Genomic DNA, 55,452 nt, shown 5'->3' with positions numbered 1-55,452 from the left:
TAAAGAGGGGAAGGTAAAGGTCAATAGGACCAAAACAAAGTGCTCATACTCACCCACAACCCCAGGTCTGGGGAGGCATTTGGCTTTTGAGCAGGCTCCAGCTAAATACCGACAGTGATAGGGCAACTGCTGGGTGACTAGAAGGACATCTAAAAGGGTCTGCTTAATAATACCACCCCCAGTGTCACTGTAATGAAATCCCACCAATAAAGTCACCCAAAACTACAAAGAGGACAAGGTTGCCTCCAAGACATCCATCCATTCATCTAGCTGTTCATCTCCTTGGAAATCTCTAATATTAGAGGGAAGGAAGGAAGGCTGGCTGCACCACCAGGACAAGCCAAGACTGGAAGGCATTAGGAGAACAAGTTAAACTGCAGAAGGGGTAAGAAGCTGTGCTAACAGGCAGAAGGGCAGAAGCTGAAGTGCCAAAGATAACACTAAAATTTTTTCTGGAAGTTTTAAAGATTCAGAACAAATATTTTAGCTACAATTCCATTTGTCTACGTTTTTGTTATGCTTGATTTTTCTCTGTTAAACCCCAAATATCCCTGAATTTTAATTCTCTTCCACCACCTTGTGGCAGAGTTAAAAATTGCAAATAGTTGTTCATGCTACTGGAAATGCTATTCATACCCCAGATACTTACTAGGCCATCCCCAGGACAGGTGATGTGAACAAAAAATTTACAAAAGTAAAATATGTACTGTATCTAAGGATGTATATTAAATCTGGGAAATATTTGATAAGTTAAATAATACTGCCACAACAATTATAAAATAAATGATCAGTACATTTAAGATTACTGTTATTATTTCAGCAGTTTCTTCCAATAATATGTATTTGCATAGTTAAAGCTCTAACTTCTGGACAAATGAGTAAAAAATATGGATAATAAATAAATAAAAAAGGAGGGGGGACAAAGGTAAAATAAATTGGGTAGATGGACATACTGGTGGTCAATAAGAGGGAGGGGTACGAGGTATGTATGTATGAATTTTTTCTTTATATTTCCTTTTCTGGAGTCATGCAAATGACCATGGTAATGAACACACAACTTATGTGATGATACTGTGAGTCATAGATTGTATATCATGTAAGGAATGCATGTGTGTGAAGATTTCTCAGAAATATTTTTTAATAACCTTTAAAAAAAAGCTCTTCACATACAGTTGTACAATTTTGAGTCTTGTTCTTTTTTAACTTAACAGAACTTCATAAGTATTTTCTAATGCCATTAAGTCCATTTTTCCTAATAAAAAGTTTGGTGTGTGGGGAACAGGGTATGGGATGTTTGGGGTTTTCTTTTTTCTCCTTATTTATTTTTATGAAGTAATGCAAATGTTCAAAAAATGATTATGGTAATGAATGCACAATTATGATGATACTGTGAACCATTAGTTGTATACTTTATATGGACTGTATAGTATGTGAATATATTTCAATCAATAAAATTACATTTTAAAAAAGCTTGGTGTGAGCAAACAGGCATTCTTGCGTGTAAAATTGGGAAACGTCTGTGAAAACAAATTTGTCCATGTCATCAAAATTTAAACACACCCAACAATAAAACTGAATTCCATGTTGAGGAATTTACCCTTCAAATATATTTCCACAAGCATAGTGAAATACATATAGTTACTCACAGCAGCATGTATACTATAGCAAAAGATTTGAAACAACTGAATTCCATCAAAAGAGAACTAGTTCAATATACTGTGATATATCTTTACAATCAAATATATTCAAGCATAAAAAAGGAACAAGGAAGCTCTCTATGCATTGATATGGAACAATCACCAGGATATAGTATCAAGTGAGAAAAAGCAAGGCGCAGTAAAAGCTAACCTTTTTTTTGAGGAGGAAATAGAAAACACACATATTTTAAATGATTCCTTCTAGGCAAAAAACCTGGGTAACTGAGGGATAACAGAGGAAGGGAGACCTATTTTTCACTTTATAGCCTTTTAGACTTTTTTTTAAATATTTGTTTTGATGTCTTCACACACATACAGTCCATCCAAAGAATACAATCGATGGCTCACCATATCACCACATAGTTGTGTATTCATTACCATGATCATTTTTAAAACATTTGCATCACTCCAGAAAAAGAAAGAAAAAGAAAAAACCTCATAAATTCTATACCCCTTACCCTTCCCTCTCATTGACCACTAGTATTTCAATCTACCCAATTTTTTTAACCCTTACCCTTCCTATTATTTAAGTATTCTTTTGTTCTTATATTTTTACTCATCTGTCCATACCCTGGATAAAGGGAGCATCAGACACAAGATTTTCACAATCACATGGTCACACAGTAAAAGCTATGATACAATAGTCTTCAAGAATCATGGCTACTGGAATACAATTCAACAATTTCAGGTACTTCCCTCTAGCCACTCTAGGTTTCAGTGGTCTGAAACCTTTCAACCACTGAAACTTTTATTTTGTCTCATTCCTCTCTTCCCCCTTTTGGTTAAGAAGGCTTTCTCAATCCCATGATGCTGAGTCCGAGCTCATTGTCTGGAGTCCTGTCCAATTCTGCCAGGGAGATTTATACCCCTGGGAGTCATGTTCCATGCAGGCAGTAAGGGCAGTGGGTTCATCTGCCGAGTTGGCTTAGAGAGAGAGAGAAAGAGGCCACATCTGAGCAATAAAAGAGGTTCTCTGGGGAGTGACTCATAGGTCTAATTTTAAGTAGGCTTACCCTATCCTTTGCAGGGTTAAGTTTCATATGAACAAACCCCAAGATTGGGGTGAGCCGAATTGGGGTGAGCCTCTTTTGTTGTTGCTCAGATGAGGCCTCTCTCCCAGCCAACACGACAAGGAAACTCACTGCCCTCCCCATCTCTATGTGGGAGATGACTCCCAGGGGTGTGGACCTTCCTGGCAATTTGGGACAGAAACCCTAGAATGAGCTGGGACTTAGCACCAAAATCTTCTCAACCAAAAGGGGGAAGAGAGAAATGAGACAAAATAAAGTGTCAATGGCTGAGAGATTGCAAACAGAGTCGAGAGGTTATCCATGGAGGTTATTCTTATGCATTAAATAGATATCACCTTTTTAGTTAAGGCATAACAGAGAGGCTGGAGGGAATTGCCTGAAAATGTAGAGCTGTGTTCCAGTAGCCTTGTTTCTTGAAGATGATTGTATAATGATATAGCTTTTGCAATGTGGCTGTGTGATTGTAAAAAACTTGTGTCTGATGCCTCTTTTGTCTACCTTATGGACAGATGAGTAAAACATATGGATTAAAAATAAATAAATAATAGGGGGAACAAATGTTAAAATAAAATTAGTAGATTGAAATGCTAGTGATCAATGAAAGGGAGGGGTAAGAGGGATGGTATGTATGAATTTTTTTCTGTTTTCTTTTATTTTTCCTTTTCTGAGTTGATGCAAACGTGCTAAGAAATAATCATGATGATGAATATTACTATGTGATAAAAAATAATGTTCATATTGTATGTTGATTGGTTTTATTAATAAAATTTTTTTTAGAAAAAGACCTGTATTTTTCTCCATTTTTTGGCTCTGCCTTTGTTGTACTGGTTTCATTCTCAAGCTCCATATGTCAACACCTGCAGCTCTAGGCAATCATCCTCAAGGGAAAAATAAGAGAACCTCTCTTCCTTAACATGTCAAACAAAAATCTTTAGCCCAGCAATAGCCAGGTGATGTCATGTTCTCATCTCACTGGAGCCAGGGGCACAGAATACACTAAATAGTTTGCCCATATCATATGCTCCACTCTTAGAGAGAGAGGTAATGCCTACCTGCAGCACAGATTGAGAATAAAGGAAAGGGGTTCCCCAGAGGAAATCAGGGATTCTCTCATTGAACTGGGGTAAATGAATGGTGGGTGGCAAAAAAAAAACAAAACAAATGCCCAGTATAATCACCAAATTTCCTTTTGTACTTTAAATAATCTGAAATATACATCCCTCTTTTTTCTCCTCCCTTCTACCAATCCAATTTCATACTGATACCAAGTTACTCTTCTTAATCTTTCCTTCCAACACTGCTTTCATAATGCCCCTCCTCTCACAAAGCTACAAAGTTTCACTTTCAGCCATTACAATTAAGTCCCCATGGCCTCTGCCTCAAGATCTTCTCCAGTTTGCCCCACTGTGACCTGTCCCACCTTGTTTTAGTTTGCAAACTGCAGGAATACAATATACCAGAACTGGAACAGCTTTTATAAGTGGGAATTTAATAAGTTACAAGTTAAAAGTGCTAAGCCTATAAAAATGTCCAAATTAAGGCATCCGGAAAACAATACCTTAATTCAAGTAAGGTTGATGGGTCTTTAACACCTCTGTCAGCTGGGAAGTTATCTGCTCATCCCTTGCTCTTGGACTCCATTGATTTCAGCCTCTGGTCCTGTGTGAGCACCTCACTTTGTTTCTCCAGGGCTGGCTTTCATCTCTTGACTTCCCTTGACTCTCTCTAGGTTCTGGCTTACTTAAAAACTCATGGCAACGTCTGCTGGGCCCCAAGCATCTCCAAACATGTGTCTCTGTACTCCAAGTGTTGGCATCTACATCAGCTCTGAAGTTTCTGCCAGCTCTGTTGTTTCTGACTCACTCCCAAATATTCCCTCTTTCAAAGGATCCCAGTAAACTAAACAAGATCCACCTGGAATAGGTGGAATCACATCTCCATCTAATCAAAAGGCCACACTCACAAGTAGGTGTATCATATCTCCGTGGAGATCAATCCAATCAATAGTTTCCAACCTACAGTGCTGAATCAGGATTAAAAGAAATGGCTACCCTCACAAGATTGGGTCAGGGTTAAAACATGGCTTTTCTGGCATACATAATACTTGCAAACCAGCACACATCTCTTTCTTTGGATTCCCCAATTATCTCTCCCACCTGACTTTTCACTGTCCTGACCATCCCCAGTTCTACCACATCTTTGCTCATGTTTTATTGCCACATGGATTGCTTTCTCCAGTTTAAGTTCCATCTAGTCACTGTTTCCCCAACACCCACAGCCTTAGGTATCTTCTCACATCTTGAATTTCTAAAACTTGACATTCTTATCACATAAACTAGCCCTGTTTAATAACATACTTATATCTTTAGTTCTTTTCTCTAGTTTCTGTTTCTCTTCAATTAACTTACCTCCCCAAGAAGACTTCAAAGCACCTCAAGATGAGGATATTTTCTCTTGCAATCTCACTGAAGAGTGATAGAGTCAGCCAGAGAATTCAATAAACTGTCTCTTAACTGATCAACAGCAGTAACAAATTTTATTTCAGTTCTTTTAATGCCTACACTTGAGGTTGGGGAGAGCTGGGAAAACTACCCTGTGGGTTATTTAAAAGAACCTGTAAGATCTATGAGTGTATGGTCCCACTGATGTGAACCGACATTTGAGAATAAACTTGGAATATGTCATTGGTAACAGAGACCAACAGGACTTAGAAACAGGGTAAGATAATGGGTAATTGGAGCTGAAGGGATACAGACTGTGCAACAGGACTAGATACAAAAACTCAAAAATGGACAGCACAATAATACCTAATTGTAAAGTAATCATGTTAAAACACTGAATGAAGCTGCATCTGAGCTATAGGGTTTTTTTTGTTTGTCTGTTTGTTTGTTTGTTTATTTGTGTCTTTTTTTTACTATTATTATTATTTTTATTTTTTTCTCTATATTAACATTCTATATCTTTTTCTGTTGTTTTGCTAGTTCTTTTCCTAAATCGATGCAAATGTACTAAGAAATGATGATCATGCATCTATGTGATAATGTTAAGAATTACTGATTGCATATGTAGAATGGAATGATTTCTAAATGTTGTGTTAATTTCTTTTTTTTCTTTAATTAATAAAAAAAAATAAGGACTTCCAAAGGCATACATGAAATGATGAAACTGTTTTGCTAATGGAAGGGGGTAAATATGTATTTTTATTAAGAAAAATATGCCATCAAATAAAAGACTTGCAACTTACAAAATAAAAAAAAAAAAAGATCTATGAGATGCTCTGGGAAACCTTCTTAAGTGAGCCATGAAGGATTTGGGGAACTGGGATTCCAAAGTTGCAGGAAAGAGGTAGAACCAAAGTATTTTTTCTAATTATTATAATTTTCTCAATTGAACCTAAAGGCTGTTATCCCCTGGGAAAATAAAAATTGCAAACATATCACAATTTTAATGTCTGAAAAAGATTCAGCATATAAATAAGCATTCCGAGACTTGAAAAGATTGGGTTGCTTATGACGGGATGTGCACTGAGCATAAGATGGATCTTCTGTATCAAAGTCTTTTTACTAAATCCAAAGAGTCTGGTAATTATGTAACAGTGAAAACTTTCTATTAAGATGTCCCTGAACAACAACAACAAAAAAAAACCAGCCCTAACAGACTTGGACTCAAGACCATTAATGAAAACACACGTTGACTGCACACTTCTTCTAGACTATTTTGCTTTCTCCAAAAACTGTTATTGCCTATTAACATTTCTATAACGCATAGTCAGTGTTCTTAATGAGGGCCCTAACAGGTGCCATAGAAATACTTAGAACAGTACTTCTGCCACTCCTGGTGCTGCTTGTGTGTTCGTGCATTGTGGACCTGGTACCTCTTTTGTGAGGCGGCAGCTGAGGAGGCTACAGCTCTTACCATGGCTGATGAAAAGCCCAAGGAAGGAGTCAAGAATGAGAACAACAGTCATATCAATTTGAAGGTGGCAGGGCAGGATGGATCTGTGGTACAGTTTATGATTAAGAGGCATACACCACTTAGTAAACAAATGAAAGCCTATTATGAATGACAGCGTTTGTCAATGAGGCAGATTAGATTCCGATTTGTCTGGCAGCTAATCAGTGAAACAGACATAACTAGGTACAATTAATGTGTTCCAGCAGCAGACAGGAGGTGTCTATTTAAAAGGGAGCCTGCGTGGGGACAGTCAAATCAATAGGCCAAGCCCTCAGTCTTGGGGTTTGTTCATATGAAACTTATCCCGGCAAAGGACAGACTAAGCCTAGTTAGAATTAGGCCTAAGAGTCACTCCCATGGTTTGGTTGCTCAGATGTGGCCTATCTCTCTCTCAGCCAACATAGCAAGCAAACTCACTGCCCTCCCCCACCTCTGCGTGGGACATGATTCCCAAGGGTGCAAACCTCCCTGACAATGTGGGACATAAATCTTAGAATGAGCTGGGACTCAGCATCAAGGAATTGAAAAAACCTTCCCGACCAAAAAGGGGAAGAGAGAAATGAGACAAAATAAAGTGTCAGTGGCTGAGAAATTTCAAACAGAGTCAAGAGGTTATGTTGGAGGTTATTCTTACGCATTAAACAGATATCTCCTTTTTAGTTTAAGGTGTATTAGAGAGGTTAGAGGGAAGTGCCTGAAACAGCTACTGAGCTGTGTTCCAGTAGCCATGTTTCTTGAAGATGATTGTATAATGATACAGCTTTCGCAATGTGACTGTGTGATTGTGAAAACCTTGTGTCTGATGCTCCTTTTAGCTACGATATTGACAGATGAGTAAAAAATAAGGGTTAAAAATAAATAAATAGGGCCACGGTGGCTCAGCAGGTAAGAGTACTTGCCTGCCATGTCCGAGGACCCGGGTTCATTTTCCGGTGCCTGCCCATGTCAAAAAAAAAAATTACATAAACTGAGCAATAATAAAATATAATTTAAAAATCAATAAATAAATAGAGACTTCCAGGAAGATGGCCAAACAGAGTAGCTGAAGATTATCCTGCTCCATGGAAAAGTTAGAGAAGGGACAGGAGAGCAACCGAGGTGGCGATTCAGGAGTGCGGCTGACCTGGGAGAGCCTTCTGCACCACATAGGGTGGCCCTGGTTGCAGAGGCCGAGTAACTAAGAGGTAGAAAGGTGGGGCCAGGCATGGAACCGGCAGGAGTGCACGGACCGGAGCCAGGGACTAGGAAGTAAGCCAGGTCATGTTCCTTGGGCCTGCCACCCTTACCAGCACAGCCCTGTGACTGGCGACTCACCCCACACCCCACGTACCTGAACCCCGTCACCTGTTCCTGTTCCCCATGCTCCAGGGCCCCCCACTCCACCAGCCCCCAGTTCAGATACGTGCCCCACAGCCCCACCCCAAGTGCAGCCCAACCCATCTCTCCTGCAGCCCTCCCAAGCACTACCTCCCCCTCCCTGTTCCCTGCAGGCAGTTGCCAGTGCATAATGGTTGTGAGCATTAACTTCCATACCTACCCTACCCCTGACCCCCTGCCCATAGTGTCACACAGTTTCACTCTACCCACCCACCCCCAAGCTCAGAGCATCAGTTTATAGCACGCCTAGGCCCACAGATGCGCACAGTCCCCCAGTCATGTCATTCAGCTCTGGGAACCACACTTGACAGCAATCCTAGAACCATGCATGCACATGGCCCTCAGCCACACTTCTCAGCTCTGAAAAAGTGCTAACCTGAGCAGCTGGGTCACATTTGCCCCCAATCCACAAAGGCATAATGCCGACCTGCTGCCATAGCTCTACACGTGTGCACAAAGGGCCCCATGCCTTATACCAGTGCACACCAGAGTTACGATCCCCAGACTGGTGCACCTGCACAGCTACATCCTCCCAGGCCACTGGGTGCCCACATTCACAAGCATCAGTGTAACATCCCCAGCCTGTGCCTATACCTGCCCTGAAACAAATCACTGTACTGTCTGCCCCACCCTGTACCCTGCTCCCTGCTTTATAACCATCCTGCAAACACAAGGTCTTAGACTACTAAAAGAAATCAACTCCCAAAGTAAATCAATCAAGATCTTTACATGCAATGAAGACAGCAGAAGATCACTAAGCATATCATAATGCAGACAGATATCACCCTGCCTAATGACCACATTAAAACATCATAGTAGATACAGACATTGGAACAACTAATGAAAGATATTCATACAACTCTACTTAAGAAAATAAGTGAGATAGCAAATGACATAAAGGAAATCAAGAAGACAGTAGAAGAGCATAAAGAGGAATTTGAAAGAATAAATAGAAATAAAGCAGATATTATGGAGATTAAAGACTCTGTTGACCAAAAAAAAAAAACCATACTAGAGGCACACACGCCAGACTTGAAGAGACAGAAAAAACTGATATAGAGGACAGGATAACTGACTTCAAAGACTCAAAACAGCAAATGGAAAAAACTGAATTGGATCTCAGGGAAATGAAAGACAAAACAAAGCACTCAAATATAAGAATCATTGGCTGAGGTGCCAAGATGGTGGCTTAGCAAGGTGCATGATTTAGTTCATCCTCCAGAACAGCTACTAAGTAACCAGAAACAATACAGAACAGCTCCTGGGACCACGTCAGTGACCGTACACACAGCGTACCCCAGTCTGGAACAGCTGGACAGGCTGCGAGCCCCCCAGAACCGTGAGTTCCCCAAGCCGTGGTGGCCAGCGCCTGTCCCACACAGCCTGCTTCCCAGAGGAGAAAGAAAAGATACTTGATCAGTAGCAGAGGCTGAGCACAACCAAACGCCAATTGTGGAATTAATTAACAAATTCTGCCAACTAAAAATAGGCCCCCAACACAGGTGAACCTGGTCAAAGTGGAGGTTGCTCATTTTTGCCCCAGCACCAAGGTGGTAGGGCAGACAGAAAAAGAAAAAAAAACAGAAACAGAGGTTTTTATGGCTGTGTTTCTACGAAGACTTGACTGTCTTTGGATACAGCAGCAGGACTTCTCAGGCTGCAACTGACCCAGGCATAGGCATAAACAAGCTCGTGTGAGGGCTTGTCTGGAGTCTGTGCCTTCCCAGGGGAGGGGTGAAGCCCAACTCAGGTGGAATCTCTCCCTTAAGGAATTCAGACACCAGGGCTTGGTAATTTGAAGCCATTAAAACCAGCCTACAACCTCTCCTCTGTCTCCACCACAGGGAGAGTCTGCCAAAGTTAAAGTTACCACATCCTCTTATACTGCTGGGGCCTGCAGACAGAAAAGCGCCACATACTGGACAGGATAAGAAAAACAGAGTCCAGAGACTTCACAGGAAAGTCTTTCAACTTGCTAGGTATCACCCTCAGAGAAAACTGATGCAGGTGACTCTTTCCTCCAGATAGGAGGCCAGTGTGGTCTGAGAAAATCTGACCGGGGTCTATAATACCTAAGTAGACACTCCTAAGGGGGAGGTGGCGGGGGGGGGGGGGGGGAGGCACCATACAAGCAGGTCAAGAAACAAGAAAACAAGAACTGAAAAATTCTCCTCTGTTACACAAAACCTAACCTAGAGGTCCAGAAAAAGCTGAACTGAATGTCAAAGAACAGACAGACAACAAATTCATCCAGCAAGAAAACCCTAGGTAAAAGAAGTGAAAACAATCTCTAGAATGAACTAATTAAGGTAATTAAATGCCTACACACCAGCAAAAAATGACAAATCACACTAGGAAAATTGAAGATATGGCCCAGTCAAAGGAACAAACCAACAATTCAAATGACATACAGGAGCTGAAACAATTAATTCAGAATGTACGAAAAGACATGGAAAACCTCAACAAAAATCAAATCCGTGATTTGAAGGAGGATAAAAAGAAGGCAAGAAATGAACAAAAATAAGAAATCGAAAGTCTGAAAAACAAATCTCAGAACTTATGGGAATGAAAGGCACAGTAGAAGAAATGAAAAAAACAATAGAAACCTACAATAGTAGATTTTGAGAGGCAGAATTTAGGATGAGTGAACTGGAGGACAGAACATCTGAAATCCGACAAGCAAAAGAAAATATAGGGAAAAAAATGGAAAAACATCAGGAGGGATTCAGGGAATTGAAAGACAGTATGAAGCGCATGAACATACATGTTGTGGGTGTCCCAGAAGGAGAAGAGGAGGGAAGAGGAGGAGAAAAACTAATGGAGGAAACTATCACTGAAAATTTCCCAACTCTTATGAAAGACTTAAAATTACAGATCCAAGAAGTGCAGCATATGCAAAGAGAATAGGTCAAAATACATATACTCCAAGACACCTACTAATCAGAATGTCAGAGGTCAAAGAGAAAGAGAAAATTTTGAAAGCAGCAAGAGAAAAACAATCCATCACATACAAGGGAAGCCCAATAAGACTATGCATAGATTTCTCAGCAGAAACCATGGAGGCAAGAAGACAGTGGGATGATATATTTAAATTACTAAAAGAGAAAAACTGCCAACCAAGAATTCTATATCCAGCAAAATTGTCCTTCAAGAATGAGGAGAAACTAAAACATTTTCAGACAGAAAATCACTGAGAGAATTTGTGACCAAGAGACCAGCTCCGCAAGAAATACTAAAGGGAGTGCTAGAGACAGATATGAAAAGACAGAGGAGTGGTGTGGAGAAGAGTGTAGAAATGAAGACTATGAGTAAAGGTAAAAAAAGAAGGAAAATTAGATATGACATATAAAATCCAAAGGGCAAAGTGGTAGAAGAAAGTACTACCTGTACAGTAATAACACTAAATGTTAATGGATTAAACTCCCCAATCAAAAGACATAGACCAGCAGAATGGTTAATAAACAGGACCCATCTATATGATGTCTACAGGAAACACATCTTAGACCCAAGGATAAACATAGGTTGAAAGTGAAAGATTTGGAAAACTTATTTCATGCAAATAACAATCAGAAAAGAGCAGGAGTAGCTATACTAATATCCAACAAATTAGACTCCAAATGTAAAACAGTTAAAAGAGATAAAGAAGGACACTATGTATTAATAAAAGGAACAATTCAGCAAGAAGACATAACAATCATAAATATTTATGCACCGAGCCAGAATGCTCCAAAATATATGCGGAAAACACTGACAAGGGAAATAGACACATCTACCACAATAGTTGGAGACTTCAATTCACCGCTCTCATCAATGGACAGAACATCTAGACAGAGGATCAATAAAGAAACAGAGAATTTGAATAATATAATAAATGAGCTAGACTTAACAGACATTTATAGAACATTACACCCCACAACAGCAGGATACACCTTTTCTCAAGAGCTCATGGATCATTCTCAAGGATAGACCATATGCTGGGTCACAAAGCAAGTGTCAATAAATTTAAGAAGATTGAAATCATACAAAACACTTTCTCAGATCATAAAGGAATGAAGTTGGAAATCAATAATAGGCAGAATGCCAGAAAATTCACAAATATGTGGAGGCTCAACAACACACTCTTTTTTTTTTTTTTTTTTTTTTAAAGGAAAGACAGAGAGAAGGAAGGAAGGATAGAAGGAAGGAAGGAAGGAAGAAAGGGAAACATCTTTTAAACATTTTCTTGTTTTATTGTATTCTGTTTCTCCGTTTTTGTTACATGGGCTGGGGCCGGGAATCGAACCGAGGTCCTCCGGCATAGCAGGCAAGCACTTTGCCCGCTGAGCCACCGCGGCCCGCCCAACAACACACTCTTAAACAACCAGTGAGTCAAGGAACAAATTACAAGAGAAATCAGTAAATATCCCGAGGCAAATGAAAATGAAAACACAACAATCAAAACTTATGGGATGCAGCAAAGGCAGTGCTAAGAGGGAAATTTATTGCCCTAAATGCCTATATCAAAAAAAAAAGAAAGGGTAAAAATCAAGGAATTAACTGTCCATTAGGAAGAAGTAGAGAAAAAACAGCAAACTAACCCCAAAGCAAGCAAAAGGAAAGAAATAACAAAGATTAGAGCAGAAATAAATGAAATTCAGAACATGAAAACAATTGAGAAAATCAACAAAACCAGAAGCTGGTTTTATGAGAAAATTAATAAGATTGATGGACCCTTAGCAAGATTGACAAAAAGAAGAAGGGAGAGGATGCAAATAAATAAGATCAGAAACACAAGAGGAGAAATAACCAATGAACCCACAGAAATAAAGGAATAATGACAGGATATTATGAACAACTTTATGCTAATAAATACAACAGTGTAGAAGAAATGGACAACTTTCTAGAAAGGCATGAACAGCCAACTTTGACTTGAGAAGAAATAAATGACCTCAACAAACTAATCACAAGTAAAGAAATTGAATCAGTCAATAAGAAGCTCCCTCAAAAGAAAAGTCCAGGACCAGATGGCTTCACATGTGAATTCTACCAAACATTCCAGAAAGAATTAGTACCAATCCTGCTCATACTCTTCAAAAAAATTGAAGAGGAGGGAAAGCTACCTAACTCATTCTACAAAGCCAACATCACCCTCATACAAACACCAGACAAAGATATTAGAAAAAAAGAAAACTACAGACCAATTTCTCTAATGAATATAGAAGCAAAAATCTTCAACAAAATTCTAGCAAATTGAATCCAGCAACACATTAAAAGAATTACATCTCATGACCAAGTAGGATTCATCCCAGGTATGTAAGGATGGTTCAACATAGGAAAATCAATTAATGTAATACACCATATCAACAAATCAAAGCAGAAAAACCACATGATCATCTCAATTGATGCAGAAAAGGCATTTGACAAAATTCAACATCCATTCCTGTTGAAAACACTTCAAAGGATAGGAACAGAAGGGAACTTTCCCAAAATGATAAATGGAATATACGAAAAACCCACAGCTAACATCATCCTCAATGGGGAAAAACAGAAAATTTACCCCTGCAATCAGGAACAAGACAAGGATGTCCACTATCACTACTGTTATTCAACATTGTGTTGGAAGTCTAGCCAGAGCAATTAGACAAGAAAAAGAAATACAAGACATCAAAATTGGAAAGGAAGAAGTAAAACTCTCACTATTTGCAAATGATATGATACTATATGTCGAAAACCCCGAAAAATCCACAGCAAAACTACTAGAGCTAATAAATGAGTACAGCAAAGTGGAAGGTTACAAGATCAACACTCAAAAATCTGTAGTGTTTCTATACACTAGTAAGGAACAATCTGAGGGGGGAATCAAGAAACAAATTCCATTTACAATTGCAACCAAAAGAATAAAATATTTAGGAATAATTTTAACTAAAGAGTCAAAAGACCTATACAAAGAAAATACAAGAAATTGTTCAAAGAAATCACAAAAGACCGAAATAGATGGAAAGGCATACCGTGTTCATGGGTTGGAAGACTAAATATAATTAAGATGTCAATTCTACCTAAATTGATTTACAGATTCAATGCAACACCAATTAAAATCCCAACAACTTACTTTTCAGAAATAGAAAAACCAATAACCAAATTTATCTGGAAGGGCAGGGTGCCCCGAATAGCTAAAAGTATCCTGAGAAAAAAATATGAAGTCGGAGGTCTCATACTACCTAACTTTAAGGCACATGTGAAGCTACAGTGATCAAAACAGCACAGTACTGGCAGAAAGATAGATATATTATCCGATGGAATTGAATAGAGTGTTCAGATATAGACCCTCTCATCTATGGACAATTGATCTTTGATAAGGCAGCCAAGCCATCTCACCTGGGACAGAACAGTCTCTTCAATAAATGGTGCCTAGAGAACTGAATATCCATATGCAAAAGAATGAAAGAGGACCCATATCTCACACCCTACACAAAAGTTAACTCAAAATGAATCAAAGACCTAAACATTAGATCTAAGACCATAAAATGGTTAAAAGAAAATGTAGAGAAACATTTTATAAATCTTATACTCGGAGGTTGTTTTCTAGACCTTACACCCAAAGCAAGAGCATTGAAGAACAAAATAAATAAATGGGAACTCCTCAAAATTAAACGCTTTTATGCATCAATGAACTTCATCAAGAAAGTAAAAAGACAGCTTACCCAATGGGAGACAATATTTGGAAACGACATATCAAATAAAGTTCTAATATCCAGAATTTATAAAGAGATTGTTCAACTCAACAACAAAAAGACAGCCAATCCAATTGCAAAATGAGAAAAAGACTTGAACAGACACTTCTCAGAAGAGGAAATACGAATGGCCAAAAGGCACATGAAGAGATGCTTAACTTCCCTGGCTATTAGAGAAATGCAAATGAAAACCACAATGAGATATCATCTCACACCCACCAGAATGGCCATTATCAATAAAACAGAAAATGGCAAGTGCTGGAGAGGATGTGGAGAAAGAGGCACACTTATCCACTGTTGGTGGGAATGTCAAATGGTACAACCACTGTGGAAAGCAGTTTGGCGGTTCCTCAAAAAGCTAAATATAGAATTGCCATATGACCTGGAAATGCCTCTGCTAGGTATCTACTCAGAGGACATGAGGGCAAGGACACAAATGGACATTTGCACACCAAATGTTTATAGCAGCATTATTTACAATTGCGAAGAGATAGAAACAGCCAAAATGTCCATCAACAGAGGAGTGGCTAAACAAACCGTGATATATACATACAATGGAATATTATGCAGCTGTAAGACAGAATAAAGTTATGAAGTATATAACAACGTGGATGGACCTTAAGGACATTAAGCTGAGTGAGATTAGCCAGAAACAAAAGGACAAATACTGTATGGTCTCAGTGATATGAACTGACATTAGTGACTAAACTTGGGATTTTTCTTTGGTAACAGAGACCATCAGGAGATAGAAATAGGGTAAGATATTGGGTAATTGGAGCTGAAGGGATACAGACTGTGCAACAGGACTGAATGTAAAAACTCAGAAACAGACAGCACAATACTACCTGACTGTAATACAATTATGTTAAAACACTGAATGAAGCTGAATGTGAGAATGATAGAGGGAGGAGGGCTGGGAGCACAAATGAAATCAGAAAGAAAGATAGACAATAAATACTGGGATAGTATAATCTAGGAATGCCTACAGTGTATAATGATAGCGGCTAAATGTACAAATTTTAAAAACATTTTTTCATGACGAAGAACAAAGGAACGTCATTACTTCAGGGTGCTGAAAATAGATGGTAATTAATATTTTAAAATTTCAACTTATGTGTGAGACTAAAGCAAAAACTGTTTATTTGGTACAAAATTTATATTTTGACTAGTGCATTTCCTAATACAACTTATGTAGACAGTTTTACTGAACACCATAAGTACATGGAACCTTGACTAGGACATGAGATTTTGCTGGTTTGTCCAGAGTGATGCCCCGATAAATCCCAGAGTGATTTGAACAGTGAATAAAAAAGTATTTGCAAAGTCCCCTTTGGGGGATGGTGAGAATGGGGGAAAATTTAACTTCCCCAAGTTGAATTCTTGATATTCTCACAAGCAGTGGGGACAATCAAAGCTATAGGCTGAGCCCTCAGTCTTGGGATTTGTTCATATGAAACTTAACCCCACAAAGGATAGGTCAAGCCTACTTAAAATTAGGCCTAAGAGTCGCCCCAAGAGAACCTCTTTTGTTACTCAGATGTGGCCTCCCTCTCTAGCCAATACAACAAGCAAACTCACCACCCTGCCCCTGTCTATGTGGGACATGACTCCCAGGGGGTGGACCTTCCTGGCAATGTGGGACAGAAAACCTAGAATGAGCTGAGACTCAGCATCAAGGGATTGAGAAAACCTTCTTGACCAAAAGGGGGAAGAGTGAAATGAGACAAAGTGTCAATGGCTGAGAGATTCCAGAGTCGAGAGGTTATCCTGGAGGTTATTCTGACGCATTAAATAGATATCACCTTGTTATTCAAGATGTAATGGAGAGGCTGGAGGGAACTGCCTGAAAATGTAGAGCATATTAATCAGTCTGTCAAATGTTGGAGAGAAGCAGAAAATCCTGAAAGCAGCAAGTGAACAATCTACCACATACAAGGGGAACCAAATAAGACTGAATTCAGACTACTCAAGTACCACCCTGAAGGTGAGAAGGCAATGGTGTGATAGATCCTGAAAGAGAAAGACTTTCAGCCAAGAATTCCATACCCAGCCAAATCGTCGTTTAAAATTGAGGGAGAGATTAATGTTTTCACAGACAAAGAAGTCCTGAAAGAATTTGTCAACAAGAGACCAGCGCTACAAGAAACTCTAAAAGGAGTTCTGCCGACTGAGAAAAAAAAAAAAAAGACAGGAGAGGGATGTCTGGAGGAGGGCACAGAATTGAAGATACCACTAAGGGTAATTTAAAGAATACAAGGAGAAAGAGGGAAAAGAATATATAGATCTGACAAATAAAATAAAAATGATAAGATGGTGGAATTAAAAAATGCCTTTTCAGTAATAACTTTGAATGTTAATGGACTGAATTTACTAATTAAAAGATACAGATTGGTAGAACGGATTAAGAAGCATAATCCAGCTATATGCTGCTTACAAGAGACTCATCTTAGACAGAAGGATACAAATAGATTGAAAGTGAAGAGATGGAAAAAGATTTTCCATGCAAGTTGTAACCAAACAAAACAGGAGTAGCTATACTAATATCGGACAAAATAGACTTTAAATGTAAAGACATCAAAAGAGACAAAGAAAAACACTGTATACTAATTAAAGGGTCAATTCACCAAGAAGATATAACAATCATAAAAATTTTTGCTCCTAATCAAGGAGCTCCAAAGTACATGAGACAGACACTGGCAAAACTTAAGGGAGCAATGAATGTTTCAACAATAATAGTAGGAGACTTCAATAGAGCACTCTCTTCTATAGATAAAACAACCAGACATAAGATCAACAAGGAAATAGAAAAATAAAATAAATTGATAAATGAATTAGACATAACAGACATATATAGGTCATTGCACCCCCAAAAACAATGATACATATTGTTCCCTAGTGGTCATGAAACATTCTCCAGGATAGATCATATGCTGGGGCACAAAACAGGTCTCTATAAATTTAAAAACATTAAAATTATTCAAAGCACTTTCTCTGATTCACAATGGGATGAAGGTGGATCTCAATTACCACAAAAGAATGAGAACATTCGCAATTATATGGAGATTAAATAGCACACTTTTTAAAAAAATTTTTTATTAATTAAAAAAAAATTACAGGAAGAAACAAACATTCCCAATATGTGATCATTACATTGTACATGCATAATCAGTAATTTTCAATATCATCACATAGCTGCAGATTCATCATCCTGATCATTTCTTAGAACATTTGCATCAATTCAGAAAAAGAAACAAAAAGACAACAGAAAAATAAAATGAAAACAGAAAAAAAAACATACACACCATACCCCTTACTCCTCCCTTTTATTGATCACTAGCATTTCAAAGTAAATTTATTTTAACATTTGTTCCCCCTATAATCTATCCCTATTCCACATGTTCTGCTCATCTGTTGACAGGGTAGATAAAAGGAGCATAAGACACAAGGTTTTCACAATCGCACAGTCACACTGTGAAAGCTACACCATTATATAATCATCATCAAGAAACATGGCTACTGGAACACAGCTCCACATTTTCAGGCAGTTCCCTCCAGCCTCTCCATTTCCTCTTAGATAACAAGGTGATATCTACTTAATGCATACGAATAACCTCCAGGATAACCTCTCAACTCTGTTTGGAATCTCTCAGCCATTGACACTTTGTCTCATTTCACTCTTCCCCCTTTTGGTCAAGAGGATTATCTCAATCCCTTGATGCTGGGTCTCAGCTCATTCTAGGGTTGTTCTCAATCCCTTGATGCTGAGTCGAGTTCATATTTGGATTTCTGTCCCTCGTTGCCAGGAAGTTTCACACCACTGGGAGTCATGCCCCACGTAGACAGGGGGAGGGTGGTGAGTTTGCTTGTTGTGTTGGCTAGAGAGGGAGGCCACATCTGAGTAACAAAAGAGGTTCTCTTGGGGTGACTCTTAGGCTTAATTTTAAGTACGCTTGGCCTATTCTTTGTGGGGTTAAGTTTCATATGAACAAACCCCAAGACTGGGGGCTCAGCCTATAGCTTTGGTTGTCCACACTGCTTGTGAGAATATCAAGAATTCAACTTGGGGAGGTTGAATTTTCCCCTGTTCTCACCATTCCCCAAAGGGGAATACTTTTCTGCTCACTGATCAAATCTCTCTGGGATTCATTGGAGCATCACTCTGGACAAACCAACAAAATCTCATGTCTTACCCAAGGTTCCATGTACTTATGTTGTTCAACCAAGCTATCTACATAAGTTGTATTAGGAAATGCACTAGTCAAAATATAAATTTTGTACGAAACAAACATTTTTTGCTTTAGTCTCACACATAAGTTGAAATTTTAAAATATTAATTACCATCTATTTTCAGCACCCTGAAGTAATGACATTCCTTTGTTCTTCCTCACATAAAAACATTTTTAAAATTTGTACATTTAGTCACTGTCATTATACACCATAGGCAATCCTAGATTATACCATCTCAATCTTTGTCGTCTATCTTTCTTTCTATTTTCATTTGTGCTCCCAGCCCTCCTCCCTCTATCATTCTCACATTCAGCTTCATTCAGTGTTTCAAAATAATTGTATTACAGTTAGGTAGCATTGTGCTGTCCATTTCTGAGTTTATACATTCAGTCCTGTTGCACAACCTGTATCCCTTCAGCTCCAATTACCCAATATCTTACCCTATTTCTATCTCCTGATGGTCTCTGTTACCAACGAAATTCTCCAAGTTTAAAATAGCACTTAAACAACAGTGGGTCATTGAAAAAAATTGCTAGAGAAATCAGTAGCTATCTGGAGATGAATGAAAATGAGAATACAACATATCAGAACTTATGGGATGCAGCAAAGGTTCTGCTGAGAGGGGAATTTATTGCCCTGAATGCGTACATTAAAAAACAAGAAACAGCAAAAACTGAGGACTTAACAGCACACCTGGAAGAAGGAACAGCAAACTAACCCCAAAGCAATTAAGAGAAGAGAAATAACAAAGATTAAAGCAGAGTTAAATGAATGGGAGAACAAAAGAACAATAGAAAGAATCAATAAAACCAAAAGTTGGTTCTTTGAGAAAATCAATAAAACTGATAGGCCACTAGCAAGACTGACAAAGAAAAAAGAGAGAGGATGCAAATAAACAGAATCAGAAATGAGAAGGGGCACATTACCACAGACCCTGAAGAAATAAAAGAAATCATAAGAGGATACTATGAAGAACTATACTCTGACAAACTAGACAACTTAAATGAAATGGACAAATTCCTGGAGATACACAAACAAGCTACACTGACTGAGGAAGAAATAGAAGATCTCAACAAACCAATCACAAGTAAAGAGATTCAATCAATCATCAAAAATCTTCCTATAAAGAGAAGCCCAGGGCCAGAGGGCTTCACTGGGGAATTTTATCAAACATTCCAGTAAGAACTAACACCAATCATACTCAAACTTTTCAAAAAAATTGAGGAAAAAAGAATTCTACCTAACCCATTTTATGAAGCTAATATCATTTTAATACCAAAACCAAGCAAAGATGCTATAAGAAAGGAAAACTATAGGTCAATCTCCCTAATTAATTAGATACCAAAATTCTCAATAAAATATTAGTAAATCGAACCCAACAACATATTAAAAGAATTATACACCATGATCAAGTGGGGTTTATGCCAGGAATGCAAGGATGGTTCAACACAAGAAAATCAATTAATGTAATACAGCACATTAACAAAGCAAAAGGGAAAATCACATGATCATCTCATTTGATGCTGAAAAACCATTTGACAAAATTCAGCATCATTTTCTGATGAAAACACTCCAAATGATCGGAATCAAGGGTAACTACCTCAATGTGATAATGGGAATATATGAAAAACTGATAGACAGCATTATCAATGGAGAGAGACTGAAAGCTTTCCCCCAATCAGGTACAAGATAAGGATGCCCATTGTCACCACTATTATTTAGCATTGTTCTAGAAGTTCTAGTTAGAGCAATTAGGCAGGACAAAGAAATAAAATGGATCAAAATTGGAAAGGAAGAAGTAAAACTCTCATTATTTGCAGATGATATGATACTATACTTGGAAGATCCTAAGAGGTCTATTATAAAGTTACTTGAGCTAATAAACAAAGTCAGCAAGGTGGTGGGATATAAAATTAATGTGCAAAAATCAGTAACATTTCTATATATAAGCAATGACCTAGCTGAGGAGTCAGTTAAGGAAAAACTTCCATTCAAAATAGGAACTAAAAGAATCAAGTACTGGGCGGGCCACAGTGGCTCAGCAGGTAAGAGTGCTTGCCTGCCATGCCCAAGGACCTGGGTTCGATTCCCGGTGCCTGCCCATGTAAAAAAAAAAAAAAGAATCAAGTACTTAGGAATGAACTTGACTAGGAATGCAAAGGACTTGTACACAGAAAACTACATAACATTGCTCAAAGAAATCAAAGCAGACCTAAATAAGTGGAAATACATTCCATGCTCATGGATAGGAAGGCTAAATAGTTAAGATGTCAATTCTCCCCAAATTGATCTACAGATTCAACACCGTACCAATCAAAATTCCAACAATCTACTTTGAAGATTTGGAAAAGCTAATTACCAAATTCATCTTGAAGGGAGAGACCCTGAATAGCTAAAATCATCCTTTAAAAAGAAGAACAAAGTGGGAAGATTAACACTCCCTGACTTTAAAACCTATTATAAAGCCATAGCAGTCAAAACAGCATGGTACTGGCACAAAGATAGAAGCAGTGACCAATAGAATCGAATCAAGAGTGCAGAAGTAGACCACCAAACCTATGGTCAACTGATTTTTGACAAAGCCCTCAAATTCTCTGAACTGGGACAAAAGACTATTTTGTCCCAGTTGGGCATGGAAGAACTGGATATCAATAGCCAAAAGAATGAAAGAGGACCCCCATCTTACACCTTACACAAAAAATTAACTCAAAGTGGATCAAACACCTAAATATAAGAACTAGCACCATAAAGCTTCTAGAAGAAAATGGAGGGAAACATCTTCAAGACTAGTAATAGGAGGTCACTTCTTAAAGTTTACACCCAAAGGACAAGCAACAAAGGAAAAAATAGATGAGTGAGGATTCCTCAAAATCAAATGCTTCTGCACCTCAAAAGACTTTGTCAAAAAGGTGAAGAGGCAGTCAACTCAACAGGAGAAAATATTTGGACATCACCTATCAAATAAAGATTTGATTTCCTGTATATACAAAGAAATCATACAACTCAACAACAAAAGAACAAACAACTCAATTATAAAATGGGCTAAAGATATGAATAGGGTTTTTTCTGAAGAGCAAATACATATGGCACATGAAGAGATGCTCATTTTCATTAGCTATAATGGTAATGCAGATCAAGACTACAATGAGATACCACCTCATACCTATAAGAATGGCTGCTATTAAACAAACAGGAAACTATAAATGCTGGAGAGGATGTGGAGAAACTGGGATACTTATGCACTGCTGGTGAGAATGTATAATGTTCCAGCCACTATGGAAGACTGTTTGGTGGTTCCTTAGGAAACTAAATATCAAGTTGCCCTATGACCCAGCAATAGCACTACTTCGTACATACTCCGAAGAACTGAAAGCAATGACACAAACAGACACTTGCACACTGATGTTCACAGCAGCATTATTCACAATCACCAAAAGATGGAAACAAACCAAATGTCCATCAACAGGCGAGTGGATCAGCAAAATGTGGTATATACATGTGATGGAATATTATGCAGCAGTAAGACAAAATGATGTCCTGATGCACATGACAAGATGGATGAGCCTTGAAGACACAATGCTGAGTGAAATTAGCCAGACACAAAAGGATAGATACTGTATGATTCCACTTTTATGACCAGCATAAAGGTATAATCAGAGGTCTATAATACAGAATATAGGGGACTTAGAGATACATAGAAGCTAGAGATAGGTGAACCATTGGCCAATGAAGTTGAACTCCAAAGTAAGGGAATAGATAGGAGTTGGGTGGTTGTCTAGTGGGTCTATGTGGTAGTTAGATTCAGTTGTCAACTTGACCAGGTGAACACACCTAGTTCTGTTGCTGTGGACATGAGCCAATGGTAGGTGAATCTCATCTGTTGCTGATTACATCTGCAGTCGGCTAGGAAGTGTGCCTGCTACAATGAATGATGTTTGAGTTAACTGGCTGATGCTTAAATGAGAGAGCACAACGTAGCACAGCCCAAGCAGCTCAGCATACCTCATCTCAGCACTCGCAGCTCAGCCCAGGCCTTTGGAAATGCAGAAAGAAATCACCCTGGGGAAAGTTGTTGGAACCCAGAGGCCTGGAGAGAGGGCCAGCAGAGACCATCCTGTGCTTTCCCACATAAGAAAGAACCTCAGTTGAAAGTTAGCTGCCTTTCCTCTGAAGCACTAACAAAATAAATCCCCTTTTATTAAAAGCCAATCCATTTTTGGTGTGTTGCATTCTGGGAGCTAGCAAACTAGAACAGTCTATAAGTAATATTACCATATTGAAGATGAACAAGATTGAAAGGGGTTTTATAGACCTATGTGTCCCACTCATTAACATTAGAAATATGGATTAGTTCTCACAAGAATATTTCAAAGATATGACTTCTTGTACAATGAGTGTACAAAGGTGTTCAAAAGGAAACCATCAGCAACTACCACAGCAACAGCAGAGGTAAATAATGGGGGGATGGGCAAGAGTTAAGAGGGTTTAGATTTCCTATTTAGTGAGGGTGTGTTTATTGGTTTTCTTTCTCTGGAAAAAATGAAATAATCTAAAATTGAGAACACTGATGGGCTGTGGACTTTGGGCCCTGTACATGATGCCCGATGAATGCAGGTGGCTGTAGGATGCACTGACAGAGAAGTAGATTGGCAAAGGATAGTGTATACTAATGAACGAACGTCATGCTCCTAAAAAAAAGGAACAAAGTAGTGAGGCATACAACGATGTGAATGAACACGTGGGACATTTGGTGAGACAAAATAATCAGGAACAAAAAAACAAGAATGGTATGGTCACCTTTAGAAAATGCTTAAAAGAAAACAGAGGCCTAGATTGTAAGCTTTCAGAGTAGGCACATTAAGTCCAGAGTGGTGATTATTATTTCTGGATTTTGAGAGGCTGTTTTATATATATAACCTGATATTTAGAGATAACAAAGTTGAACAGACTGGAGTTAAAGTAACTCAAAACATAAGGGTAAGGAAGACAGTGTCTATATTCTAGAACCACACATACTCTTTGAGACCAATGGAGGAAAGGTTTATTTGGTCAGGAACTGAAATTTTCTGTAGTGCATAATCTAATTCAATCTATCTGTATAGCTCATTTGAACAACTGAAACACAGGGAGCACAGAATAAGAAACAGGTCTTTTAATCCTGTATAGATTATTGTAATGCCTGGATTCATCCTAGAGTATATTAAGCAGATAATCGAAAGGTATTGGCAAATTCCCCTGAGGAATGGGAGAAAGACTATGGAACTATTCAACCTTACCATCATGGAATCCCGATACTGTGTCAGACTTGAGGGACACCCAAATCCACAGGCCATGCCCTCAATCATGAGGCTTACTCTTGTGAAGCTTATGTAGGTAGTGGAGAAGCTTAGATTACCTAGAGGCATGCCTTAGAGTTACTTTTGAAGGAGCTCTTTTGTCGCTCAGATGTGGCCTCATTCTCTCTAAACCCAACTCTGCAAGTGAAATCATTACCCTCTTTGGTCGCTCAGATGTGGCCTCATTCTCTCTAAACCCAACTCTGCAAGTGAAATCATTACCATCCTCACTACGTGGGACATGACATCCAGGGGCGAAAGCCTCCGTGGAGATATGGGAGATGACTCCCAGGGATGAATCCAGACCTGGCACCATGGGATCAACAATTCCATTCTGACCAAAAGTGGGGAATGAAGTGTAATTAATAAAGTATCAGTGGCAGAGAGAGTTCAAATAGAGTCGAGAGGCTACTCTGGAGGTTGCTCTTATGGAAGCTTGAGTTAGACCTTGCTACCTATCATAACCTGCCAAACTCCAACCAGGACCATTCCAGCCAATCCTAAAGAACACCTAGAGCAATATATAAGATTCCACAAGGGTTCTATGCACTAAAGTAAGTTTTCAGAAACCTACAACTTCCAGATGGGTCCCTGGTACAGCCTCTCCAGAACATCAGATAGTTCCATCTCCCTACCTTATAGTAGTGATGGACTCTTTCCATATGAAAAATTTAGAATTGCCATAGCCCAAACAAACCCCTAAAGAGAAGTATGGAAAGATCAAAGGTAATGGTGGAGTTATACAGAGAAGATAGGATTTAACAAATGAATATGAATGCTGAATCATTAAATTGATATCTCTTTTAGTCTCCAGTATTTTAGATAAGCTAGAAGTAAAAACTTAAATTGTGGAATTGTAACCCATGCCAGACTATGAAATATGTTCTACAACTAATTGTGGTGCTGTGTTTTGAAATTTATAGCTTTTTTTTTTGATATATGTTATTTCTCACAAAAAAGAAGGAAAAAAAGTCAATTGTGATGATAAAAAATATTTAAGACCTCTAGACTCCTAATTCTGGAGCAGGAAGAAGGAAAAATATGAGAGGATTGTATGGTAGCCCATGACAAACTCTGGGATCTGTCCTGTAACTACTTGTTGAAGAGTGCTTTGAAATCTATTACTTTTTTCTTTACTTTCTATATATGTTATACTATGCAATAAAAAAGATACAAGTCATAAATAAATAAATAAATGCTTGGTGTTTAAAACTAAATAATAGGGGACACAAATGTTAAAATAAATTGAGTAGATTGAAATACTAGTGAACCATGAAATGGACTGTTAAGGAGTATAGAAAAAAAATAAGGGGAACAAAGGTTAAAATCTATTGAGTCGATGGGAAACTGGTGGTCAAGAGTGAGAGGTAAAGAGTATGGTATGGATGAGTTTTTTTTTTTTCTGGAGTGATGCAAAAGTTCTTAAAAATGATCATGGTGATGAATATACTACTATGTGATGATATTGTGAGCTATTGATTGTACACCATGCATGGAATGTTTGTATGTTAAGAATGTTCATGTCTGGGACAGGCCACGGTGGTTCAGCAGGCAGGAATGCTTGCCTGCAATGCTGTCTGCCCATGTAAAAAAAAAAATGTTCATGACTGTATGCTATTTTGGTTTGATAATAAAAAATTTAAAAAAAAAAAAGAGGGATAACCAAATCAACAGACCAAGCCCTCAATCTTGGGGTTTGTTCATATGAAACATATCCCCACAAAAGATTGGCTAAGCCTACTTAAAATTAGGCCTAAGAGTCACCCCCAGAGAACCTCTTTTGTTCCTCAGAAGTGACCTATCTGTCTAAGCCAACACGGCCAGCAAACTCACTGCCCTCCCCTCTCTCTACATGGGACATGACTCCAGAGGTGAAAATCTCCCTGGCAAGGTGAGACAGAAATCCTAGAATGAGCTGGGACTCAGCATCAAGGGACTGAAAAAACCTGCTCGACCAAAAGGGGGAAGAGAGAAATAAAGCGTCAGTGGCTGAGAGATTTCAGAGTCGAGAGGTTATCCTGGAGGTTATTCTTACGCATTATATAGATATTCCCTTTTTAGATTAAGGTGTTATTATGCTAGAGGGAAGGGCCTGAAACTGTACAGCTATGTTCCAGTAGCCATTTTTCTTGAGGATGATTGTATGATATAGCTTTCCAAATGTGACTGTGTGATCATGAAAACTTTGTGTCTGATGCTCCTTTTGTCTACAGTATGGACAGATGAGTAAAACAAATGGATTTAAAATAAATAAACAGGGGAAACAAATGTTAAATATATATATATATTGGATAGATGGAAATACTAGTGATCAATGAGAGGGAGGGGTAAGGCGTATGGTACGTTCGAGATTTTTTTTTTTCCATTTTATTTCTCTGGAGTGATGCAACCATTCTAAAAAATGATCATGGTGATGAATATACAACTAAGTGATGATACTGTGAGCCACTGAACGTTCGTATGTTAAGAATGCAGGTGCTTATAAGTTGTTTTATCAATAAAAATTAAAAAAGAAAATGACACTAAGCCCCAAGGCAGAAAAAGAAAAACTCACTCAGATTGTTTTGAGAAACATCTTCAAGATGATACTGTTGGAATATCTGATATATATGAAGACATTAATTTGAACTGAGTGATACTACATGGCCCAGCTGAAGAAAACACTTAAAAGTCTAAGAAATGGCATTATGAATTGCTTTATCCCTAATTATATTCATATTATGATGATGGGATAAGAGAAATCTATGATTATGGCAAGTATTTAGTGTATGAATATATACAGGTAAAATAGACATCATCCATGGGAGAAATCAGCAGCACAATAATAGTAAAATGGAAGTAAATGACAAGAAGAAAATGAAATAGAAATGGTTACTTTTAGAGAGTAGGAAGAGGTTTGGGATAGGCAAGGGATTGCCATTTTTCATTAACAGCTTTGTCAAACTTTTTGATTCTTCAAACTATATTCAGGTGTAATAATTTTAAAATGGACAAAACAGAGTCCAGGAAAGCCCAGGCATGTATAAAATTTGACACAGGTACATTATCAGATACATGGGGAGCTGAAATAAATCAAACTGAAGAAGTTGGCTATGTATATGGAAAAGAAAAAAAAAAGTGCGTTTCTCAGCTCTACACAAAAAACAACTCCACGTGATTAACCTCTTAGATGAAAAAGACAACCTTTAAAACTTTCTGTCAAGCACTGCGCTACCTTTCCTTCACTGCGGGTTCCTCCAGGGCGCGCGGCCGGGTCCGAGCCTCCCCCAGAAACTCTCCCTTCGCCCCAGAAGTCCGAGAGCGAGCGTGGGGCCCGGACGCCTGGCGCGGGGGCGGGCGCCGGGGTCCCTCCGTCATGGGCCCGCGCCGCCGGAGCCGCAAGCCGGAAACCCCCCGGAGGCGCCGGGAGAGCGCGATCCCCGGCACCCCGCGGCGGGCCGCCCCCTCAGGCACTTCCTCCCGGCCCCGTGGTGTGCGGAGACATCGGATTCTGAAGGAGATCCAGAAGCTTCAGAAGAGCACAGATCTGTTGATAAGGAAGCGTCCCTTCAGCCTTCTGGTAAGAGAAATATGTGCTATATTCTCTCGCGGTGTGGACTTGAACTGGCAAGGCCAGGCTCTGTTGGCCCTACAAGAGGCAGCAGAAACTTTTCTAGTTCATCTCTTTGAGGACACCTATCTCCTCTCTTTACATGCTGGCCGTGTCACCCTTTTCCCGAAGGATGTGCAACTGCCAGAAGGATCCGAGGAACTGAAGCTGGACTTGGCTGAGCTCCTGCAGCCAGCGTCTCTTGTAAGCCTTTCCTGCTCACCCAGAGAGCAAGTGTTTGTTTTGGAGGAAAAATACCTAGCTTCTCATCACTGGAGATAGAGTTTCTCAGAAGGAATTTTCCTTCTCCATCCTTAGTCCCTGGTTGTTTTGCCTTCCCTCTGTTCTTTAGCAAAGGCTGGACCTATTTTTAAATTTATGCGTGGGTCATGATGGCTAAGGCCTTTTGTCCAATGTTAAATAAAGATATTTTTCTGCTAAGTAATGACCAGACGAACTGAATCTCTGACAGAGTTAAGCTTTCCATTTTATAAGGACCAAATGATCTCATTTTAAGAGAACTTTTTCTTAACCTTGTGAAAATGCCTTGTTAGTAAATATGTTAGTAAAATTTCAAAGACCCTCCCTGCAGCGATGAGCAGATAGATCCATGGAGCTGAGTGCTGCCTAGAGTTCCTATCTCCAGGCAGTATGTGTGTTCTGCTATGTTGCTTTGCCCTTTTTTTTTTTAAAAGAAGACTGAAGATTGCATGGCTTTCCACTGTAACAGAAGTAATATATGAAACAATCAACACAATTCCAAAGACACCTGAGTTATCTTTAGATAAGAGACTCCAAGGTTGACTTCAGTTACAAATTATTTGTATGACTGTTATAATTATTTTGAAGGCATCAAATTTGCTTGTTAATGGAGAAAAGGACATTTTCTTGTTGTTATAGAGTTTTTTGTACTGCTTAGAATTTTTACCATGTGTATATTTCATTTTATTTAAATCGTAGGGGAAAAAATTAAGAGACAACCACTGAGTTGCATGGAAGGGTCCAGCATGTCTAGTATGTATATCTCCATCCACCAGATTAATCTCATCTTTATGGACATCAAGTTTTTGAGTGGACTGTACCTGTCAACAAATTTATAACTTTTCAAAAACTTAATTGGGGTTGAAATACAAAATATTTGAGGTTTAATATTCTAGTTCCTTCCACTGAATGGCTATCAATGTTATTCAGAAATTCTAACCTGTAGAATTTAACATTTTGTTCTTACTTTTAAATCAAGATGCATAATAATTTATACTTTGGAATTTTTTATAACTGGAGAGATAATAGAAATAATTTTTAATTAAAAAACTTAAAATGGATTCTTAGAGTATACACAGATTATACTTTTTTAGTATGTGCTAACATTAAGTTCTATATTTGTATATTACCTTTTCAAATTTAACAAAAAAATTGAGGAATGTTTGTGCCTCCAATGGAGTGAATATGAACAGAAAAAAACTTTGCCTTATTGCATCTGGAAGCAGTTTAAAAGATTTGAGAAATGAGAAATGCCACCCAAAGATTTTAGATTTTGTCTGTGCTAAAAGTGATTAGTGATGGATACTACTACTTATAATGTGTCAGTTAGCTGAATTCATACATGAGTACTGTTTTTGACTGAACAAATTTTAACCCTTTAAAGAAACCTGTTATTTTTCCACATCAACTCATATTTATGCAAATATCAAAATAAAGCATATTTGTCCATGGGAAAAAAAAAAACCTCTTTCTGTCACTGTAAGGTAAGATTTTCTAAAAAAGACCTAGAACACTAGCCATAAATTACTGACCCATTTGATTATAGTTAAGAACTGCTGCTTACTATGTTAAACTACCCAAAGAGAAAAGGTATTTGCAATAATTCTCACAGTTGTATTCATTCTGGTTATCTCCTCTCAGTTTTTTCCCCTAAAAGTTCTTATTTTGCTTTGCAGTTTTTTTGTTTCCTGGAGAATTTTAGTTTTCTGTTCTTTTCCTGCCTATACAGATAAGTCTTCTGGGCAGGGAACTAGTCAAGCTACTCGATTCTAATTATTAAGTACGAACTCTGTCATATCGATTCAGTTATCCAAAGTTTATTTCTCTTAACCAGTCATAAAGAACACTAAGATTCTGCAAAGACCTCAGCCTTTAATTATGTGGCTGTGCTACATATCAATATTCAAGTAAAATAAGCTAATAAGTAAGCATGTTTATTTATCCAATCCTCAAAATAATCTGTTTTCTGAAGAATCACACAAACTATCTATATCCACCAAGCAATATGGAACTTTTATTTTTAATGTGATATCTGTACATTAGAAGTATAAGAGTAAACCTTTAACAAATGGAACTGATTACCAGAAGAAAACATGGCCAAACCAAACCGACATTTGATATGAATCCACAAATTTTAAGCTTCAAATCCAGCCAAAAAGTTTGTTACAATCTCTTTCAGCTTTGCATCTGATTCTTCTGAGATCTTTCCATCAGCCCTATTTAGAAACAAAAGCAGATCATCAGTTATAAACTGAACAAAAATTCAATGACTAAACTAATTGTAAAGTTAAAAAGAATTTTATTAAAATGAAACTGCCATCAGTTGTATTCATACCTGATATTGTTCAACAGAGGCTGGTGCTGGCTGATAACATGAGATAGGAAAGCTTGCTCAAACTTTGTGATCTTGCTGGGCTCCAGTTTATCAAGATATCCCCTTACACCAGCATAAATGACAGCCACTTGTTCTTCAATAGCCATTGGAGCTGAAAAGAGACAAAAGAATGCCAAATGACTTGCTTGAACAAAAAGTGCCATATCAAAGTCAGAGTAACTTCTTTTTCCTCCAGTTATTAACATGTCCCAATATCTGACAGATATTAATATTCCTTCCCACATCCCACTCCAGAAAATACTTTGCCTTTTATTCAAGCCTTGATTACAAGTAATATTTGAGCATATCCCACAAACACTTTATAATCTGCAGGGCTTACATTGTTTGGAGTATAAATAATTGGCTGAAATTTTATGGCAAAATAAAAACATTCTAACATTCTTCTCATTTTGCCAAATTCCACACTCATACAGCCAAAGTAGATAGGGGAAGATCTAGTAGAACTTATTTCTGAAAGCATTAAATACACTTACTAAGTTTCCTTGGTTACTGATTTCATAGCATTTACATTTGAATGGCTTAAAGGACTGTACTTTACATAAAATAGGCATCAAACACATTCAAAAGGCAGCAACTGATGAAATACAACAGCATGCATACAGCTTACAGGGAGATATATAATATTCCCAGGCTTTAACATAAAGTAGGAACTTTATCAAATAAAAAAAGGAACGCACAATACTGTCCCTGCTTCAGCAACTCAGTCAGACGCACACCACGACTCAAGAGTTGTTGTGTGGCAGCATCGAGATCAGAACCGAACTGGGCAAAAGCAGCAACCTCACGATACTGAGCCAATTCCAGCTTCATGGTACCTGCCACCTACAATACAGATTGCCGATAGTTAATACAATGACAGAGTACTATACAAAGCCCGTATACGTGAAGATTTTAACCTAATCATCAGATTACCAAAATGATGTAATTACCTGTTTCATGGCCCTGGTTTGGGCTGCAGACCCAACTCGGGACACAGATAAACCAACGTTAATTGCAGGGCGAATACCTTTGTAGAACAATTCTGTTTCCAGGAAAATCTGCCATGTAAGGAGAATACACCTATTAGCAAACTTAAAGTAAGAAATCAACTGTTTCAAATTATATCACATTCAAAAAATACTAGTGCACACCTATAAAAACGCTAAATGTCTTCTATAGTAAGGAGACTCCCAATCTTCCACAACCCTAATATATTCCCTAATGTTGAGAAATTAGATGAGAACTAAAGATAACATATTTACATTGGAATATATACAGATAAAGTGATATATCTGGGATTTCCTTCAAAATTATTGGGGAGGGGAAGAGAATAGGAATGTGTATAAATGAAAGAATGAAGTACAGTACACCATGAATTGATAATTAAATGAAGTGTAGAGTTTCATTATACTATGCTCCTTACTCTTACACATATTTCAAATTTTCCATTTTTGATTCCAAAAAAGAATCAAAATGCAAGGAGTGTATAGGTTAGAGGAAGGCATTTAACAAATCACTTCATAACCACTAGCTTCCATCAATATCATGGAGTCATCCAAAGCTTTTTCTTTTAAACACATCTTAACCACTAAAATAATACCTGTCCGTCAGTGATGGAAATGACATTTGTTGGAATGTAAGCGGACACATCACCAGCTTGTGTTTCTATGACTGGTAAAGCAGTCAAGGAGCCACCACCAAAAGCATCGTTCATTTTGGCTGCTCTCTCCAGCAGTCGGGAGTGCAGGTAGAATACATCACCAGGATAGGCCTCACGACCAGGGGGTCGGCGGAGCAACAGAGACATCTGGCGGTAAGCAACAGCCTATAGTACAGGAAAGGGTTGTGAAGTTCACCTATTAGACAAAAACTACATTTGCCAACTTTCAGGTTAGTATAAATAAACAGATTCTAAAAATGTTTCCTTTAACCTGTTTGGATAAATCATCATAGATAATCAAAGCATGTTTGCCATTATCCCTAAAATATTCTCCCATAGAACAGCCAGAATAAGGAGCCAGGTACTGAAGTGGGGCAGCATCAGATGCAGTAGCTGAAACCACAATGGTGTACTTCATGGCATCTGAGGAGAGAAAACAATTATTTCTTTTTACAAGTTTTATAATCAATATGGTAGTTTTAAATTAGAGACTACTATAATAAAAATCACTAAAATGCGAAAAAGATTAACCATTAAGAATTAACCACAAGTGGTTCAGTGGTAGAATTCTTACCTGCCATGTGGGAGACCCAGGTTCAACACCAAGCCCACACACCAAAAATTTAAAAATAAAGAATTAACCTAATACCTTCAACTTTAAAGAAACAAACTAAATCTTAAAATTTACTGCTTTATATTAGTAGAAAGTCCAGTTCTTTAAGTTGCAAGCCTTCATTAAGGACAAGCTATCCTAGGATTAGGAGCAATAGGACTTAAGGTAACAGCAACAGGACTAAAGTTCTTAATACCTGCATCTGTAAGTCTCTTCACCAACTGGGCAACAGTGGATCTCTTTTGACCAATAGCAACATAAATACAGTATAGCTTCTTCTTTTCATCAGTTCCATCATTGAAACGTTTCTGGTTAATGATTGTGTCAATAGCAATTGAAGTTTTACTTTAAAAAGACAAAATAAATATAAAAGGCACTAAATACATCAAAATACTGCCCAAATAAAAATTTACTACCACTACTACTACTATTAACTCTTGTATTGTTCTCACTCACCTAGAATGGTTTCCATACATTTGTTACCAATTAACTATGAGTATGACTAGTATTAATCATTACAGTAAAGGTAAATATCTAGATTAAAGCTTTCAAGAAGGTTTAAATCAACCAATAAACTACAGATTTGATTCAACAGGATTCTTGGATTTCTCTTGTGGCGTGATCATGTGGACAGGAGCTTAGTGAAATAACATTGCTGTGAATTGATACTGTAACCAACAAAGTGCTTTTAACCAAAAAAAAAAAAAAATTCACAATTCTAAGTCTAAAAAAAGTAATCTTTCCACAGCATAAATTTTAGTCAGAACTTTTAACATGCTATTGAGCCTTTACCCAGTCTGTCGGTCACCAATAATCAGCTCACGCTGACCACGACCAATTGGCACCAAGCTATCCACAGCCTTAATGCCAGTCTGCATTGGCTCACGCACAGAGATTCGAGGAATGATTCCAGGGGCTTTCAGACCAACTCGCCTGCGAGTCTTGGAACCAATTGGACCCTATAAAAAAAAAAAAGAAGTAAAAAGAAACCCTCAGAATAATCAGTTTTGATGTTCATTAGAACCTACAATCAGCTCTAATGAATTCTATACCCACCTTTCCATCAATGGCATTACCAAGGGCATCTACTACACGACCCAACAATTCCTCGCCAACTGGAACATCCACAATGGCTCCCGTCCTCTTCACGATATCTCCTTCTTTAATCAGTTTATCATTTCCAAACACAACAACACCAACATTGTCAGGCTCCAAGTTCAGAGACATACCCTATTCAAAAGACAAAAGGAATACCACTGAAGTTTGAGGAGCACTTCTCCCCATATACCATTACTACATGATATGAAAACAGGGAAAAAATAAGCTGTATTGGGCGGGCCGCGGTGGCTCAGCGGGCAAGGTGCTTGCCTGCTATGCCGGAGGACCTCGGTTCGATTCCCGGCCCTAGCCCATGTAACAAAAACGGAGAAACAGAATACAATAAAACAAGAAAATGTTTAAAGATGTTTCCCTTTCTTCCTTCCTTCCTTCCTTCTATCCTTCCTTCCTTCTCTCTGTCTTTCCTTTAAAAAAAAAAAAAAAAAAAAAATAAGCTGTATTGCCCCTTACATTTGGTTTACTCAGTACTTTCTCAACTAGTGACCAATCTTGTTTGGGTAAAAATTTTAAAACATTAGCATGCTCCCTTGAATAATCTTAGTATAGCATAATAAGCCTGACATTCCCAATACAGCATTCGCAAAGAACTAAAAGAAGCAAAGAAGAAATTAAACAGGTTAAGTTTTTTTCCACTATACTATTTTTGACTACTTACTTCGGCATTTGAGTTGAGTGATCTGCATGAAATAAGGTGAGCAGGGTCAAAGGAAAATTTTAAGACAAATTTGACTGACATCTTTTTATCTGAGAGGCTCCATAAAGTCTACAAAATTATCTAATCAGCAGTTTAATAGAAAGTAAAATTAAAAGCTACCCAACTGCAACCAATCAAGAAGAAATTGCCATAATATAACAGCCCTGAGCCATCTCTCATTACTCCAACCATATTTCAAAGCCTTAAGATTTCAGATCCTTAAATCATGATTATAGGGTGGGCAATGGTGGTGCAAGTGGCAGAGTTCTCCCCTGCTGTGCCAGAGACCGGGGCTCGATTTCCGGTGCCTGTCCGTGTAGAAGGGGGGAAAAAACAATCACAACTATAGCAAAAAAGGCAATTCCAAGCTTAGCATTTGGTCAGTAATGAAAGTTCTGGGGAAGAATTTATGCTAAAAACAGAGGAGAATCAAGAAACATAACTGCAAATGCAAAAACTTCAGTCTAAACCTGTGCTGTTCAATATATAACATATTGCTATTTAAATTTAAATTAATTAAAATTAAGTCAACCTAAAAAAATATTTAAATTAAAAATGTAGTTCCTCAGTCGTGCAGCCACATTTCATGTGCGCAACAGTCACCCGGTGTATAGTAACTGCCATATTAAACGGCAGATATAGAACATTTCCATCATTGCACAAAGTTTGATTAGCAGTGTTGATCTAGACTTTTCAGTCTTAAAAGCATCTATTTCAACCACACCTTTCAAAGATACAGGTACTGATAATGAAAGAAGTTCGTTTTTTGATCAAATTCTTAATGCCGACTTCTGGCTCTAGTCTTCCATATCAAACTGCTATCCACATTAAGTGGCTCTTTTTCCATACTGGACACTATCGAGAGGATGAAACTATCTTTCTCCTATTTGTGTGCTTAGCAAATAGATCTACTGGCTCTGGTCAACCCATATATCAATCACTGCATTTCTTAGGAACAACATGACACCTACAACTTTTATTTCTCACCCTATCAGCAGACTAGGCTCAACATAGTTGAAAAGAAGTCAACTTTTATCACGCAAGAGGCTTCTGTAAACTATGCTACTAAATCATCTTTCAGTGATTACAGGCCCTACTCTCACTAGAAAAAAGAAAGTCACTGACTTTCAATTTTCTGCAAGACTCAAATTTAGTTTAAGTCATCAAATGGTTTTGTATAATATGATCTTAGCTACAAAGAACAGACGAGCTTCTTGGAATGTGGGTGTAGGTTTATTCAATTTTCTGTTTCAGAAGCAGTTTCTACAATTTGCATATAATTTAATCCCAGAATAATAAAACCTGGTTAACCAAGGTCTGTAAATTTAGTCTTTTCAATCTCTGATGACGATTTTTTAAAAAAGGCTGAAGCAAACTAATTTAACTGTAAAAAAAAAAAAAGTCACTCTCTGCATTACTGAATGAATAACGGAGAAGACACCAATCCTAAAACATAATTTCAAATTTACCTTTAAGCCTGAAGAAAATTCTACCATTTCTTCTGCTTGAACATTTCTCAGCCCATGTACTCGAGCAATACCATCACCAATACTCAAGACACGCCCAGTTTCCTCAAGTTCAACAGAAGTATCAGCTCCAAGAATACGTTCTTCAAGTATAGAGGACACTTCAGCAGTGCCTATTGAGAGGGGACAATTTCATTTAAAATATAATCTAGCCCCAAGAACTTTTCAAAACTCATTTCCCCAACAACATAAAAACTACATAATTTTGTAATCATAATAGCCAAATTATCATTCTAAAACATAACACACACAATTCTAATGAATAAAGTTGGGTTCATACTTCTATAAAAATGAGTTCAAGTGACTGAGCAGGGGAAGGGAATCTTCACAAGACAAATGTAAACCATGAAAGAAGCTAATAAAATTTGGTAGTACCCTTAAACAACCTGCTTTTCATTCCTCTGGCTTAATTTCTAAGGAATCTATAACCTATCGTGAAACCTAAATTTCTGACTAAAAGATACCCTATTCTTCATCTTAGCTTTGGATAATAATCTTTCACAGATGTGAAAGGGTACCCCCTACTTGGTATGTATGCTTCTGGTTCCACTAGAGGGATATTATCAGAACAAACAAGCCGTACTAATATCAAAAGAGAAACATAACTGTAGTTCATTTCATTAAAACAAGAGAACCTAACAGGGCAGGAATAAATGGAATATTTCAGATTAAGAATCTGAGATTCTGTGGGGATAAAAGAGAAAGAAAAAATTAACTAGAAACACCACCAACTAAAGGCAATTAGAAAATATATAATAAAACTTTTTTCTACTTACATTTTATAGGAACAGTATCAAAAGTGCTACATAAAGTTATCAAATTTTAAAAACATAAAAGTTTAATGATAATACCATCAAATGAGTGGGAAAAAAGCAAACAAGCACTTAACAGCTATATAACTTACATCTTCAAGATTGTAAATGTGGTGTAGACTTAGAAATTACTTACCAGTCTTCTGAAGATGAGTGTTAGAGGCATGAAGGTTCCTTGTGGCAATGAAGGATGATCCCAAAGCATTTCTGGAGACCTAGCACAAGAATATATCTAAAATTTTTATTTTAAAGAAAAGCCTTTATATAAATGACAAATTTAAACAAATGAAGACTTAGTTTAATCAAATTATTGTGAAAATATTAAACATGTTTAAAATATTTTGTGTAAAGTGGAAAAACTATTAAGCACATGGAAAACTAACTTTTGAGAACTGGTGTTCTAGGTACAAAGCAAAGCATTTTTTAAAAAGCCTATTTTAAAACACTGCCTATTTTTTAAAAGCAACCGTTTAAGTATAAGCATTTTTCCCTTTAAAAGCATCAAGGTACCAATTTTGTGACTTCAGACACATTTCAATCAAGTTGTGGAAATTCTCATTAAGATAAATTGCTTCTTAACAGGGGCAAATCTCAACAGACCTCTTGTTTTATTTCAAACAGGCACACAAAAACAGTAAAAATTAATGAGTTCGATTAGAAACTAAGAGGTACAGTGTGTGGACACTGTCTTACTACCTTCAACAAACCCTGAAACAATCTGGAACCCTGAACTCTTCTTTTCCTTCAGAAGTCATACTCAGTTCTGAAGCTACTTTCTACAAAAGTTGGATAAATTAAAAAAAGCTTTTGGGCGGCCACGGTGGCTCAGCAGGCAAAGTTCTCGCCTGCCAGGCCACAGACCCGGGTTCGATTCCCGGTGCCTGCAAAAAAAACCCGCATTTTAACCAACAGAAAATAAACCAAGATGCTCCCAACGACTGTGTTAAGGCAGCAAAATACAGAATACCAGTGATTTTAGTTTCCCCTTCCAACTGAGATTATTTCTAAGATGAAAGGAGTAAGTAAATGTGAACGTCTGTATAGGATTTAAGGGTTTTTATGTTCTCAGCTTCAAGGGAAATAAGGAATTTCGCAATCTTACGGTTTATTTTACTTGTCGAGTTCTCAATCTGTTTAACGATTCCTCAAAAGAGCAGGTGGACAGAATGCGAGACAATTTGGAAACCATCTCTATAGCTGTCACAGCATCGGCCACATGAAATGCTTCCTTGCACCTAAACGCTGTTTTTACCAATCGTTTCAGTATTCAGCCCTATGAGATCGTCTTCTTAAAGACTCAAATCACCTTCATTTATTTCTTTCCTCTGAACTGACCTTCCGGCATAGCTTAAATGCTGGGGCCTACTGACCTTCACACAATGTCAGCCTCTCCTATCCGCTTCAACAAGAAATGACAACAGTCCTCTGACCTTCAGCGGGTCGAGTCCCGGAGAATTCAAAGGGACGAGCCTAGCCGTTCCAGAGCAGGCCGCGGAGAGCTAGCGCCCAGGACTGACCTTCACCCCAAACCCCCTCTCGGAATGCACCGCCGGAGACGGAATCCTCCCGAGGCCTCATCCCTGGGCAACAGAGAAGTCAGTCACCCCTGTACCACTGTGCAGCACTGTGCACGGATGGTGAGCTAAATGGACCCTTGCAGCATGGCCTGCCCAGCCAGGGACGCAGCCACCGGGGCAAGATGGCGGGACCCGCCACAACCCCTCATCCTCCTTGCAGAAAACACCCGAGCCAGCATCGTACCACCCACTGCAGCCCTCGTTGGGCCACTTCCCTTTCGCCGGTCCCTAGCACTCACCAGCCCAGCCCGCCGAGGGAGGGTGCGGGCCAGGACCGCGGCGACGCGCACTGACAGCATCTTCGCAGCTTCTATTCGGGTGGTTCCTCTGCAGCCGCAGCCTCCAGACTGACTGGAACAAAATGGCTGAGCGGCGAGAAAGGTCAAAACAGCCGGCCCACTTGACCCGGAAGTACCGCCTCCTGCCTTTCGCCTTTGGACGCGAATCTGCCTGTTTCGGTTGCTTTATTTTTTGTTTTTAAGTATCGTTTTTAACTTTAAACTTAAAAGTCAGCGACTAGGTCTTTTCCAGCTTGGTTTCAGGCATTCGTTACATGTTTATTTTCGTCTTTTGATTCGACCTTGTGGTTGCCCGGGACTACCACGTGGGTAGCGGACCTTGCAGGAAAGCAGTTCCCAGAACCCAAGCGGAGTTGTCACCCTGTCCCGGGACTCAACAGGCTTGATCGTGAGGGGGGTTGATGCTGTCTGGTCTGTGACAAGGACTGTTAAACCGTGGAGCTGCAGCAACAGTGAACAGTTAATCCCCTAGGCGGATTACCTGAAAGGAATCTCCTGAGAAAGCTACCGTTCCGCCTTGCGCTGGTGCCACCTGAGACCCTGTCAGTGGAAAACTCGGGCAATCTGAATTTTACCGGCACACACAATTCTGAGGCAAGACGCACTCAGAATTTGAAAATTTCAATCCTAGATTCGATCAAAAAGAATCCTGTAACTAGAGCAAATTGTTTAATAATCTTAACAGGAACAGAGAGTTTGGATAGAGTGGCTGCCAATCCTTCTGAGAAAAGTACCCCAGAATCAGAAGTCTCACTCCAGACTAGACTAGAGTTCGAGTTTTCCTCTGTTATTAACTGATTTAATGTGACATTGTACAATCTACTTTTTTATCTGGAATAAAAAGTGAAATGGAAAACATACCTTCTATATCTGCCCAGTGCTGTCCAGTGGGATTGGGGAGGAACTCTTTTCTTTTTTTTCTCCTTTTCTTTTTCCCACAGAATTTTTTTGTGAGTTTTGGATATTTTGTGATAGAGGGCACTGTGAACGTTGCCTTCATTTCGTACTGTTCTGAGAAGCATCTTTCAGCCCCTTTAACCAGGTCCTATTTTACAACTCAAATCTTAATTTGTATGGTACACATGAACATCTGTGTTAAAAGCTCATGGCTTGCAATGTCTAGTTAGTAGCCCTCTAACGTGCTACTTCCTTTTTGAGGTAAGCCATAGGTAATTATGACAATTCTTCTGAGAATCAGGTGTAGGGATAGGCTAAGAGCAAGGGGGGAAATGTGGTTGGCAAAAACAAAATTCAGAAATTTTGTAAAATTTGCAGTGATGAATGGACATACAACATAAAAGTAACTTTTTTTTTCCGGACTCTGGTGCTCCACCAATTTATCTGAAATTTGGTTACAGAGGGGAAGATATATTTGACTGAAATAAACAGAATAAATTAGCAAGTCATATATATGGCATTGGCTAGCTAGTAAGATTGCTTTAAAAAGAAAATTTTAATTATTTTAAATAGGCACATGACATTTGTGCGATGTCTAATCCACAATTTAATACTAATCCCCACATGACAGAATGTTGAGCGCATAGTCCTTCAAGCTGCTTACCTTTCCTAATGCAACACAATACACTCTGGGGAGCTTGTGGGTAGCAGTTTGCTAAAACATAAGGAGACTGAAACATTCAATTGAAGCCATAACGCTTTTGTCTATTACCTAACCTAAAAGTCAAGTCATTTACTCCCTGTGTGTTTTTTAATGTGAAAATAAGTAAAATAGTGTGTGCCCAACTATTTTACAGTGTCCTGAAGGACTGAAACAAGAATATGAATATTTTATAACCATGCATTGCTGTATAAATATATGGAAACTCGTGGTGTTACCTTGAGTTAAGGAAAGAGGAGAGAACATTAGGGAAGGGAAGAAGCGAATGGAAAAATGATCGAACTGACGCGAGGGCCTCAGCAGAAAGATGCTGCCAACACCTTTTAACATTTTCTCCTGCAATGTTTAGCTCTCTAACGGTTTTTTTTTTAATTCTAAAAATAATGAATAAGCACTGGCTAGGATTTCTGCAGCTCATATTGCCAGGGTTAAGTAAAATTTTTAAGTTAATGCAATCAGTGTGATTGCCAAAAAAGCAAGTTTCTGTTATTTTTTTAGACAAGCAATTCAAGTGAGAAAAATTTAAGAAAGAGAAAAGGGGCCTGGTTTGGGGTGGCGCTCCTCGTTCTGCAGAAGATTGTAGTATGCAGAACAAAGAGCGCAGGAAAGTGGCAAAGGAACAGGTTCTAGAGCTGGAGCCTTGGACCAGCGCGGTCAGTGACTAGTGATCTAGAGCCAGGGTAAAAATCACAACTCCCAGAAATCCCGGGCTCCGGGAGGGGCGTGGCCAACGGCGTGTGGGCGGGAACTAGGGCGGCCCCGCCTTGACGGCGAACGGGTCTCGGCGAAGAGCACCTCGGGAAGTGGCGGGAGCGGAGGATATGGACGGCCCCCAGGAGAAAGAAGCGCAGGTGGCGGGGACGGGAGCCGGGCTGTGAGGTTCTCCTGAAAGCCGGGTCTTTGACACACCCTCTCTCCCCCCGATGGATTTCGCAAATCCATATCCTGACCGCCGAGTCTACCTTCTCTGTCCCCCTCTTTTCCACACGTCTGACTATAATGTGGCCCTCAGGATCTGCGACCCCACCCCGATCCCTTTAGATGCTTCTGGAAGGAACGATTCCTTCCGTTCTCAGGCCTTTCTCTTCCTTGTACTCAGGCTTGGGAAGGTGCTTAGGAGCTCCATGGTATGAACCCCCTACCAGCAAACTGAAGCGGGAGTTCCGAACCCAAACCCACTTTCCAGCCAAGAATTTCCACACCTGAGCAGCTTTCATAGCTCGTATCCTAACTCTGGGGATGTTTCGGTCCTGCTGTTCTTATGATGCTTTGGGTGCAACTCTTTTTAACACTTTAGACATTTAATAAAGCTTTTGCATCCGTATACTTGAACTTTACGGGCTTTTTGAGTGAAGTAAATTATCTTAAACTGCTTTTGCAGATTTGTAGAATGGATTGTTCGCTGGTAACATTGACTCGTATACCGTTTGTTCATTGTACTTACTCACTTTTTAAGTGTATTTCCTGACGCTTGGTATTTTTCCCCAAAGATGTTAGGTTGTGAAGTAGCTCACTAGAATATTCATAGAAAACATTTTGTTTGGTTTTGATCACTTCGTCGTATTTGCTTCTTTCCATTCCATTAAGTAAGACTTATAATATTTGTCTTCCTTTTAATGGTCAGGTTGCTGCCTGGTTGAAAAAAATATTTGGAGATCATCCTATCCCACAATATGAGGTGAATCCACGGACCACAGAGATTTTATATCACCTTTCAGAACGGAACAAGGCCCGGGACAGGGATGTCTCCCTGGTAATAGAGGACTTGAAACAGAAAGCAAGCGAATATGAATCAGAAGGTGAGACTAATTCCAGAGTTTTAAATAAGGTAATAACTGGAAGCCAAATTTTGCAGCAGTAAAGAATACAAGATTAATTTAGTGTAGACTACTTGTTTGATTTCCTTCCACTGTTGTCATGGTCACTTTCTATATTGTAACTCTGATTAAAGTACATACTTGCTTAACTATTTTATTGGTACTCCGTTAAAACCACAGGCCGAAGATAGAGTCTAAACTTCTTAGCCTGATGTACCACATATCATGTTTTTGTCTGCCTCCTGCTCTCATGTCATAGTGAACTATCAGGACACTTGAAGTGCCTCACCAAGAACTGGGAGTCTTGGACAAATCACCCTATTTCTTTGTTCCAAAGAGATTGCATTAAAAATTTCTGCTGAGCATATGTAGTTTGAAAAAGCACATTCAAGACAACTTGTTTTTATAATACAAACCACAAAAGATTGATAGAAATCTTGTGTAGTGGGAATATACAAACGAGGAAGGAAGTGGAGCCTATATTTGCCCTGTGTTTAACCAGGTTTGTGATATTGTTGCATATAATGTTTTGAATGTAATTCAGTTTATATTGCAATTCTTTTGTATGTGTGCTCTTTCCCTGATTTTTAAAAGATCAGCATGGTCAAATTGACTTTTTCTCTTGGTGTTCAGTTCTATGAATTTTAATATATATATAGGTTCTGGGACCATCACACTTAGGATACAGAACAATTCCATCATCCCAAAAAAACTCTCCAGTGTGCTGTTCCTTTGTGATCACACTGTCCCATATATTTGTTTTTAAAATTGTCTCTTTTTTTAGGGGAGGGAGTGCATGATTGGGGAATTAAGCCTAAGTCTCCCACATGGAAGGCGAGCCGTCTACCACTGAACCACCCGTGCACCCACCAAATTGTCTTATTTTTAAATAATTTTAGTAGTTATTAAAATACAGTATAGGGAAAGGAGCTTTGAGTCCAGAAAAATCTTATGTTGTAAGCACTTTCTTTTCATCCATCCTGACTCTATAAGCCAGAAGTCTGAGGATTTTCAAAGTTAGATTATTTAGTTCTTCCTTAAGCACTTTGAGGGTGACAAATATTAGGTTGCAAATGTTTCTATTAATAAATACAGAATTTTCGCAACACGAAATTGTGTGAAAATTCTGTATATCTATAACAGCCCTGCTACCATCAATATCAGTAGATTGTCCGCACAATTATGCACTTTCATCATTAATTTTCTAAGTTTTTCTTCTTTTTGGGGGGGAGGATACATGGTCTGGAAATCGAGCCCGAGTCTCCTGCATGGAAGGCAAGCATTCTACCACTGAACCACCTGTGTTCCCAGTTTTTCTTCTTTTTAGATAGCGAAAGTATCTACCAGAACACAGAAAATTAGTGGAACCTTATAACAAGTACAGATTCCTGTATGTTGCTAATAGGAGTACAAATTACCTCAGTTTGTACTTCTAAAAATTGAGTAGTGATACCATATAACTTGCTGGACTTAATTTACTTTTCTAGTTAAAAATTATAGAAATGATTTTTTTAAGGTAAAGTTCTTATTTCCACAAAGTAGTTCTTTGTATTGCAGAGATTGAAATATTTTAGAATATCTTCAGGACTTTGAAAAGGATGTACAAATTTTACATCAGGTGGCCTTTTTAATTATGAGGAATATAAACATCTAGTAAAACCATTCATTCTTCATATTTGTGCTGGTCTGAATCAGTTGTGGACCCCAGAAAAGCCATGCCCTTTAATCCTCATTCAGTATTGCTGGGTGTGAGCATTTTGATTAGATGATTTCCATGGAGGTGTGTCTCCACCCACTGAAGGTGGAGTCACTTACTGGAATCCTTTAAAAGAGGAAACATTTTGGAGAGAGTCCCTTTTGGTAGAGCCACAAGAAAGCCAGTAGATGCCACTGTGTTCGCCATGTGCCCTTCCAGCTGAGAGAGAAACGTTGAACATTGTTGGCCTTCTTGAACCAAGGTATCTTTCCCTGGATGCCTTAAATTGGACATTTCTATAGACTTGCTTTAACTGGGACATTTTCTTGGTCTTAGAACTGTAAACTAGCAACTTATTAAATTCCCCTTTTTAAAAGTCATTCTGTTTCTGGTATATTGCATTCTGGCAGCTGCAAACTAGAACAATGTTGCTAAATCTTCAATTGAGGAGGAAAATGAGGAGAAATTCCAGAAAGCTTCTTGATTCTATTCTACTCTCAAGGCTAGATTGATGGCGTAGTTGAAGATATTAGACTTAAAGTTTTATGGAAGATCAGTTTATTACCATTTTTTGTATTTAATCATGATGGCTCTGCAAATGAAGAAAATTGAGTTCTGTTACTTGTTTGCGCAGAAATGTTAATTACTGGCATATAGTAGATAGCAAAATATTTTTCATTCACTTGATATAACTAAAGATAGTGTGGAACAGTGGTTCTCAACTCGGGGTAGTTTGTCAATGTCTGAAGACATTTTTGGTCATTTCAGCCACGGGCAGTAGGGATATTAGCAGCATCTAGTGGGTAAAGACCAAGGATACTAAAATAGGCAAGCCAATTCCCCAAATAATAAATTATCCAGCCCCAAATACCAGTAGTATCAAGGTTGAAAAACTCTGTGTGGAAGAAGAAAGACTATTTTCAAGCTGTGTGGAAACTGTCATCAAAACTGGTTTATGATTTAGAGAGAGCAATGGTTGAGGACATTTGGGAAGCTGCCTACTTGAAACACAGATTGGAAATAATTCTAGTTGAGGCAGAAGAAGGATGTGGCATTAAGGGACTAATGCCAGGAAGACTTGACATATAGATCCCCTCCATGCAGAGATTCAAGACCTGGTGCAGCTCCCTTGAGAGAATAGCAACAAATATGGCTGCAAGAGGGTGCCCTCCTTTTCAGGCATCACTCATCATGCACTATCCTGTGAGGCATTACATCACCATAAATGGGCTGTAGAATACCGTGGATGCTTAGATCTCACCCCCTGCCTCTGCCACCTCCTTTTGGACAAACATATTGGTATTTGGAGAGTGGTGATCAACAGGCTGCCATGATTATCATATTTGAAAATGTGTCAGATCTGCATTAATATTTGGATATTTCCCCTGTCCAATCCTGTTTCCTCTCCCTTTTGTCTTTCACAGGCGTTAGGTATGATAACCTCTTGTTATCCAAAAAAAATAAACAAACAAACAAAAAAACTGGTTTACATATTTGAAGCCATGTCAAAATTCTTTGAAGTGAAAGATCAGATTAGAAAAACATAAATAAACAGAATGTATAATGTTTATGCTTGAGAATTTTTAGCCAAACCAAAAGGATAAAAGCCCTCTGCTGGAGGAATGTACTGTGGAATTCACTGTCATGCAGTAACTTTGAAAACTTTCTGGGAATATATAATAAGATCTAAACCTTAATATCTCTTATAATCAGTGTGTTAAACATCAGCATTTTTAAATGTCAATTACAAAAGATTATTATTCTATATTCACATTCATCTGTCGTTAGAGGTATAGGTAGTCAATTTAGGAGCTTCAGGTTACAGGTTGCTGTATCTGGGTAAAATCAGAAACTTTCAAAAACAAACAAACCAAAAAAACAAGCCTCCAAAGCTTGGCATATTTGCTGTATATTTTTAAATTGTTGACGATTTTGAACCTGATATTTAAAGAGCCGTGTAATACTGCATTGTTGTTCATTGTGATATATTTGAATTGCTTATAATCAGAATGTCTCCTTGTGTTTCTGAAGTTGATAAAATTCTCAAGGACAAATTCTTAAATTAAAAATGCTAAAATACATTATGGTCTGTAAGATGAATTCATGCAATATCTTTCAGAAGCCAAGGTCAGAAATCACATTTACAATTTTATGACAGACTGTTTTTTCAAGGACATTCAGTCTTTCTGCCAGAAGATCTCCAAGGAAGTCTTTTTAAACTCAAGTTCGAGTCACTCACTAGCAATAGCTCTCTGAAAATAAGGAATTTGTAAAATTGCCCCCTAGAGAGTTTGGGGGTTGATGGTTATAGGGTAATCAAAGTGCTCTAAAATTGTGGTGATGGATACACAACTCTGTGACTATACTAAAAGCTGTTGAAATGTATAATTTAAATTGTTAAATTGTATAGTGTGTGAATTATATTTCAATAAAGCTGGTTTAAAAAAAAAAGCAAAACTTATTCTTAGTTACCATGAATACTCGTATCTTTTCAGCCAGGCGTCTTCAAGAACTTCTCATGGAGAGTGTGAATTTTTCCTCTGCCAATCTCTCTAGCACTAGTTCCAGATATCTGAATGCTTTGGTTGACAGTGCAATGGCCCTTGAAACAAAGGATACCTCACTAGCTAGGTAATTCTTGTGACAGTTTTAATTTCTGCCATTATATGTGTTAAAAGGCCCTAACCTAAGGAGTTTTTGGCTCTCGGGGTCATTCTATATAGAAAATTAATAGTAAATGCAAAAACACTGAATTTAGTTAACTCTTTATCTCTGCTAATGAGTATAATTGATTCTGTTAAGTTTGGCATTGGTTACTTTTTAGTGCCTTCTTCCAGGATTAGGTTTCTGAATGTTGGTTCTCATATATTGGAAAAGGATAAGTCTCAATTTTATTGTTCCCTGTATTCAAGAAGAAAAGCACTAGACTAAATGATCCAGTTGAAGGCTGTGAATTTTGGTCATGTCCCTATCCATTTGGGTAGAGTAAGTTAGGGCTCTTCAATTCCTTGTGACAGCATTTAACCTATATAATGACATGATTCTTCTAATAGCCGTAAGAGGGAACTGATTCTTAGGAGGTATTAAATATCTTTTCCAAGATAGTAAATCGAAGATTTGGGATTCAAACTGAGTCTGACTCCAAAGTCCATATGACTGTTACTTGTGGCTGTATCTTAGTTAGAACTACAATTACAACCTGTCATCATAATTAGAACTCTGCCCAGCTGTTTTGCTTACCTGCCTATATAAGAGCTTTGAATTATATATGTTCATAGTGTGGTGTTTTGAGTATAGGAACACATAGGTTGTATGGCAGAAATCTAGCCTTGAATTAAGTTAATTCAGCTGATATCAAATACCAATCATATGCCAGGATAGTTATGCTAAGCACTGGGGAGGCAGAGATAAAATAGTAACCACCTTCAAGGAAAGTCTCTGTTTACCATCAAATAAGGGAGATGGACATATAAACAAAATAACAGTATGATAGCTGCATCAATATAAGAATGTACAAGCTGTATCTAGGAAGGAATAGTGAATTCCAGGGTAGGGATAATAATCTTATCTGAGTTTTCAAGGTCAAGTGATAATTTGCCAACTGAAGAAGGGCATGCAGGCAATGGGAAGCACATGTAAAAAATGCATAGAGGTATGAAACAGCATGATTATATAAGAACCACACAGATAAAGTCATTTTTAGAAATGAGGGAAAATTGTACTTTTTGTCTTTAATGTCCCTTTATGTGACCAGACTGTTCTTTTAGTTTTATCCCCGCAGTGAATGATTTGACCTCTGATCTTTATCGTACCAAATCCAAAAATGAAGAAATCAAGCTTGAATTGACCAAACTTGAAAAAAACTTAACTGCAACTTTAGTCTTAGAAAAATGTCTACGAGAGTAAGTAATTGAGTTGGAAGTGATAATTTTAAAGTCAGTAGTAGGACAATGTCAGTTTCAGTTTCAGTAGTAGGTATGATTTTAAGCAGCACATAAGGAAATGGGGTTCATAAAATATTTTTGAATTAGAAAATGACTCGTGGAGATGAAAAATAATTTTTTCATCTTTCATCTTTTACTTAATTTCAAAAAAAATTTCACAATTAATATGGATTTTATAATTTTTTAATGTAGTGAATTTTTTTACTTATAAATTATAGTACTATACACCTTAAAGTTGTATTATATTTTGCTGCTCTTTCACAGAATATAATGTTGCCCTTTCTTACTATAGCTCTGTTGATACTATAGACCTTCTTTAGATCTCTGTTGCCCCAGAAATTAAAAGCTGTGGATCAGGAATGTGTATATGCAGAACTAATTTGGTAGTGTGTAAAATTATTCAACAAATATTGAATGTGTATATGCAGTATGCATTGTGTCATGGCACATTTAATAGAGAGATCTTTGGGACCTCCATCTTTCAAACTGGTTTATGATATATTAAGTCACAGTTTTGAGCAGCAGGTGTACTTTCTCAAAGTATATTTGATATAGATTAATGTTAAAATTATTTTGTACTCCTTGGGAAAAATCTCAGAGGAAAATATGACCTGGGAGAATGCATATAGTGAGTCTGGGATATAAAAATTATGGTAGATAATCCAACAAGTATATTATCTGCTCTTGGCTTATCCAAAGTTGAATCCAAAAAGTAACGTGGCATGTTTTTTTTGGTAATAATATCACTGAGAAGAAATGTTTTTAACTTTACTTTTTAAAGGGACCTCAAAAAGGCAGAGCTGCATCTCTCTATGGAAAAGGCCAAAGTTGACAGTCGTCTTCAGAACATGGACTTCCTAAAAGCAAAATCAGAGGAGTTCAGAGTTGGAATCAAGGCTGCAGAGGTTTGTATGAAGGACTGAATATAGTTAGCTTTTTTCAGACTTCTTTTAGATCTTCCTCCTTACAACTAGGGCAATATTATTACTCCCCTTTTTACAGATGGGAGAACTAAGGCACACAAAAATAAGGTAACTTGCCCACAGTTACAAAGCTAGTTGGCAGCAGATCCAGATTCAATCCCAGGTAATCAGGCACCAAAGCTCAGACTTTTAAGCACTGTACCCATATTGCCAAAAATATTAGTTGGGAAGTGATTCATGTAAAATATAAAAGTGCCTTGATGCATGTATAACTTTTATCTATGATTCATAGGTCTTTTTATTGGGTTATATGTTGAAAATTTTTCATGCTGTTCACTGTCAAACTAACTTTTAACTAAAACTGCCTACCTCCTTTTTATTTTTTGAATTGTAGGAGCAACTTTCAGCCAGAGACATGGATGCTTCTCTTTCTCATCAGTCACTAGTAGCACTGTCAGAGGTGAGCGTTTTAGCCTAATTCAACTTTTTAAAAAATGTTAGCCCACAGTGGGGTACAAGGGTAATTCAGTGGTAGAATTCTCATCTGCCATGCAGGAGACCTGAGTTCAATTCCCAGCCCATGCACTTCCCCCCCCCCCCCCCAAAAAAAAACAAACAAAAAATTTGACAGATGGTGCTGCAATAACGAAATGCTCAGTTAGAAAAAGAATGAAGTATAACCCCTGCCATACAACATACAAAAAAAAATGTTAGCACACAATCTGCTTTTTTGTTTGTTTCTTTTACAGAGCTTTTATTCTCTATTAAACTGATTTCTTTTCCTTTACTTTTATACTTTATGTCACCAGTATTTATATCTTTATGACTTGTTTAGCAGTGTATCTCCTCACATTTGTTTTGTTTCCTTTACCTAGTACTAGAGCAAGTGGCTCTTTGCTGGAGTCAGTTATATATTATTGATTCATTTATTAAACAGATAAGTTATTGAAGGACTGTGTGCCAATCAACTAGATGCTGTTCTTTCTTCTCTTTCAATGTACAATAAAAATGAAAGTCCCAGAATTCCTGTGGTTTTCAAATGTGATTCTGGATTTTCAGATTGTTAAAGTGTTTTGTTTATTTTGATGAGAAGAGTGAGAAATAGGGAATTTGTTTTGTTTTACTGAGTTTTTTTCTACTTTGATTCTTGGAATCTAAAGTTGACAATTCATAAATCTGTATTTGAGACTCTGATTGTTCTCTTACATTCTAATTCCTTCTAATCACATTCTTTTGTGTTCCCGGTCAGCATATTTAAATCCTACTCTTATTACATAGAACTATAACTTCGCATTTCAAGCATCTTACAAGAATTGTTTCCATTGGAAATAAGTTTGCCTATTTGTTTATCTTTGAAGCTCTTTATTAAATACGTTATTTAACATACCCTAGTTTTAATACTTTATTGTATTTCATTTCATAAACTAACAGTATTTGGCTGTATTGTGAATGTCTTTAACTCTGTGATTCTTTGTTTCTCCCCCAGAAACTGGCGGAACTAAAACGACGGACTATACCTTTGAAGAAAAAACTAGAGTCCTATTTAGATTTAATGCCGGTAATTATTCTTATAAATTAAAGAAAAAAGTCACCTCTTCTAACCTCCGTCAAGTGCACTAAACAGTCATGAAAATAGTGGGTCTGTGTTTGGGGTTTAAAAAGTCAGTGCTGAATTTTCAGTATTATATGAACACTGTATATATTCTCTGTAAGATATTTTGGCTTTTGAAAAGGATTGTTGCATTTTCCCCCTGGAGTCCAAATTGAGGCACTATAACCTTCCTTGTTTTATTTTTCTTTAAAAGAATCCATCTCTTGCTCAAGTGAAAATTGAAGAAGCAAAACGAGAATTGGTAAGTAGTACCATTTTTGTCCTCAGATATTTTGTTAAAGAAATGAATTAAATGCTGATGTAAATAAAGCTCCTTCATCCTTTTTCTTTTCTTCCTCTTCAGAGGTAAACCGCAGTTCTATAGATGCTGTATATCACTCCAGTACTTGTATTAATACTTTTTTGACATGTACTTGCGTGGATGTGTGGGTGTTGGTGTGGGTATGTGTGTTTTTTCAAAAAGTATATGTGTTTTATGTATTTTAAAAATTTGCATAAATTTTCCTGGGTGGTTGAGCGCTATATACCATTCTAGGCAAAAGGGATTATTAGTATAGGCATAGAGCTAAAATCAGAGAACTTTTCCAAGCTGTGGCAAGTGAGGAGATTTGGCTCTCAGCAGTATGCAGTGGAATATATGGTTGAAAGAATCTATTTTTTTATAATGTAAAGGACCTTAAATACAGAGCATTAAACTTGTTGGCTGTATGGAACAACTGAAAGTTGCTTTGTGTTTCCTGTTTTATTTATTAAACTGAAGAGAAATGTGATCAAGGCTATTCTTTTGATCAGGTCAGTGGTTTAGGACAATTACAAGGAAACCTCATTTTATTACACTTCACTTTATTATGCTTCACAAGTATCAACGTTTTTTACAAATTTAGGTTTTTGGCAACCCAGCATTGAAAAAGTCTATTGGTGCCATTTTTCCAACAGCATGTGCTCACTTTGTGTCTCTGTCTCACATACAATATTTCAAACTTTTTCATTATTATTTTATCTGATACTCTGGTTGTTCTTTTATATTCTGATTCCTTTTAGAAATCTGTTAATGGTGATCTGTGGTCAATCATCCTTTTTTGTGGGGGTGGGGAGGAGGTGCAGAGCTTGGGCCAGGAATTGAACTCAGGTCTCCTGCATGACAGGTGAAAATTCTACCACTGATCTTTGATTTAATATTGCCATTGTTTTGGGACACCACAAACCATACCCATATAAGGTGGTGAGCTTAATCGATAAATACTGTGTGTATTCTGACTCTCCGTCAACTGGCCATTTCCCTGTATCTTTCCCTCTCCTCAGGCCTCCCTATTCCTTGAGACAACCATATTGAAATTAGCCCAATTAATAACCCTACAGTGGCTTCTAGGTGTTCAAGTGAAAGGAATAGTTGCAAACCTCTTACTTTTAAATCAGAAGTTAGACATGGTAAAGCTTAGTAAGGAAGGAATGTGAAAAGCTATGCCTCTTGAAGCAAACAGTACACAAGTTGTGAATGCAAAGGAACAATTCCTGGAAGAAATGAGAAGTGCTACTCCAGTGAACACATGAATGATAAGAAAGTGAAACAGACTTATTGCTTATATGGTGAAAGTTTTGTGCGTGGGTAGATAATTAAACTAGCCATGACATTATCTTAAGCCAAATCCTAATCCAGAGCAAGACTCTAACTCCCTTCAGTTCTGTGAGGGCTGAGAATGGTAAAGAAGCTACAGAAGAAAAGTTTGAAGCTGGTAAAGGTTGATTTATGAGGTTTAAGGAAAGAAGCCATCTCCATAGCATAAAAGTCAAAGGTGAAGCAAAAAGTGCTGATGTAGAAGCAGCAGCAAGTTATCCAGAAGATCTAGCTAAGATAATTGATGAAGGTGGCTATACTAAACAACCAATTTTCAAAGTAGACAAACAGCTTTTTGTTGGAAGAAGATGCCATGTAGGACTTTGATAGCTACAGTGGAGAATTCATTTCTTGGCTTTAAAGCTTCAGAGGCCAGGCTGATTCTCTTGTTAGGGTCTAAAATAGCTGGTGACTTTAAGTTGAAGTCAGTGCTCATTTACCATTCTGAAAATCCTACGGCCCTTAAGAATGATGCTAAATCTACTCTGCCTGTGCTCTCTAAATGGAACAAGAAAGCCTCAATGAGAGCATATCTGTTTACAATGTAGTTTACTGAATATTTTAAGTCTGCTTTTGAGAACAGCTCAGAAAAAAATATTCCTTTAAAGATATTGCTGAACATTGACAATGCACCTGGTCACCCAAGAGTTCTAATGGAGATCTACAGTGAAGTTAATGTTGTTTTCATGCTTGCTAACACAACATCCATTCTGCAGCCTATGGATCAAGGAGTCATTTCAACTTTCAAGTCTGCTTCTTTAAGAAATGCATTTTGTAAGAATGTTTGTATGTGGTTATGTATCATAAATGAGTAAATAAATTTTTAAAAAAGAAAGGGAGGGGTAAAGGGTATGGTATGTATGAATTTTTTTCTGTTGTCTTTTTATTTCTTTTTCTGAATTGATGCAAATGTTCTAAGAAATCATCAGATTATGCAACTATGTGATGGTATTGTGAATTACTGATTATATATGTAGAACGGAATGATCGTATGTTAAGAATGTTTGTGTTTCTTTGTTGTCATTTTTTTTTATTTAAAAATTAATTTAAAAAATAAAAAAGAAATGCACTTTGTAAGGCTGTAGCTGCCACAGCTAGTGATTCCTCTGATGGATCTGAGCCAAGTAAATTAAAAAGCTTCTGGAAAGGATTCATTTTTCCTAGATATCATTAAGAACATTTATGATTCATAGGAGGAGGGCAAAACATAAACATTAACAGGAGTTTTGAGGAAGTTGATTCCAACCCTAATGAATGGCTTTGAGAGGTTCAAGACTTCAATGGAGGAACTATGTCCAGATGTGAAAATAGCCAGCAAACTTGAATTAGAAGTAGAAACTGAAGCTGTGTCTGAATTGCTGCAATCTCAGGATAAAACTTGAACGGATGAGAAGTTGCTTCTTATGGATAAGCATAAAATATGGTTTCTTGAGATAGAATATGCTCTTCGTGAAGATGCTGTGGACATTGCTGAAATGACAAAAAATAATTGCTAAAGCAATAGCAGTGGTTGAGAAGATTGACTTCAATTTTGAAAGAAGTTCTGTTGTGGGTAAAATGCTATCAAACAGCATTGCATGCTACAGAAAAGTCTTTGGTGAAAAGAACAGTCAATCGTTGCAGCAATCTTCATTGTTTTACTTTAAAAAATTGCCACAGCCATCTCAGCCTTCAACAACCACCATCCTTAATCAGTCAGCAGCCATTAAGTCAAGGCAAGACCCTCCACCAGCAAAAGTATGCCTTTGAAGGCTCAAATGATGTTAGCATTTTTTAGCAATAAAGTATTTTGAATTAAGGTATGTACATTGTTTTTTAGACATAATACTTTGCACACTTAATGGACTACAGTGTATTGTAAATACAATTTTAATATGCACTGGGTAACCAAAAAAATGTGTGTGACTCGCTTTATTGTGATATGTGTTGTTTTTTTTTTTGTGATGGTCTGAAAGCAGTGTATAGGATGGAGTGAAGGAGAGAGAAAGAAAATTACAGAAACCAGTTGTCTTATTAAAGCCAGACAAGAAGTAGTGAGGATAGTGGCAGTGAGAATGGAAAAGAGGTGATGCAAAGGACACTGCAGAAGTATGTTGCTGAGGGATCTACTCATGTATCATTATACTTATTCATCTCTCTAAAGGGTTTTCCCCCCTTTCAGATGTATATTCAGATCAATGAGGAGTCAGAAAAACTTGGGTAGGCAGTAGTAAAAGCAAAGGCATGTCATACCAAATTCGATAGTTATAATGGTATTTTAAATTTCACATTTAATGTTTTCTTTTTCTTTTGCTTCTTTTATTTTAAATAATTGAAGTTGGAGAACCTGTTTTATGTCCTTGTTTATATTACTTCACATGTTTCTTTTATCTTTTAGGATACCATTGAAACTGAACTTACAAAGAAAGTGGACATGATGGAACTGTGACCAGAGCCAAATGAATGTTGTTTTTCCTCACAGAGTCAATTGAATATGACTTTAAAGAATGTTTTTCCTCTTAACATTCCTTAATAACTTAATTTCTGTGTTCTTAGTTTTGATGTTATTATTGATAGAATGTTTTTCTATTTGTGTGTTGCAGTTTTGTACCTAAATGCTTGGTATTCATTAAAAAGCATTTTCTCTTGGTTTTCAGTGTTGCAAGTGGTGAAGTATGTTTCAACAGATCTGTTAGGTAGCATTATGACACTTGTCATATATTCATTCATTAGGTTGACTGAAATGAAAATGAAAGGTTTTGTACTCCAGTTATGTTTCTGCCATCCCTTCATTCTCTAGGAGTATGCTGTCGTTCTTTCCAATCACCTCACTTGCTGTTCTAGTTTGCTAACTGCCAGAATGCAATATTCCAGAAACAGAATGGTTTTTTTTGGAGGGGGGGATTTATTAAGTTGCAAGTTACACTAAAATGTCCAAGCTTACAGTAAAATGTCCAAATGTCTGTAAAAATGTCCTAATTAAAAGCAAGGCTGTAGAAATGTCCAATCTAAGGCATCCAGGGAAAGATACCGTGATTCAAAAAGGCCAATGAAGTTCAGGGTTTCTCACTCAACTGGAAAGGTACATGACTAACATGATGACATCTGCTAGCTTTCTCTACAGGCTTCTTGTTTCATGAAGCTCCCCCAGGGGTTTTCCTTCTTCATCTCCAAAGGTGTCTGGGCTGCATGGGCTCTTGTGTTTCTCACGGCTCTTGAGCTTTTTCTGAAATGTTTCCACTTTTAAATAATTCCAGTAAACTAATCAAGACCTACTTGGAATGGCTGAAGTCACATATCCCTCTAATCAAAGGTTAATACCCACAATTGGGCATATCACATCTCCGTGGAGATAATTTATTCAAGTTTCCAACCTACAGTACTGAATAGGG

At 37.8% G+C, this 55,452-nt stretch overlaps 2 protein-coding genes and 2 pseudogenes across 3 annotated transcripts; 3 read left to right on the top strand and 1 right to left on the bottom strand.

Annotated features, from left to right (window-relative positions):
- Positions 1 to 6,644: 6,644 nt before the first annotated feature.
- LOC143662417 (small ubiquitin-related modifier 2 pseudogene) lies at positions 6,645 to 6,978 on the top strand (annotated as a pseudogene).
- Positions 6,979 to 27,687: 20,709 nt separating this feature from the next.
- Positions 27,688 to 28,103, top strand: LOC143662603 (histone H3-like centromeric protein A pseudogene; annotated as a pseudogene).
- A 2,071-nt stretch (positions 28,104 to 30,174) lies between these two features.
- ATP5F1A (ATP synthase F1 subunit alpha) lies at positions 30,175 to 38,928 on the bottom strand. The gene is made up of 12 exons (XM_077135569.1): positions 38,797 to 38,928; positions 37,117 to 37,195; positions 36,112 to 36,281; positions 33,886 to 34,059; positions 33,622 to 33,788; positions 33,026 to 33,174; positions 32,488 to 32,639; positions 32,157 to 32,381; positions 31,507 to 31,614; positions 31,255 to 31,399; positions 30,518 to 30,668; positions 30,175 to 30,398 (listed from the first exon to the last, which is right to left on the bottom strand). The coding sequence occupies exons 1-12, from the start codon at positions 38,854 to 38,856 to the stop codon at positions 30,317 to 30,319; spliced, it is 1,662 nt and encodes a 553-aa protein (XP_076991684.1). The 5' UTR covers positions 38,857 to 38,928; the 3' UTR covers positions 30,175 to 30,316.
- Positions 38,929 to 41,218: 2,290 nt separating this feature from the next.
- On the top strand, positions 41,219 to 54,712 carry HAUS1 (HAUS augmin like complex subunit 1). 2 transcript variants are annotated; one of them, XM_077135568.1, is made up of 9 exons: positions 41,219 to 41,325; positions 42,099 to 42,273; positions 46,483 to 46,618; positions 47,755 to 47,889; positions 48,713 to 48,836; positions 49,249 to 49,314; positions 50,341 to 50,412; positions 50,660 to 50,707; positions 54,459 to 54,712. In XM_077135568.1, exons 1-9 carry the CDS (start codon positions 41,296 to 41,298, stop codon positions 54,507 to 54,509), a joined length of 837 nt encoding a protein of 278 aa, XP_076991683.1. In that variant the 5' UTR covers positions 41,219 to 41,295; the 3' UTR covers positions 54,510 to 54,712. The 2 variants fall into 2 exon arrangements, with proteins under 2 accessions (XP_076991683.1, XP_076991682.1); XM_077135567.1 differs by lacking the exon at positions 41,219 to 41,325 and adding an exon at positions 41,360 to 41,601.
- The last annotated feature ends 740 nt before the right edge of the window (positions 54,713 to 55,452 follow it).

Source organism: Tamandua tetradactyla, chromosome 18 (assembly GCF_023851605.1).
Source record: "Tamandua tetradactyla isolate mTamTet1 chromosome 18, mTamTet1.pri, whole genome shotgun sequence".
Lineage (NCBI taxonomy): Eukaryota > Metazoa > Chordata > Mammalia > Pilosa > Myrmecophagidae > Tamandua > Tamandua tetradactyla.
This window is presented reverse-complemented; position numbering and strand designations above follow the sequence as displayed.

Coding starts and splice junctions, on each gene's coding strand:
- HAUS1 (XM_077135567.1), top strand. CDS start 41,398: ATGGATTTCGCAAATCCATATCCTGACCGCCGAGTCTACCTTCTCTGT. Junction 47,890..48,712: donor TTAGAAAAATGTCTACGAGA/GTAAGTAATTGA, acceptor TACTTTTTAAAG/GGACCTCAAAAAGGCAGAGC. Junction 49,315..50,340: donor CACTAGTAGCACTGTCAGAG/GTGAGCGTTTTA, acceptor TTTCTCCCCCAG/AAACTGGCGGAACTAAAACG.
- ATP5F1A (XM_077135569.1), bottom strand. CDS start 38,856: ATGCTGTCAGTGCGCGTCGCCGCGGTCCTGGCCCGCACCCTCCCTCGG. Junction 34,060..36,111: donor AATTTTCTTCAGGCTTAAAG/GTAAATTTGAAA, acceptor TCTTTTGAATAG/GGTATGTCTCTGAACTTGGA. Junction 30,669..31,254: donor GCTGAAGCAGGGACAGTATT/GTGCGTTCCTTT, acceptor GTCTCTTTTCAG/CTCCAATGGCTATTGAAGAA.